Source organism: Hyposmocoma kahamanoa, unplaced genomic scaffold (assembly GCF_003589595.1).
Source record: "Hyposmocoma kahamanoa isolate Upper Pololo Valley unplaced genomic scaffold, ASM358959v1 99852, whole genome shotgun sequence".
In the NCBI taxonomy this organism is placed as follows: Eukaryota; Metazoa; Arthropoda; class Insecta; order Lepidoptera; family Cosmopterigidae; genus Hyposmocoma; species Hyposmocoma kahamanoa.
The window spans coordinates 1-54,260 of record NW_020656062.1 but is presented as its reverse complement, the minus strand read 5'-3'; the positions used below and the strand labels follow the sequence as shown (position 1 = coordinate 54,260).

Below are 54,260 nucleotides of genomic sequence, written 5' to 3'. Positions count from 1 at the left end.
CCGGCCGGATTCGAACAGACGTCTTCTAGCATACCGTGCCAGACGCTTTACCAACTAAGCCACGGAACGAACCAGCGAACCTTAAGAATTTTTCTATATGCTTGTTGTCGATCCATACACGATCGAACTTGTGATTTATACAGATTTACAACTTTTTTCAGGAGGAGTCTTCGTAACGCTTTTATGCGGGTTGGTGCTAGCCATTGTCGTGGCCATCTTGGAATTCTGTTGGAACACGAAGAAGAATGCTTCGCAAGGTCGACAGTCGCTTTGTAGTGAGATGGGAACTGTGAGTTATTGGTGGTAAACTACACATCTCTCCATAGCAGTTGCAGTGCATTGCAGCTTTAAATCGCAAAGATCTGTGGGGCACTGCCAGTGCACGCGTCACTCTGAGACATAAGTTGACAAGTCCCATGCGCCTGTAATTTCACCAGCACCCTTACCCTTCAATACCGGAACGCGGTAATGATCACATTACTGCTTGGCAGCAGAAATAAGTAAGGTGGCAGTTTTCCCCTGGACGAGCTCTTTCACAATGAGCTCTACCTCTTCTAAATGTTTACAATGTAGCAGCAACACCTCTCACTCGAAACCATAACTTTTGTAACCGTATCATAATCAATTTTACGTCAATTCGTACAAATTAGATACGAGCCAAATAATTTTAACTTAAAAAAAAAATTAATTAAATTTTTATTGAATTGATATTCAATTTTTTTTTGTGAAATTACTCCACTAGTTTGTTATAATTGTTAATACAAAGATCGAACTCTCAGAAAAAATTCCTTCGATCCGGGCGGATTCGAACCGACATCTTCTTGCATACCGTGCCAGACGCTATACCAACTAAGCCACGGAACGAACCAACGGAAAAAAGAGTGTTCGATCGTTTCTGAGCGTTCGATCTTTGTATTAATAATTATTTTAAAAAAAATGCCGACCTAAAAAGTTCATGGAGTTACATGTATTTGCCAAGTTTTATTGCAATCGGTTGCCGGAACGTGCACGAAACCGGATTAATCCACTAGTTTGCATTGCATCAAAATCGATTCAGAAAATGCGTAACATAAACAAAAAACTATATACAGTCGAATTGAGCACCTCCTCCTTTTTAGAAGTCGGTTAAAAACAAATCTCGCGTCTTCCGGAGAATCCTCGTTCTGTCTCGGGAATTCTCGAAGCTACCGGTCTCGTATCTAATTTGTACGTTACACCAATGATAAAATTAATTATGTTATGTATAATTTCGTTACAAGCATTCGCGTCCGTTCCGCGGTGATGTAAATTCAGCTTTAAAGGAGATCTGATGGGTTTATGATGATAATGCATTATCTCGCCAGGAGCTCCGCACCGCGATGCGTGGAGGCAGCGCAACCCGTACAGCGTTAAGAGGGGGATGCTCAAGGTGTTCGTCGCACACGCATGTGCCTACTGCAGTGCCTGCCAACTCCAGATTTGAGGTACTTGGAAATTACGATGGATCCAATGGTTACATGATCAAGTCCCAGTTCAACTGGTCACTTTGAAGGACTTTTGATCAATTAAGTTTCTTTAGTTTTCACGGTTAATTTTAACCTTGAATGACCTAAATTGTGCTTTTCGGGAAACACTGATGCCGTTGTGAGTTCCATTCGTTTGCCGTACACATTATGCTAGCTTACCGTGGCCTGTGATTTCAAAGGCCAAACCGTGCTGTGCCGATTTGTACGGGCGAATTCGCGCCACAGTCGAGTCCGAGGTGGCCTTGGACCGACACGCGTGGTTACGGTGGGAAATGAGAGGCTGGAGAGAGTCGATCAATACGTCTATCTCGGACATCCTTTGGCAAAGAGCATCAGCCTAAGGAGATCTCAAAAAGAATCCAGCTGGGATGGGCTGCGTTTAACAAGTTGGGTGACATCCTTAAATCAGATAATATTCCACAGTGTCTGAAGACCCGCTTGTTTAATCAGTGTGTTCTGCCCACCATGACGTATGGTGGCGCGACATGGACGCCCACGCAGGAGTCTGTATACCGGTTGAGAGTTGCACAGAGGGCTATGGAGCGCGTCATGGTTGGCATCAGCCTTGTAGACAGAGTTCCGAACGTTGAGATCCGACGATGGACGAAAGTCCAGGATGCTGGAACTCGAATCATGGAACTCAAATGGGGCTGGGCGGGACACCTAGGCAAGGTGATGACAGGTGGAGCAAGACATCGACTGGTGGTCAAGGATGGGCAAAAGAAGCGTCGGGCACCCTGTTGCATAGTACGCGTCGCGGGGCGTCAATGGATGCGGCTAGCACGGGACCGTGGTGGATGGCACAAACTTCGGGAGGCCTATACCCAAAAGTGGGTGCAATCAGGCTGTGGATGACGTAATACTCGACCAAATTAAAAAACAATGTCAAGTATGAAGCTTCATTCGCGTCATGCGTCTTTTAAATTGTTATTACTTATTTGACAGTAATTGTTTCAGTCGTATGTCCGACGGAGAACGCGAGTACAGGGCCTGATTTGATCTGTCATTCGAAAATGTCATTTGAAGAACGCATAACCAATTCTGCAGCCACTTTTGTAAGAACTACAACCTCAGTACAGAGTACCTACTAAAAAAACCGACCTCAAAAGTCCGTGAAATTACTCTATTTATTGTAATTATTAATACAAAGATCGAACACTTAGAAAAAAATCCGTCTATCCGGCCGGATTCGAACCGATGTCTTCTAGCATACCATGCCAGACGCTATATCAACTAAGCCGCGGAACGAACCAGCGGACCTCACGAATTTTTCTAAGTGCTTGCGTCGTATCTTTGTATTTGGTTTTTCAACGACTTTTTAGCCGTAGCGCCATCTCTGACAAATCTATGATATTTCGTCTCCCAGTTAGATACCTTTACAGCTACCAGCCCCGGCTAAAGATGTCGCTATTCATTGTATTTAAAATTGTATTGAATAGATATTCAATTATTTTTATGTGAAATTACTCCACTAGTTTGTTATCATTATTAATACACAAATCGAACACTCAGAAAAAATTCCTTCGATCCGGCCGGATTCGAACCGTTACATCTATTTAAAATAAGTTTTAAGTCGGTTAACAATTACTTATAACAAACTAGTGGAGTAATTTCACAAAAATAATTGAATATCATAACAGTAAAATGTGATATTCAATCAACTTAATATTACAATTTTGTATAATTCATTGCAGATCCAAGACGCCACAAACTCCGTGGAACTACGCGACCTTCGCTGGTCGTAGCCCGCGAGGCGGGGCCCGGCCTCCGCCCCAGGCTCGCCCCGCATTGCCACAGCACGACCTGTACACAGTTAGTATCTATTCATTCTTTTTATTATTATGCTAAGGGACGAACAAATCGTTCGCGTTATGGTAAGGGATACATCTATATAGATTTTAAGACTTTCGTGGTTATTCACTAAATGATTACCACTAATATCAGGTTTCTTACCACGGTATGACTTCCTTTTATTTTCCCGATATTTCGGAACCCCCTTAACCAAAATAGGAAAAATGTTACCTTCACCAAAAGACCACCTTCCTTTACAATCACAGGGTCTATAAAGTGAACTGCAGTTGTGGGAGCTCGTATATCGGTCAGACTAAACGAACAATTGTCTATCGTATGAAGGAACACATCCGAGCAGTAAAAAACAATGATGCACAGAAGTCGGCTATAGCACAACATCTCACACAGATTGACACTAACCACTGGATCGAGTTGCATAGCCCCCAGGTACTTTCCACACAACGTCACTACATACCACGGTTGGTACGAGAAGCCATCGAGATCACGAAGTAAAAAACATTTAACCGTGATGATGGTTTTAAACTGTCCAGTGCATGGAATCCGGTCCTTAGTGCGTGCAGTAATAAAAACAAAAACACCTCGAGTTCAGTTTCGCGTGTGGATACAGTGAGTGTGGTTTGTGTGAAAAAAGTGAGTGACAATGGTAACGCCACAACAAATCGCGATGAAAATAGTCGTCGACAGCGCAAGAGGGTAGACCGATATGTCTGCTCTTAAAGCTGTCATCTGTCGCCGTCCATTCAACCCGTGACCATGGAGCGTGCAACCGTTCCGAAATAACGGGAAAATAAAAAGAAGTCATACCGTGGTAAGAAACCTGATATTAGTGATAATCATTTAAGGGATTCATCTGTCCATCAGAGCTTTATATCACAAAGATCTGAGGGGCACTGCCACTGCGCCCGTTACCCTGAGACATGAGTCGACAAGTCCCATGTACATGTAATTTCACCAGCACCCTTACCCTTCGAAACCGGAACGCAGTAAAGCTCACATTACTGCCTGGCGGCAGAAATAGGTCAAGTGGCAGTACTTCTCTCCACGATCTCTTTGACAAGGAGCCAAATGAAATAACCGTTGTAAAAAGGTCTCCGAAGCTTAATTTTGCCTCGGATCTTTAAGTAACTTTTATATTGATGGACTTATTTTGGGACTCTTTAGTAGCAGTAGAGTGCCCTGTGAAAGAGTTCGTCTAGGGAAATACTGCCACCTATTTCTGCCGCCAAGCAGTAATATGAGCATTAAATTGTTCCGGTTTTGAAGGGGTTGGCGCAATTACAGGCACATGGGGTTTGTCAATTTATGTCTCAGGGTAATGGACGCAGTGGCAGTGCCCCAAGATCCTTGTGATTTAAAGCTGGCATTGCAACTGTTATGGACAGGCGTGTAGCCACCTTATAGAGGACGTGGGGGAATAGGAGCCTACTAAGGAAAATTGACAATAAAAGTCATAATTTGTGCAATTAAAATTTTTATTAGTTATGAACGTACGCTTCACAAATCTGATTACCTAGTAATCACAGAAAAAATATGAAAGTAAAAGAAAAGACTAAAACATGTCATGCGCTCTCATCCCGTATGTCAAATGGGAGCCATTATAAATAATCAGTCTGAAACATTGACTTACAATTATATGGACGTCGGGTCCGCGCTAAAATGTGTCTGAACTTATAAGGCGTTAAAATCGTATACAGAGCGTCATTCACGCTTTAGTCTTCGTTTGTTCGACTGACAGCGAAGCCAGCAAAATTAGACGGTACTGCGATGACATTACAATTTAAATTCAACGTTTTAGCTTTTTCATATTCCTTTACATGTCACTACGTTTAAATAGGTTGACTTGGGACATTTTTTCGTGGTTTCTGTATTAGACCCGTCGTCCATTTATGTGTAAGTCAATGGTCTGAAAAAAGAAATTAAAATAATAAAATATATAAGTTAAAAAGTAATGAAAATAAACAAGAAAGCGTTAAAGCAATATCCAGTGAATATTGCAATGGGATAAGGAGAGCCAAATAGCTCTCATTACCCGCGTAACATCGAATTGAAAAAGGAATAAAACAGTAAAAACATTTCTATTTTTATTATGATTTCAAGCATAACTTATAAAATTTGATAGATATGAAGACATAGCTAGTGTATTTATACTCCCGGACACATAATTCGAGCCACAATATCATAGTATCAACGAAGAAAAGGTTTCCCCCGGTTTTGAAAGTCGGAATTTTCTAAAAGGACTTATGGAAAAGACTTTTAATATTCTAGTTTCAAAATTGCGCAGGAACTATCCTACGCAATTTTGAAACTAGAATCTAAAGAACACTGATCGATTGATCAACTATCTTGATCAATCGAACAGTGTTTAAACTTAAGGCATTTAATACTGATGCGAGGTGGCTCGAATTATGAGTCCGGGAGTGTATATACAATGTCGTATCTATGCATTTGGATGCTTACCTGGGATGATGAAATTTAGCAAAGCTTATAAGCGCGGAGCGAAAAACACAACCATCTCATACGACTAAACGCGGGGTTCTACGGGGGCGCCCACGGGACTCGAACCTTGTCGAACGTTAACGGAGACATAGGAGTGCCGTTTGCACAAATACGAGCATTGGGAAAGTCTAGTTTAACACCGCTCTCATTACCCGCGGGCTCCTAATACCCCATGTTCCCTTTGTTCGTCCCGTCCCTTGATATTGTAAAAAATAACCTCTACCATGTGGGTGCCATTGGTCATTCACAGCCATTTTTGTTAATACGCCTATATATATATATTTCTTTCAGATTCTGTGGGCACTTTGAGAAGAACGACGTCGTACGTATTAAAAGAGCAAAGAGAACAACCTAAGAAGCACGTTCAGATTGTAGCTTGAAAATTCTCATTTAATCTAAAAATGACTATTTCAAATATGTTATTTTCTTTTTATATCATATTTGCTATTCAGAAATAATACATAAGAAAACGCCTAAAATTAATAAAAGTCTTTAAAAAGTCTTTATATCGTACGCTGAATTGAAGCCGGATTTATATAACGTGACGTGTTGTGATGCGTCAGAACGGTGTCGGTTTCATACACAGCAGAAGCGGTCACGTCGGATTGCGACACACTAATATAAATCTAACATTCTAAGTGAAACCGATGCCGTTCTGACGCATCACGACACGACACGTCAGACAAATGTAAACCCGGCTTAATAATGTCACTAATCAAAAAAAGTTAACTTTCGCAATGGTGTTTAAAGGGACTATTCTATAGGATTATATCCCGGAGAGGATTCATCCTTTCCACCATCGTAACTAAGGACTAGACGTAGTCTGGGGTTCCACCCCTGCGTTGTGGATATTCCAAGGAGTCGCACAAAGCGTTTCGCTTCCACATTTATCTCGCGGACGGCTATGGAGTGGAATTCCCCGCTTGCAGACTTGTACACTAACTTGAGATTTTTCAAGGCAAGAGTGGAAAGACATTGTTTAGGTGCGCATGCTCCATCGTCGACCTCATCGTCACTTTCCAGCAAGTGTAATAGAAGTCAAATGCTTAACTTTTCACAAGTCCAGATTACGATCACTACGTGGCGCCACTGTGCCGCAAGAAAGCTATAAGCTGCATAATCGTGCCAATCTTTAATGCCAAATGAAAAAAAATATATACAAATAAAACTGTGTTCTTATATAATGTAATGTATATAACATTATGTACTTTAGGTAATAAATAAGTGTGTTTGAAATTTTCTAAACAAATGTAGATTTAATTAAATAAATGTCTATTTAAAAATCCTTTTTAAAGTATGAATTAATGAGTGAAGCTGTACGTTACCAAGTCATGATTTGATTTATACGGTGCTCGCGTCGTCTGCGTAGAATATGTAACTTCGAGTAGCTTACTTACTTACTTGAGAAATTATTGGTTTTCTACACAAACTTTCATCCCCTATTTCATGGCCTTTAAGATATATTTTTGTGACAAACAGTAGCCTATGTCCTTCTTCTAGGTCTCATCTATCTTTATACCAAAATTCATGGAAATTGGTTCAGCGGTTTAGGTGTGAAAGCCAAGGTTGGCACAATTAAATAATTTTGATTTAAATCGTGATTTCTCAATAATACTCAGTGATTTAATCAAATGTATTTAATTTTATTTTCTTTCACAGAAATCAATATAAAATCAGACAATTATTATTTTAAACACTAGGGTATTCTACATCTGAGAAATCAATATCATTATTTTAATACTTAAACAAAACAACTAGCTTGCCGCGGTTAATTAACGTTTTACGCAAAAATATGTCAAGCTGTATGATAAAATTAAAAAAAAAAAATTAGGTGATTATTTTATTCGATTTTTTTTTAATAATCGTAATTTTTCCAACCCTGGTGAAAACATAAGAGACACAGCTACTTTTGTATTGATAATATGAGTTTGTATGATAGGCAAGTGTGACCTCTGTCGGAAGGAAGTAACCAGTAGTGATTCAAAGACAACAATGCAGTGGAAGTGCTTAGTAGACGTGACACGTATGCCAACGGCATGCGGAGTGTCGTATACTTGAGCCCAGTCCGCCATTTTTGTTTTATACGTTATGGTCGTGTCAATTATCTCGCGCTAAACCTCGATAAACATGGAACATGAGGAGACTCATTTTGCCTCATTTTGCTACTTTAGAGTGCAAAACTGATAGTCGCACCTTTAATAACAGGTAACCTATCACAAACTCGAATTTTTTTCCGAAATAACGCTTGTTGGAATTTTCATTAGACCGGAAAGCGAACTATAACGAAATCGTTGTTCTTTCAGCATTTGTTAGATGTTTATCGCAAAGACTTAGGGTCGTATTACAGAACTCAGGACTTGAGTATTGCAGTGAGCACTGAAAATCATACTCAAGTCCTTGCCATTGGGGTCGTGTTTCCAGTGCTTGAAATCATACTCAAGTCTGCTCAAATCCTGACTTGAGCATTGAGTAGTGTTCTGGAATACGACCCTTAGTTAGGTTAAGTTAGGTTTAAAAGAAGAATTTTCCTTTCAAAATTACTTTCAAGGTTATGAAAATTGGAGCAAATGTTACTTATTTCTGAAGAATGTCATTTCGGACTGCTGATTGTTAACCGTAATAATATACAGGGTATAAATTTGAGACGGGGCAGCAAGGCCAGCCACCTTAATCGTTTTAGTTACAGGAAAATGGTTCTAGAAGACTATCCATGCATTTGGAAGATATTTTGAGTGGAATTCAAGTCAACAAGATAAAAAGTAAAGTAAATAAAGCCAATTGTAACGTCTTTTAGAGATGAAACTGTTAAGTATGTCGTAGCATGTACAAAACAAACGATACTCGCGAAGGGTGCAATCAGGTTCATTTTATAAAACTTTTTTTTATGCCATTCGATTCGGTCTCTGTTAAGGGTCAATAGTCTCTATGGGACCTACTGAGGTAAGAGTACTCGAACTGTCAGAAATCGCAAAAAACTTTTTACCATACAACTTATAGGGATATATTTAGTAATCAGTTATTCTAGGTTAAGGAAACTAAAAAATTGACAACGTATTAGGTAGCTGGCCTTGCTGCCCCGTCTCAAATTTACACCCTGTATATGGTGGTGATATCATCGTTAAGTCTTTTTATTTAATTTTAATAAATTTTCTGTTCATCGTTACAGATTTTTTGTTATAAGAAACGAAAGTAAATATTATATGTCGCTGCAATATGGCCGACTTTTTTTGGAGGACGTTAATAGGTGTTAATCGTTCGTCGTCTTTTAGCTACTGCAGCTGGATTGCAGCACATTGACGGAAATTTCAATATAAAACTAAAACGCCGTAACTGGTAATAATAGGCATTGATAGTATTGAATTTTTAACGATATGCCAACAGGGTAAAGTTTAAATTACATTAACAATGTATAATTTGTTATTTCTTTTTAAATTTGAATCTACGACCAACCAATATCGAGATTTCGTAGTGTTTCAAGTTAAGAATGTGTGAGTTTTGGCGACATCAGTTCTGATAGTAATCGAGGCTTAAGGCACAGCCATTGTTTTTTTTCTTTCGTGGATTCATGTACTCATATAGTCTGTTCCATTTTAAATAAAAAGCAAACAAAATTGTTTTGTTAAAATTCTAAAGCAATCAATCAATCATCGGATAAGTAACACGAAGTTTTGATTTGAATAGCATCGTAAAATCGTATTTGGAAAAATGGTAGTCCAAAAGTGAGGTTATTTTTCAACTATACAACTTTGACTTGATGAAATAAACGTCGTAACTTGCAAAAATAGGTTGTACCGGAGTCGATTGGAAGTTCTGTGTTGAGATCAAAAAACGATTTTATTATATTCCCACGAATTAAATAAAAAACATAAATCCAATATGGTGATTTATAAAAAAAAAGATGTTAATACTTAATTTTACTACAGTTTAACACGCCAGAACACACCAGAACACCGCTCAGTAGATGCTTACCAGACCCGAGCTCGACTCGTTACGTAAAATAATGGACTCGAGCGTTCATGCCGAATTGGAGTCTATTCGGAAACTCGATAAGCTTGTACGACACCGAGCAGTGGAATCTCCGTCGTTATGAGTCAAGTCTTGTGAATTGAAGTCAAGCCTTAAAATATAGACTCTAGGACTCGAGTTTTATACAACACTAAATTTACGAACATATGTGTCGAGCAGCTATCTGTATTAGTAAAACCTGTCTGAGAAAAACCTTGTGCTATTTAAAAAACAATTAAACAAGTTGTTGACTAGGAAAGGAAACTATTTTTCCGGATTTAAATTGTGTATATTTGTTTTTTCAAACAAGCCGACGTTTCGGGTCCTGACGTTTGAGGGCGGTTTGCATCAATATTAGACATAACTGGTTGAAGACTGTACCACCTCAGTCAACCGTGACCTGTAAGGGGCCCGATTGTTGAGGTTGTTATTGACTAATAAAATGTACTATACAGTGTCCGAATTTTTAAATGATAAATACCTTAATTAATTGTCTAACTTTTGACTTTGGACGTTATTGACGTTATTTACATTACGATATTATTTCTACAGTCTAGTTTGCCAGATTTACTTTCGTCTGACGTGTCGTGTCGTGACACGTCAGAACGATGTCGGTTTAATAATATAAATATAAACTAATATACAACATATACTATACAACAATATAATAAACACTAATATAAATCTAACCATATTAAATGTATGAAACCCATACCGGTCTGACGAGTTACGACACGACACGTCAGAAAAATGTAAATACGGCTTTACCATTACAATTGACACATGTGACTATCATAGAGGTTAAATTCTGACCGACTTATTAAATCCACCGCATCCAGCCATTGCTGGCCACTTTGCTCGGGTCGTCCGTCTATCTTGCCGCAGAACGTTACATATACACTACGTTTTCCTTGACGTGGTCGCCATTCCAGAACAAGTCTGCTCCATCGGCGATTTACCCTCCTGCATACTGCCACTTAAGCTTATTGATTTTGCGAGCTGTGTCCGTCAGTTTAGTTCTCTGACGTATGAGCTCGTTAGGGATTCGGTCCATCAGAGAAACCCCAAGCATAGCTCGCTCCATCACACGTTGAGCGACCTTGAATTTGTAGACGAGGCCTGTTGTTAATGTCCACGTCCACGTTAGTTTTTAGACTTTGTCGGATTGACGACCTGAAGATGCGGCTTTTTTTGTATGTTACGCGATAACTCGGCATTTGTGAACCGATTTTGATGATTCTTTTTTTATTGCAAAGAGGATACCTAAGAAGTGTTCCCATTTAAATTTGAAGCATCGAGTATATAACCAGAAATAGAGGCGAAATGTCATTCAATTTGTTTGAAAACTATTCTGCCATATCATTACTGTGACAACTGCACTCCAATTGGCTAGCCCGAGTTCGAAACAATTGACGGGTGTCGTCAACTGTTTCACTTCAAATCGACCAGTTAACTAGAGCTTTGCTATAATGGACGAAAATGTGCAAAATTACATATTTAATATTTAATTACCGATGAAATTTGATTCCATTTGTTTTGTAATTAGATGTTTTGCTGTGTTTCCCACACCACCGAATAGAACAGCACGGCATTGTTAGAGATATTATCTTTATTACAATAAATACAGAATATTTTTTGGAATATATGGAGACGTACACACAGGTCAGTAGTTGGCCTGTCTACATTTCAGTGCAAACGAGAGTTGATATATAAGAGCTGTATCGCTAATGTGTTACCAGGAATATATGACCCTTATCTCGTCTCTATTTCTGGTTATATACTCGATGATTTGAAGAAAATATTCCACCTCTAAGGGTGGCAAACTAGGGGATGAAGCCGGTTTCGCGTACTTTCCGGTAACCGATTTTAATAAGACTTGGCAAATAGATGTAATTTGAATTTTGAGGTCGGTGTTTCTTCATGTATACATGTCAGCTTGCATATTATAACCTGTGTTTTCACAAATAAATGTGTAATTAGTGTTTAAAGTTACACGCAAACTACAAACGCCTCAAATTTCAATACACAATACTCAATATTTTATTGCAAAATCATAATGTATACAATGAGATTTTAATAACACAGAAAAGACCAACATTATGGACCCCGCGGACACGTAATACAAAGGAATGGAGGGAGGAGCAGATTAGCATAAAAAAAAATGTTTTTAACATAAAATTTAAACTTTATGCATATAACAATAAAATATAATATATATATGTATATGTAATTATAATTGTTAATAGTTTACTGTATATATACATATGAAATGACATTCATTTACAACAACATCAACTGTAAGGTCTCAAGTGTTGTTGTGTATAACACGGTTAATTCATACTTTAAGAAGCGCAAAAGTATTTTAAGCTAAACAAAGACTTTCAAGTGTTAAAAACGCTAGATGATCCAGTAGTTTTTTTGAGCATTTTATAAATATTCCAGTTAATACAAAATGTAATTCGCGCTTTTGGTATAATAAGGTCACACCTGCAAAATGGCAACTTTGCAGAGGTTTAAAGATTCTAACCACAGAACAATAAATACAGTAGAAGTGGTTAGTTAGCGTTTGACGCGTACCAACTATGGGTCTCGAAAGACCTATCTGAGCTCAGTACGCCATTTTCGCTTTGTGTGGTATGATTGTGTCCAGTGTTGGGCGGTAATCAATTAAATTTCAATCAGATTAAAAATCAATTCAATTGAAATCAATTGCAATTAAATCAGTTGCGACACGTTGCAATTGATTTAATTGCAATTGATTTTAATTGCAATTGATTTCAATTGAATTTATTTTAATTGCAATTAATTTTTTTAGTTGTTCTAAGAAACATTGAAACTAACAATTAAAACCGAAAGTACCGAATAAAAGTGTCATTACGAATATGGGTTAGGGGGTGGGTTAGGGGTGTGTTAATGGGTGGGTTAGGACCTCGGTTGGGGGTCGGTTGGGTGGTCGGTTGGGGGGCCGCTTTGGGGAGCCGGTTGGGGGCCGCTTGGGAGGCGGTCAGTTTTTCAACTATACAACTATGACTTGTCTAGGTTGCATCGTGCTGTACGATGAAAAAAACATTCAGTTCATCCAATTAAAGTTTTTGTAATCGATTAGAAAATCGAAAATTTCAATCGCAATCGAGCGAGTATCTAAGTGTAAAGATTTGAAGGAGGATTTAAAATTAATATTTCGGAAACTTTAAATGTGCTTTTATAGGTTATGTAAGGAAAACAGCTAGTCTGACTCAATTGAACAAATCAATTAATTAATCGATTTGTAGTTGGCATTACAATTGGTCATCACTAAACCGTCTGTGGTCGGGTCAGTGACTTGTTTGTTTATTTTTATGGCTATTTTGGCTTATAATCATATGTGGCGTTATTATATCAAGGGTAAATATGAATGATTATTAAGTAATATATCAACAAATATGTACTGTCAGCAAAATTGAAACCTTAACCGCTTTCAAAACAATTATAGAACCACAGCAATACCTGGAGTCTACCACAACCTCTTAAAATAATATTACTACAGCCTTCATTGACTTACAAATAAATGGACGACGGGTCTAATACAAAAACCACGAAAAAAATGTCCCAAGTCAATCTATTTAAACGTAGTGACATGTAAAGGAATATGAAAAAGCTAAAACGTTGAATTTAAATTGTAATGTCATCGCAGTACTGTCTAATTTTGCTTGCTTCGCTGTCAGTCGAACAAACGACGACTAGAGCGTGAATGACGCTCTGTATACGATTTTAACGCCCTATAAGTTCGGACACTTTTTAGCGCGAACCCGACGTCCATATAATTGTATGTCAATGACAGCCTTACATTGTTTTTTCGTACTATGCTTTGAGTTCAGTTCATTCATTTGGAAGCTACGATGCCACTAACAAAGCCTATGGTATTAGGATTTCAATTTTGCTGGTAGTACGTCACATTTCTGGGCACTTCGCAGCGTGGAAATGTTCACGATGTTTTCCTTGATTGTTTAACAATATAATTATTCTAATATTATGTTTCTTGAATATCACGACATTTTACTCCACTAGTTTCTTCTTAGTTTATGTGACTGTTACATAACGAGTGTGATGTTTTTATGTAGAGTTACGTACACTGCTTTATCTGTACACATATTATAAGCTCTCTATGATGTGTTCAGGAACCGTATGTTACGACGATAAAAACTTTTCTCACGCATGTCACGCGACCGTAGTTTTTTTAATTGATAGACTAACTAGAGTCACTCCAACTATCACATCGTTCGTTATCAATTAACGTGTGAAATTTGTCAAAATTGTTTGCTATTGGCATTTAATTTCGAATAAAACTTGATCTCGACTGATATTAGAATTGAAGTCGAATCAAATTGTTATGTGTATGCCATTGACTTACAAATAAATGGACGACGGGTCTAATACAAAAACCACGAAAAAAATGTCCCAAATCAACCTATTTAAACGTAGTGACATGTCAAGGAATATGAAAAAGCTAAAACGTTGAATTTCAATTGTAATATCGAGTTCTTAGGTTTTCGCGATTGTTACACATAGGAAAACGTCGGTTTGTTTGAAAAAACAAATATACGCGATTTAAATCCGGAAAAATAGTTTCATTTCCTATTTCAATTGTAATGTCATCGCAGTACTGTCTAATTTTGCTTGCTTCGCTGTCAGTCGAACAAACGAAGACTAAAGCGTGAATGACGCTCTGTATATGATTTTAACGCGCTATAAGTTCGGACACTTTTGAACGCGGACCCGACGTCCATATAATTGTAAGTCAATGGTGTATGCCTTTGCGCGTACAGTATCGCATAGGAACTAGCTGCTGCTCCGTGCCCTTACAATGCTCAACGAACTCTTGGCATCAGCACCGGAGTACGTTGTGAATGCTTGAGATTCTGTGAAATGATGGATGCTACGGAATCGAGTGTATAATTATAAGATATTTGTCATTTGTATGTTAATTTAATTTTATTTTATTTTTATTTTTATATTTATTATTATTGTTATTATATTTATAATTATTATAGTTTTCACCAGTAATATCGTGTAAATATATTTACGATAAATAAATAAATAAAATTAAATATTTTTTCAGAGGTGTTCGAAATTTGAATGTTATAATAAAATCGAATTTGATGTTATTATTATGAAATAATAACATTTTCACAGATAAGAAATTTGCTCTAACAAAACAGTTTATCTTTATGCTGGTCGTAATTAGCGGCTTTTGAACACACCATAGAGGGTTTATGATATGTATGTAGACAAAATTATCAATACAAAGATCGAACAGTAACAAAAAATTTTCATACATTTCTAACAGATGGCGCTAAGAATCTGCACCAACCACATAGAAAAAAGGTCGTAAAGGTTTTAGTGAAATTAAGGCACATGGACTTGTCAACTTGTCTCTGGATGACAGGCGTAGTGGCAGTGCCTCTCAGATCTTTGCGAAGCTCTGAGTGGCACTGTAACTGTTATGGACAGGCGTCCCGTCACATAAAAAAAGACTGCAGATTCGTTCCGTAGTTCATTTGGGAGAGCGTCAGACACGGTATGGAAAGGGCGCTGGCTTGAATCTAACCGGATCGATAGATTTTTTTGAGTGTTCAATTTTTGTATTAATAAAATTATATGAATAATAATTGTTAAACTGATTTGGTTTGTCTTGTGTGTAAAATGTCGTGGTTGTATGTTTAAATGAAGTTATTCACATTTAGTACAGGATCAAAAGCTCGTCAAGCTTGACACTTAAAATTTAAATCCACGGTTCGAAGTACAAAGTGTCAAGCTTGATATGCTCTTGGCTGTACAACAGGATTAACTGACGTTCACAACTTTTTTAACGTTACGACTGACAGATTATCGTGACAATGGTAAGAGCTATTACGATGGTCGTTCGACGTTAAATACGACGTCACGATATAAACGTGACGACAGATAATCGCCGCTTCAAACGATTCTGTCGTGCAAACGGCAAGGCGGCCACCGATTCGTGAACATATAAATTGTCGTGACCAGAAATAGAGACGAAATAAGGGCCATCCGTCCCTGGCAACTCATCAGACGAAAGGGCCTTATAGCCATTTTAAATATAAACTCTGCGCTGAAATCACAAATTAGAAAACTGAAATAATACAGCGCCAACAACTGACCTGTTGTCGTGTATCGTGTACATACTCAACATTTTCTCGTCTGCAACAGACACGACATGTTTTCGTGGCTAGATTCGACAAAGTTCTTGTCGTGTACAAGGCAATTCTCATGTTTTCTGTAGCAGACACGTCGAATTTCTTAGCGTGTACACGCGCTCCTAGGTACTCGCCGAATGTTGCCCGTGTACCAGATTTACAGGAAAGGAATGTATGTCGTAAAGTAAGTCTCCTTTCGTGCACCATCGTATTACGTGAGGTACAAATATAACTAGAGAATTCTCAAATCTCAAAATAGACAAATCTCTGAACTAGAGCATATAGCAACGATAGTAGCGTAAGTGTCAGGTCAATTTTTCTCTAATTTTGGTGGCAATTTTTATTGTTTATATGTTCTAGAATATAATAATAATAATAATAATAATAATATCTTTATTGCAAAACACACAATAAATAGGTACAGAGGTGTGCCTAGATCCCAAACTAGGATCCCCTGTACTATGGGGAGCAAGGTCTTACTTCCGTCAAGTGCGTTGCCTAAAAATAACAATAACTGAGTATATCACAATAACTATGTATAATAGTTCTAGTTTTTATAAACAACAAATACAGCCAACTTCAATACAACAAGTTATCGTGAAGTATTATTTAATATTCGAATATAGTATCCTGAAATATAATTCAATGTTTCACGATAATGTACTCGAAAAAAATGCCACCGAATTTAGGTTTAGATAACTAACCTGAAAATTACTTACCAACTACCTCGGAACACTCAAGCTGTAACCAATTTGGAAACATTTCTTCAAAATTGGTTGAACTGTGAATTTAAGTTGAAACCCGCTGTTTTGTCATGGTCCCATTATTTCGTCCCACTAGCAGAATCATGAGGGATAATTATTTTTCGTGGTCCCACTGCTCTCTCTCTCTCTCTATGCATTAAATAAAGTTAATCGAAACAAAGCGGTAGTATATGTATAACCTTAATAATATAACATATACATTACCTGTTATTGAAAGCAGTGGGACCACGAGAAACAAATCTATTATAGACATGATAAAATGGCGCTGACATCTTGTATAGTGCCCAGGTTGTGTTGAAAAAAAGGTGAATATAATATTTGTCGAACACAAAAATCGTTTGTTATAAAAATTGTCTAATAGAAAATACCTTAAATAAAAATTATGTGAGCAGATATTGGTGTCGGCGGAGTATATTTACAACTTCAAGTTTTATACATAGAGTGCACAATAATACCCGATTTAAAGGGTCGGAATTTTACCTACGCAAGTAAAGTTATAGCAAACAAGTAAAATAATAAAGAACAACCAAATATAATATTATAAATAACAAGACTAAAAATAAAAGACTAAATGTTCCGATCTTCTCAACAAAATAAATCTTGCTGTACCTGACAATTATCTCAGGCCAGGAATTTTTTCTATAAGTTTGTTCCATCTTTGTCTCAATAATAACACTATAGAGAAATTCCAGGATTACAGAGAAAGGTATTTGCCACTCTATATGTATCACTCCCTTTAAGTTTAGGCTAATATAATCTGCCTATTCCGATTAATGTATAGAAGTATGCCAGTATTAATAATGTATTTTGTATGGGAAAAAAAATGTATGATAAACAAAGTTGTATGGAATGAAATTGTAGGTAGGTGATTTTTAAAATTTGTTTCTATAACTTTTTGACCGTTATTGATATGTACTTAGGAGATGTCCCGAAATTGATATTTATATAGGGTGAGTATTTATGTATTTATAAAAAAGAGAGGGTTTCTCAGTCTGAATTTCAATCTTTTAAATATTTCAGAGGATCCCGTATAATGTGTGTGTATGTGTGTGTTTGACACGATAAATTTTTGCACCAACTGTATATTGTAGAATTTAGGTAAAAAATGATTTTCAATTAGTTATTTATAAATATGTGTTATTCGTCTATACTGATTTTAACGAGAATCGAACTTAGGTCTATGTGCTTACAAGGCATGTGTTGTTAGATGTATCTTTGGTATTTGTGTTTTTAATTTAATTTTAATAAAAACCAAGCTTACAACGAGAAAATGAACTAATTTGATTAAAAATGTGATAATTTTTAAAACTCTATGCGCACGCTTAATAACAAAATGACAAAGTTCAATAAAATATTTTTTCGAGCACCAGGCATATTGTAGTCTTAAAGTGTGATGTATGTGATTTATATGTAATTTTTGAGGATGAACACAAAAACTTGGTCTCAAAGGATAATTTTCACGGAGAAACCTTTCTCCACCAAATTTTGGTGGCAATTTTTATTACTAAAGTATTCGAGCGTATTGTCGTGATAAATATTACTTTAGACTACTTCACTCGAATATTAAGCAATATTTCATGATATTATTCTAGAATATTAGAATAATACAAATTGCCACCAAAATTAGGTAGAGTGGACTAACCCGAAGATACCCAAAATATAGTAAAAGCAATGTTTGTAGTTAGTATTTTAATTAGTTAAATTAAACTTCTTTCAGATGTTATTACTAATATCTAAGCAAGAGGTTTCTTGCTTCAACGAATTTCAGTAAAAAGAAACTACGTAAATTGGCTGAGGTTCACATTCTAAGGCGATGATATGTTATTTGACTAGTGCAATTAAGACAGAAGTGTATTTGGCATACATTTTTATTTATAAAAAATGTTTCTTTTGCGTTAAGTCACTTTATTATTCCGAGTGTGAAATGATTTAACGGTAGTTTGTTAAGGGTAACTTGTTGTTTATTGTTATCTCTGACAAATTACTTTTCAATTTGAACTGGTGGCTCTAATGTCGATGTTACAACTAGTCTTCAAGATGTGAGTAGAAGAGTTCCGAGAAATTCCGCAACATGGCGGCAGTCAGATGTGTTTTGTCGTATTTATGTAGAACAATAAAAAAAGAGGATAGTTGTGCCAGAGCCAGGTAAGTATTGCCACAGTTATTTCTGCCGCCAAATAGTAATGTAAGCATTTGCTGGTGAAATTACAGGCATAAGTAAGATTTAAAGCTCTGAGTGGCCTGTCCATAGCAGTTGTAATGACACTCAAAGTTTTAAATGGCAAAGATTTAAGTGGCACTGCCACTGCGCCTGATATAAGTTGAATATATATTGAATAAGTTGAGTTTTCTATTTTTATTCTAATTTTTACCACATTAACATACTCTTGTATAATTGTTATCAAGTTATGACGATCCTTGATGGAGAATGATATTTGATATATAATTTAATGACAACAATATTATTATTATTATTTTTTTTTTATTCGGTTCACAAAACTGGATATAACTCTTAAATCAAATACAACAGATTGGTTAACATTATAAGGCGAGAAGAGTGTGTCCTTCTAGACGTGAACACAGCGTTTCGTATTTAAAACATAAAGTGCTTAAACAAAATTATAGTAAATTAAGATTTACATATCTACTATTTATGAAATAGGAAACAGACAACTAAAATTCATCGCGCAGTCACTATATAATACATTTTCTTATTGAGTTTCTAGCTGAGACCACAGAACAAGAGAATATGTCAAAATCATATCTGATAGCATTATAATAAGAACACATGCGATACACTGGACTGTGTTGACTATATTATATAATGAATTGTTAATTTTCTAATTATTGTGTGCTTTTCTTATAATTTTCCTTTTTGTCTGACGATCTCAATATAATTTCTTATACTTTGACATGTAGTGCAATTTATACTGTAATGTTATATTTGAGAAATAAATGAATCTGAATCTGAATAGTCCCGTGTGCCTGTAATTTCACCAGCACCATTGCCCTTCAAAACCGGAACGCAGTAATGTTCACATTACTAAATAGGTAATGTGGCAGTACTTTCCTGGACAAACTCTTGCACATGGAGCTCTACTGATAATATCCAAAATGTAAGTAAACTTCGTTTACATAGAACGCACTCGCAGAACTATTCTCTTAATAAAAATACTTTATAGCTTGGATTTTGATACTGCCACTATATTTCATAAAAAAACATTATAGCGTGACCGTAATTGATAAGTTCGTCCCTTATTTTGCTCCAGGAAATCCTCATGGATTCCTCCCTCCTAAGGGACCGTGCTGACTATAACCTGACAGTGTCCCGACTCGTCGACAGTAGTTTGTCCCTAAGTTTACCTCAAAACAGATCTAAGCAGTTAAACTGAATAAAACTATACGTTCAAATTGTTTAAAACATCTGTATTTACTACTACTACCTGCCTCCGTGGCCGAACGGTTACCATACCGGACTGCCACGCAGAGGTCCCAGGTTCGATTCCCGGGCCGGGAGAAATATTTGTATGGCCTACAATTGTTTCTCTCGTGAGTTTGGGTGTAATTTGTGGTTGTCTAAGTGTGTGTCCATGGCACCCGCGACACAGGGTTTCCCTAGTGCGGGGCTATGTTGAGTGTGTGCGTTATGTTATTATTTGACAAAACTAAGCCTAATGTCAATAACTTTAAATTGCATGTATCAATTTGTTGTGGATGCCTTCCTGCCCCTCACCCCGCGGCCACTTAAGGCGCGAACAAGTTCAATCGGTCACGCAATAAATAATATTAGTTATTATTATAAAATAAGTTTGCAGTTGTTTGTTTTACTTAAATGTATCAAGAATTTATATAATAAAAATAATTATGTTTAATTTAGTATTGTTTATTTTGTTGCATACACCTTTAAAGAAATGAATAATGTATAAATAACGACATCTATGCATTGCTTCTTCGCAATGCATCTTTAATTTAGAACCAATAATAGCGAGTAGATGGCAGCATATGACAATACATTACCAATCCAATTACTTTTCTCTTAGATCCTTTAATCGCGAGTAGATGGCAGCACACGTCTACAGTTTCAATTTTAAGTTGGTTCTTTATATATATAAAATGATTCTAGATGACAATATTTTATCTCATTTTTACCTCTTTTGTACTGAGGAGTACCTAGTTTTTATGTAGTTTCTATTGGTACTAATTTAGTGTGTCCCCTTGTGCCCCGTTATCAACTTTTTTTTTCAATTTTATCAGGCAGGATACCCTAACCCGGAAGCTTTTATCATACATTGGGTTAAATGTACTTTCTTTATTGAGCTATCACTAATATTTAGATCCCGAAAACGCTGAACGATTCGTGAAGGCCAGGACTTGCAACGCTCATACAAAATGTCGAATCTATGTATACACTGAGATACGTCGGCCTAAAGAGGCAAGCCTTACCTGTGTATAGCCAGAGACACACTGGCCTAGGACAAAAACATTGGCTGATAAAATTAGTCAATACTAATACTAGATCTTAAGTTATTTTGTTTATAACACTATTAGGATTTTTATCTGAAATAAATATATTTGAATTAGACTTTGAAATAATGTGCCAGATAAAAACATCAAATGAATTGCCAGGTCTCAAACTAGGAAATTTCCGGGGGCCTGCTACAACCTCTTAAAACAATATTACTTTAACCTTACATGACTTTTCGTACAATAACGCGCTTAAAGTAAGCTTATTTTAATGTTAAAACTGTGATGTTTTATTGGCAGCTTTGTGACTATTCATTCACTCAGTTCGTACTCTGACGCGACTTTGACATTAAAGTAATATTGCTCTTATGTCAAGTTTAGCAATCTTAAAATAGTTACACGGACGCAATGGAAACAATATTATTTTCAGTTTTATTGTCTTAATATTGATTTGTAATAAGTTGAACTTGTTTATTTACATATATCTCTTCAATATTTTGTTTATTTTTTATTTATTAGCACATAGTAAACAATTTTTCATTAAATAAAAATACGCGATGTTTGTTTCGTAAAATTATAACAGCGCCATCTAAATGCTCCTTGGCGAAACTAACTCTAGACTATGGTTCCGAATTCACAACGTAACTATCAAGACTCAGCTTGTTTTATTTATTTTTCTTCATGAAAATGCGGAAAAATAATTGAAAACAACGTAATTTTAATAGATTTCATTATTACATACTTTTCTTTTTTTTGGCAGTGAAAATTCTCTGAATGTACATAATATTAAGCACTTTGACATTATACTATGAAAACACGATTCGGATCATCAAAAAAGAAAGAGATGGCATTATACAGTTCATAAAGCGTTATTTATTTCCTATTTTTAGTAAGGAATAGACAATATTGGGAAATCGTTCGTTCTTTCAATCCCTTTACAATACTTTGCTTGGTTGACAGGTTCGTCATGGTACGAGTAATATTATAACAAGCTTACTTTAAGCTTACATTGAAATAAGATTGTTTTTGGAAAGATTATGGTAGGCCCCGTGTAATATGAATACTAGAGCTACAGAATTCACTCTGGGGCACTTTCCAGAACACCCAGTTAAGCACCAATTTAAAAACGTTCATTTCCTAATTTGGTCTTACCTCCTCATACAGCGTCTACAGTATAAACAGTTGTGCCACCGACTAGGTCGTCGTCGTTTCTTTCTTGCATCTCTTTTTCCTGCGTGTGTACAGAGAGACTAATACACTAAAAAAGTCGATTAAGAACATTGACTTACAATTATATGGACGTCGGGCCCGCGCTAAAAAGTGTCCGAACTTATAGGGCGTTAAAATCGTATACAGAGCGTCATTCACGCTTTAGTCTTCGTTTGTTCGACTGACAGCGAAGCAAGCAAAATTAGACAGTACTGCGATGACATTACAATTTAAATTCAACGTTTTAGCTTTTTCATATTCCTTTACATGTCACTACGTTTAAATAGGTTGACTTGGGACATTTTTTTCGTGGTTTTTGTATTAGACCCGTCGTCCATTCATTTGTAAGTCAATGATAAACGGCTATAGAAATAACTTGCTTTACTTAGATTGATAATTGGTACGAATAGATTTCTAGGATTATAGTTTGCGGTCAAAATACTTTTGCAATTTTTAAACAGCTATTTTCATTAATCGACGTCAAAAAAAGGAGGTTCTCAATTCGACGGTTTTTTTGTATGTACGTTACGCGATGTTAATATGTGAACCGCATATGATGATTCTTTTTTGGTAAAAGTAGGGTACCTCGGTAAAATTTGAAGAAAATATTACACCTCTATTATATTCTGGTTGCGCGCAATTTCCGACTTCAATAAAACTTGGCAAATAGATATAATCCCACGAACTTATTACCATACATACCCAAACATACCCAAAATATTTAATAAAATTCCAGACGCAATAAAAAATCTTAGTGGAATGCAATTCAAGCATGTATTAAAACAATTATTCATTGACAAGTGTTACTATAGCATAGAAGAAAATTTTAATTACAGTTTCTTAGAATAGGTAAACGCTGACAGTTGGGTACCATTTACTTATTAATATTTTTAGACTTTTTAATTATTATTAGTTTTTTGACATTGTATCCATTTTTCTTTTATTTTTATTTTGACATTACATTTTTATTTAATTGACTTCGTATGCCACTTTGGCTTATTGCAGAGATTCCATAAAATTATTATTACCATCTATATCATGTACCTGTAATAACGAATGAATAAATGAATTGTATTGAATTGAATTGAAGTTTTGAGATCGATTTCTTTTTAATAAAAAAGTTATAATTTTTTATTTACTTCCTAAGACTTAGACACTAAATAATTTTTTCAACAATAAGAAATACAAATACCATCCAGTTCTGATATAAAAACACAATTCTTACTTCTATGTAACAAATATAATATAAATATAACCAAAAATATCGATCGATGTAAACTCATCGTGAATAATAACTAAGTAGAAGTCTGTAGGTACTTTATTTATATACCTTTATAGTTCACTATTATGAAACTCCCGCATATCATTATGTTGTTAGAAATATATGGGTACAATGTAAATAGATAGTTAAGTAAGTGCTATTTGATATTATATGCTGGTCAAATTACAGTTCTTCAGTAAGAAACCATGTTAGCTCTCAATCTGAAGCCATAGCTTTGAGATTTTTATAAAATCAAGTGACGGGATTAACAAATCGTGCACCTGGTGGTTAAACTATACGCCTGTCCATAACAGATACAGTGCGACTCAGAGCTTTGAATCGCAGAGATCTCATGGGCACTGCGCCCGTCACCTGAGAAGTAAGTTGACAAGTCTCATGTGCTTGTAATTCCACCAGCACCCTTAACCCTTCAAAACCGGAAGACAGTAATGCTGACTAACGTTAGTAACCTGCTTGGCGGCAGAAATAGATAATGTGGCAGTAATACCCAGGACGAACTCTTTCACAAGGAGCTCTAAAATTTTAGTAAACATTTATTAAAGTAACACAATAACTTTAACAACATTAATTGGAACAGTTCAAAAATTTACCGCTAGATGGCTTTGGCATAGAAAACACGATTTTTGAATCGCGGTGTTAAAATTTTCACCTGTCACCGTGACCGTCAGGATTGCTGGTCGCCTGTAGTGTCCGGCACTGACTGTATATTCAAGAATTGCCACCTTTTGGCTACCTTTTCTAAATAATTGCTACCTTTGATATATTCTGAGAAAATAAAAAAAAATATTTACCAGCCATTCTAATATTATCAGGATGGCTAGTCGCCACTTTGTTCGGCATGAAGGGAGCAGATCTTTCAGAAGTATGTATTACGAATAATTGCTACTGTCACGAATTACAGGTATACGCTTCCAATCTACATTAGTTAAAAAAATATAAACGATTGAAAATTTTACGAAGTGCCAACGCCTGCCCTTTATATTCTGGCAATAAAGCACTAAAAAGTTTTGCTTTTTTAATTTAATCAGGCACTTCTTCAAACTTTTTCAGCAAACGTCGTGTGTGTTCTGCATAAAAAGTCGTAGAATGTATTGTATTTTGTTCGTCGTCTTCAATATCTGTATATGTATCAGTCTTATTTTTAATGGACGCGGTTATCGCCGCAAGTAGAACCTTCGCTTTGTTAGCAAGTTTCCTTGTACGCAATTAGTGCTGAAACGGCTTCGCAAAGTGTTATTTAGCAGTTATTTAAAAAAGCTGTTGGTCGTATTCATTAAGATTATTCCGTCTTACTTATATTCTGTTTTTTTTTTTAAATTTGACTATATCGCTTTCTTTGGTCGTTATGAAAATATTTACAGGTGTCGTAAAGCGGTAATGGTACCTTAGATTTTTACTTTTTTATTTATATTCTTAAGTCTTTTTCTCGTCGATCTGTTCAAATTCAAATACGTTTCTTTCATATGTAAGAAAATTCCTGGCGCTAAATTCTGGTGCGGTAGAGGAGTCAGCAATAACTAAGAACAATGAGACACGTAAAAGTATAAAATGTGCACGGGCATGAAAGAAAAAATAACAATGATAATAAATACCGTAAAATTTCAATCGGTTATATTTTTTAAATTAATGTAGATAAGAAGCGTATACCTTTAATTCATGAAAGTAGCAAATAGGTAGCAGTTATTGGTAATACATACTTCTGGAAAATCTGCTCAATTATTTTTATTCTGGCTGGTCAATTATTTTTTAAATTTCTCAGAATATATCAAAGGTAGCAATTATTTAAAAAAGGTAGCAATTCTTGAATATACACTCAGTGCCAGATGCCACAGGCGATCAGATGGTCAACGTAACCAACATATTGTATGAAATTGACCTGATCTATTCTTCGACTTGGGATCCGGTTTGGATACGGTTATCCTCATTACTAAGGAAGCATCTCGAACTCGCGCGCATCTTTCGGGACAGATTACGAGAACATCTCTGAGTGCCTCTGAGTAACTGAATCCCTTTTATTGGATCATCGAGTATAGAAATAGAGGTGAAATGTCGTTTTATTTGTTTGAAAACTATTCTGCCCAATCATCACTGCGACAACCGTGCTCCTATTGGTTAACCTGATTTCGAAACAATTGACAGGTGTCGTCAATTGTTTCACTTCGATTTGACAAGTTTAAATTGAGCTTTGTTATAATGGACGAAAGTTACACATTTAATTACCGAAGAAATTTGATTCTGTTTGTTTTGTAATTAGATGTTTTGCTGTTTTTTCCACACCACCGAATGGAACAGCCCCCTATAGTTAGAGATATTATCTTTATTACAATAAATACAGAACATTTTTGGGATATACAGAGACGTACGTTGTTGGCGCTGTACTTTTCTAATTTGTGATTTCAGCGCAAACGAGAGTTGATATTTAAAAGTGATATAAGGCCCATTTACCTGATGAGTTACCAGAGATGGATGGCTCTTATTTCGTCTGTATTTCTGGTAATTCTGGTTATTGCAAATGTGTATTATAAGCCTATTACAAGCTTCTGTACAATAAGTCAAGTCTTCTTCACCAAATTTCGTCGTATGTTTTCTGGACATAGTAAGGGAGCACCAGCTAGCCGAGTAAACCTCTACCACCCTCTATAGCCCCTCCTCGTAATTATTTTCTTAATTACATTAGCTAAGATTCGATTATAGATTTATTCAAAAAACCGTCGCATCATATTATTAGACAGAGCGTTAAACAATGATTTGCCTGACAGGCCCGCCTCGCGGCGCTCGCGTTCTTCTTGAATCGAGCACCATTTTGTACACTAATATTATGGCGATAAGGTCGAATGATGCGATTTTTAATGATCGAGTGTGACGGGTAGTCGTTAGGAGTAAATTGAACGGGCAGAGGTCACAGTTATCGGACTGATAAACGCAGGAAGCACAGAGGAATAACACGGAATTTTATTAAAAGAATTTTGTTTAAAAACTTGTTGTCTGATAATACGTTACACTACAAGTTACTTCAGACGTACTAGAGCTCCGTTTGAAAGAGTACGTCCAGGAAAGTACTTCCTGTCATGAAACAACGCATTTGAAAGTTTCGAAATAATGACGCTAAAATTGAAAAATGTCAATTAATGTTGATTTTACTTAACAAAAAAACTGAAACTAAATAAGATATAAAAAAACCGTGAAATTACAGGCACATGGGACTTGTCAACTTATGTCTCAGAGTGACGGGCGGTGCCCCTCAGATAATGCGATTTAAAGCTCTGAGAGTCACTGCAACTGTTATGGACAGGCGTATAGCTTACCATCAGGTGCACGACTTGTTCGTCGCGTCACTTGATATTACTAAATAACAATCTCATTGAGCTGATTTTCCCGTTTAGTAATTTTCTTGGTATTGTAATACCAGTGAGACTCCACAGACGAACAGTCGTTCGCCTAGTGGTAATCGAGACGCATCGTTCACAAATTACACGTGCCAGAGAAGAACGAGCAAGAAACTCTAGGGATTGCTCTTCTCAAATAAACTTAAATGCTGTGGATAACGTCTTTCCATGCATCTTTATCTAGTAGTAGTCATCAATTTTGTAATGCGACTTTTCAATTAAAATATTTTTAATACAGGTTGCTGGCGCTTTACATAGTAAAGATCTGAGATGCACTGTGACCTCTGTTATCACCCTGACACATAAGTTGAGAAGTCTCATGTGACTGTAATTTCACCAGCACCCTTACCCTTCAAAACCGGAACGCAGTAATGCTCACATTACTGCTCGGCGACTTAAATAACTGAATCGACTTTTTTTAAATTTATATTTATTGCAGTCACAGTCATTTTCTATCTAAAGACTTTACATTAGAAAATGAGTTAAAGTTATATCTATGTTCATTTATTTCTTATATAATTATTTTGTTTTAATTAGAAAAATCAACGATGTTTTCACACGTGCCCTGATAATGGATATCCAGTACACGGTATGTATTTAGTTTTGGACATTCAGTATAGTGTACACGCTATTAACCAGGGCATGTATTTAAATGATCGTTTTAAACTTGCAAAAGCAGTAAGCAAAAAAATCTGAACGGTCATCTTTTTTAATGACCCCCATCTAAACAAATAATTAAACATTTGAATATGAAAGACACCTTAGAATAATAACGCATAGAATGAATGATAGTTTCATATCAAACGAACTGTCACAAGTGAGGCAAGAATCAAATTCATGTAGGCTAGTTTTAGTAGTAGGGTAATTTTCGGTTTTAGTGAATATTTATATAAAAGTGCAAGTTGAAACGTGTTACTTCCTTGTGGAATGTGATGTTAGTATCTATTTTATGTTTGTCTGGCGTATTTTTACACTCATTTACCGGACATTTCGTCATTTTTAGTTAAAATTCTTGAGCTGTTCGCGGTGCAAGTTGACCTTGAGCACTGACGACCCGCCCGCTCGTGTAGGCCCATTGGGAGCCCTTCAATTTGCCTCACTTAACGTGTGCGGATAGGTTTCTATGCGTTATTATTCTAAGAAAGACACTATATAACGAGTGATGTATGAAAAATATGAAAATATGAAAAATATGAAAAATATGAAATGCTTTTCATGTATGTACCCCAATATCGGATATCTAGTATTGTGGGTACCTAGGTATCCAATATTGAGGTAACCACCTAATTGTACAATAATCGGTGAGGAAAATTACACCCTGCGCAATTATCGCTAAAATATATATTCTAACTATGCGCCTAGCTACTATATAACACAATTATAGTACTTTAATCGCGTTTCTAAGTAAAGATCTGAAAGAATCGTCGAACGGAAAAATACACATTGAATGTTGACAGTGAACTGAAGGCAAAAATGGCGCGGACAACTAGTAAAATATTGGTAACTTACATTGACGAAGTAGTTCTAGTTTTAAATAAAGATGGTGTTGTTTAGTTTTCATTATAGCGGGGTATCCAGTATTGTGCACGTATTCAATATTTGGTACGTCAGTTCTGTGTACGTAGAGTGTCAATGGTATGATTTTGTACGTTTGGTATATTTGGTACGGTACATTTGCTTTTCAGTGGTGAGTCGATGGCATGTCTATGGTCTAGTCTATTAATATTATATATGTGATAAATGAAAGAGTCGAGTCTTGTGTATTGGAGTCTAGTCCTAAAAAGTCGACTCCCGGACTCGAGTTTTTTACACTAGCTCCATGCTGATCTGGACCCAAAAGAAAAACATACAAGGTATCAGGAGCTTATCATCCCACGCAAGTTGTAAAAGTCGACTAGTATGCGACAGGCTGGCAACCTGTCGCTATGGTGCACTAAGTTACACAAGATTGTATACAATCTTAGATTAAACATTTACTAAATGTGGCTTTAGCTGCACTGCGTTATTTAAAAGGTCTGTCTACCTCTATATGGGAACGCAAAAGCGTGAGTATATATATGTATGTAATTGGAATAATAATATAATCATTGTGGAGTCTCAAAGAAATTACAATGACTGGCGGTTTAAAAAAAAATCAGACTTGGGAACCTGATGGCGTACCGTGAGATGTGATAAGCTTGCATATGTATGCAGTGCGTGCGTAGTACACATACTACGCAAACTTCTTAAATAGCTTACTCCAGTAACGTCAACAGCAATTATAAACACTACACGTTCACAACCACACACAAACACATACACACACAACCACCCGTTACGGCACATTATTACACAGTTCCAAGTTTAGGTTATGGCATGAGACGACGGAGAACCATCACAACCTTATTAATATAAGTCTCGAACTTACAATAGGTTATGACGGTTTCAATCGAAATTCACGAATTGTATGTACAATCTCAATAATTGGCTTGTACATGTTAATTTCTTTTCTTAAATAAATTATTTTTATTATTATATCTGTTTTAGATTCTCGCCTCTCCCAAGGCCTGAAAGATAATAATAATTATTATTATATTTGCGGGTCATTCGCCAGATTTGTTCGTAAATTCGTTAAAAAAATATAAAATTCGTAAGTTACAAACGTCCATCATCAGGTTTAAAATAAGAATATCAATAATTCTGTGAATGTTTCTTTAGCAAAACAAATATACAACAGTTTTGTCTGTACGTCGTACACTAGTCGCGTTTACTGGCCTTGTTTGTTAATAAATAAATACTATAATCATTGGAGCGAGAATACGAGTGGCATCTGAAGGCAGGTCCGATGAGCTTGGAGATGACAAGTAAAGTGCGCTTGGTGGAAAGCGATACGCCTATCCACAACAGTTGCAATGCCTCTCAGAGCTTTAACTTGCAAAGATCTTAGGGACACTGCTCCTGCGCCCGTCTCCTTGGGACATAAGTTGACAAGTCCCATGTGCCTGTAATTTCACCAGCACCCTTGACCTTCCAAACCGGAATGCAGTAATGTTCACATTATTGTTTGGCGGCGGCAGTAACAGGTAAGGTGGCTGTATTTCCCTGGACGAATTCTTTTACAAGGAGTTCTACTGCTAGTAAAAGTGCTTCAAGTGGAGACGCAATTGTTGTGGGGCCGCGGGGAAGAGACGTGTCGGTGTGCTCGTCCTGTCCTCCGCGGACAAATTTGGGCGATTCGCCAGTTGGGTGGTCGCAGGGCCGAGGTATTGTTCTCTGGCCAAGGTATCTGTATTGGAACTTAAGCTTGTCAACATATGTCTCAGACTTTTAATGTCTGAGACATAATGACGCAATGCTATTTTAGGCCTACATTTGGTCTTTGACAGTATGTATACTGTTGGTAAATTACATGCGGGTGTATTGGGAGTATGTGTGAGAGAAGTGTACTAAGGGTCGTATTCTAGAACTCTACTCCATGCTCAAGTCAGGATTTGAGTATGGTTTAAAGCACTCGAAATCATACTCAAGTCCCTGCCATTAGGGTCGTATTTCCGGTGCTTGTGTTGCCAGTGCAATCCTGACTTGAGCATTGAGTATAGTTCTAGAATACGACCCTAAGAATAGTACAAAACTTAGTACTACTAAAAACTAAATATTGTTTATTTCTTCTTTTTTTCCCCTTCAATTTTCTTTTGTCTTCCTCTTTGGGAGTTTTTTGAGAGAGACCTATTTGTACTTTACTTAATACGTAATTTTTATTTACGTTATTTTAGATAACATTTTTTTTCACTTTTTCCCTTCCTTTTTCTTTTCTTTTTTATTTCATTTTTTCCATCCTTTTTTTTCTTTTTTCCCACTCTCATTTTCCTGTTCTTTATTCATTCTTCCCTATTCTACCCTTTCCCTATTCCTTTCTTACTCAGGATGACGGACGCAGTGGCTGTGCTCTACAGATCTTTGTGATTTAAAGCTCTGAGTGTCATGGTCAGGCCTGTTCGTCCTATCTCTTGGTATCAGAATACAACTAGCCGTACTCCATCGCGCACTAAATGGTTTGCTGGCACCTTCCTCTGTTGACAAATGGAACTCCCTTCCAGAGCTCGTATTCCCTCCGTCTTCCAATATGGGGTCCTTCCTAGGGCAATGATTGTATCAACACTGCACTAGGTTCCTTCATGTTTCTATTCCACTTTCCATTTTACATCAGGTGGAATGGAAAGAAAATAAAGTTGCCTGCTTATCGGTATTCTAAAGGATATATCACGGAGAGTGTACGATGGAATTGCACAATTTGATTCCGCCTTCCCCTTTCCATCATCGGGGGACTAGGCGTAAGCTGGGATTCCACCCATATTTTGCCGGTATTCCAAGGATTCATACGAAGCATTTCGCTTCCACATTTATATGGCGAACGGCTATGAAGTTGAATTCCCTGCCTGCAGACTTGTTCCCTGAACGTTATAACTTGGACCTTTTCAAGGTGTGAGTAAATAGTCATTGTTTAGGTGTGCATGCTACATCGTTGACCCCGAGACTACGTTCTAAATTTACAAACAAACACACAATCTATCTGTCTTGTTATAGGCATGATAGAGACTATCATTAATGGATTCATTTAGTTCCATAGACGCCGTCGTCGCGTTCATACATAAACCATTTCGATTGTTATTTATATCACTAACCGTTACATTATTGTGGTTAAATTTTGTAGTTATCGAGTTCTTAGGTTTTTGCGATTGTTACACATAGGAAATGAAACTATTTTTCCGGATTTAAATCGCGTATATTTGTTTTTTTCAAACAAACCGACGTTTCGGGCCCTTTACAGGTCCTATGGTCACGGTTGACTGAGGTGGTACAGTCTTCAACCAGTTATGTCTAATATTGATGCAAACCACCCTATTTTTTTCATTATAGTTACAATAGTTATTAATTAAATACCTAATTTTTAATTTTACAAAGAAAACGTTCCAATTTACGCTACACTTTTATATATTTATTTATATTTATATTTTTTTGAATGAATTTTTATTAAGTTTGAAAAACCAAATATACGCGATTTAAATCCGGAAAAATAGTTTTATTTCCTTTTGTAGTTAATGCTAAATAATAATCAATATATGAATTTTAATAGTTCAATGTGGTACTTCACGTTTATAAAAGTATTATACAATAATGTTTGTGTGATTTTGAAATTGGGTAATTTGAAAACCCTCATTCATTGAAATTAATTCCCTATATTCATTTCGTAGGGTGCAGTTTTGCGCTGATAGTGTTATTCACACAGGGCTTTAGTTACCTATTGTTTTGCACGACATATTTAATCTCAATTCTTACGTATTTGTAACTGTGATTTTTTTATATGTGAAGTATATTGTAGTGATAAAAGAATGCTTTTGAAAGCTTTCATATTTATTATTGGTAAGTATTTTTTATTTACAATCTTTATAAACATTTTTGGGTTTGGAAATTATGTAACAGTCCTACGCCTTGGATATTTCTGTCGCCAAGCACTAATGTGTACATTACTGCGTCCCGATTTTGAAGAGTAAGGACTCATTCAGAGTGCTAACGCGGGCGTAGCGGCGTATGCGGGCGCGCGGGTCTTGGCGTTTTCCCTTTCATAGTGCCGAAGCGGTTACGAGCGGGTAGATCATCGAGTATGTAACCAGAAATAGAGACGAAATAAAAACCATATATTCCTGGTAACTTATCAGTGTTACATCACTTATAAATATCAACCCTCGTTTGTACTGAAATTACAAAATAGAAAGCTTAAATAGTACAGCGCCAACAACTGACCTGTGTGTACGTCTCCGTATATTCCAAAAATATTCTGTGTTTGTTGTAATAAAGATAATATCTCTAATAATGACATGCTGTTCCGTTCGGTGGCGTGGGGAAAAACAGCAAAACATCTAATTACAAAACAAACGGAATCAAATTCCATCGGTAATTAAATACATAGGGAGCACTATAAGTTTCCGGAACTGGCCACTTACATAAACATTATTTAAAAAGTAATTAGAACATTTAAAAAGGGAACTTTTTGGCTATGGAATACAGTTTGTTTCATCTGACTGTCACTTGCTTTTACATTGTGGCGTCATTTTAGAAATTGGTTGTCTACATCACCATGGATTTAACTCGTGAAAATTTTCGTTTTTCTACGACTTTGAGTGTAATTTAAGAGCTCAGCGGGGCTTCGCTCGGCTTCAAACTGCTTTTGGCGATGAAGCACCATGCAAGAGACTATTTATAGCTGATTTACAGAATTCAAACGCGGTCGTGTGAATCTCAGTGACGAGTTTCGTTATGGTCGCCCGTCCACTGCCGTGAACAACAAACACATCGATGCTGTGCGCCGTATGATCAAAACAGACAGGCATGTGACATACCATGAGATTCGGGCATCTTTAGGCATAGGCATGAGTCAAATACAATCAATATTACACAAACATTTGGGTGCGAAACAGTTGTGCTCTCGGTGGATCCCACACAATTTGACTGAGGCTCAAAATACGGATTGCGTCATTTGGTGCAATGCCATGCTTACCAGATTCAACGAAGGGGCGTCAAATTTGGTGTGGGACATAGTAACAGATGGAGAAACGTGGATTTATAGATACGATCCCAAAACAAAGCAGCAATTGAGCTCATGGGTCTTTCGAGATGAGCCGAAATCAACCAAAGTGGCGCGCGTGAAAAGTGCCTCTAAGCGGATGATTGCATCTTTTTTTAATAAAACTGGACACGTGGCTGCCATGCCGTGGCACCATGAATAGCGATTGGTACACGACCATTTTTTTGCCGGCAGTTATTGACAAACTCCGTAAAAATAACCGCGAATGCTGTAACATCATGCACCACGGTAATGCCAGTTCTCCCACGACAGACGAATTTTCGAAGGTGAACAACGTTGACCTTATGAGCCATCCCGCGTGCGGTCTCGATCTGGCACCTTGTGACTTTTATTTATATCCAAAAATTAAGAACCAGTTACGCGGTCAACGATTTTCATCACCTGAAGAGGCTGTCGACGAGTATGAAAAATATGTTTCAGAGATTGTTACGGAGGAGTAGCAAAAATGTTTTCAAAATTGGTTCATTCGTATTTAAAAGTACGTTAACGCTAACGGAGAATAATTTGAGAAACAATGAATTTATTTCTGAGCTTTATTTTTTTCGTATTTATTCCGGAAACTTATAGCGCCCTATGTAAAAATGTCACTTAATTTGTTTGAAAACTGTTCTGCCATATCATTACAGTGACAACTGCGCGCTGATTGGCCCAGCTCGAGTTCGAAACAATTGACGGGTGTCGTTAATTGTTTCACTTCAAATCGATCGAAGTTAACTTGAGCCTTGCTATAATGGACGAAAATTACAATATTACATATTTAATTACCCATGAAATTTGATTCTGTAATTACACGTTTTGCTGTTTTTCCCCACACCACCGAATGGAACAGCACGCCATTGTTGGAGATATTATCTTTATTACAATAAATACAGAAGGTTTTTGGAATATACGGAGACTGTACACTCAGGTCAGTTGTTGGCGTATATATTTTAGTGCAAACGAGAGTTGATATTTATAAATGATGTATCACTGATGAGTTACCAGGATATGGTCCTTATTTCGTCTCTATTTCTGGTTATATACTCGATGACTGAAACTAACAAACAAAACTAAAATAGAGAAATAGTTTTATCTCTAATCTGCGGTATCGTATTGTGGCGGTGACGGCTGCGTGGAGGGATGAAGGGTAACAGTAAGTAAAATAAGTCGACGAAAATGTTCTGTGTTCGATCTTTCTATTCATAATCATAAGAAAAAATCTTCGAACGAACCTACGTCTCCTAGCAAACCGTGCCAGATGCTATGCCTACTAAGCTACGGAACGAATCAGCGAACCTCACGAATTTTTCTGTGTGCTTGTTGTTGAATCTTTGTATTTGGTTTTCAACGACTTTTTAGCCGTAGCGCCATCTATGAGAAATTTATGAAAGTATTTCGTCACCCAGTTAAATACCTTTACAGCTACTAGCCCTGGGCAGAGATGTTGCTATTAACTTTTTAATTAAACTTTTATTTAATTGATATTCAATTATTTTTTGTGAAACTACTCCACTAGTTTGTTATAATTATTCTATTATCTCTAATATATTATCTAATATATTTGATCGAAAGAAAAAAAATGAATATCAATTCAATAAAAATTTAATTAAAACTAGTGAAGTTATTTCATAAAATAAAGTAACGTAAAGGTATCGGATGCGGTGAGAAGGCTATTCAAAAATCTCTCACTAGATGTCACTAGCGGCGACGAATGCCGAAAGCCAGTACAAAGATCAATAACAAAAATATAGGAGAATTTCAACGCCTCGGTACTGAACCCGTAGCTCAATTGGTAAGAGCAATGCTACCGTGCAGCATGGACGTGAGTTCAAGTCCCACCGGGTGGTCGATATTTTTACTCATAATCATATCCAAACTAGTGGAGTTATTTTACTGAAAATCTCAATAAAAACAGTAAGCATACAATGATATTAAAAACCCATGGTGTATGGGCCGGGCACTGGTGTGCCATATGTGCCGCACACTTGCCCCATCCCATCTCCGGCATACCAGCAAGAGGGCTGGCTTTGCAGCTGACTTGGCGGAAAGAATAAAAAGTAATAAGTACCAGGATCTCGGCTCCGACTATCTATTTACTGCCTTTGGAGTCGAAACCCTTGGGGTCGAAGTGCCCTTTTAGGTGAAGGCCTACAAAATTTTATCTAAAAAATTAATAGACTGTCTGCCATACAAAGGGGAACGCTGCCAGCATCTTGGGCACCTTGTCGTGGGGACCCAATTTAATTAATATAATTTAAAAATCCTAGTTTTACTACCTAGTATTTAAGCTTTTATTGTACCCTACCTGTATATTATCACACTTCTTGCTTTTTTGTTAAGTTCGTCGTAATTATTATAAAACATTTCCCTGAAAAGTCAGTTCTACTGGAGAAAGGTGTACACAACACTTTTTATTTCTTTCGCGCCTTCGTATGTACTAACAGAGCCAAAAGTTGACGGAGATCGAAATATATTGTTTGTTTAAAGGTAAAACCACAGAAATGACATTTTCCACAAAAAGTCTTTAATTTATATAGCTATGGTAAGAAAATAATTATCTTTCTGCACGTGAAACTCAATAAACAAAAAAGCTATACACTTAATAAGAGTTTTATCTGCAGGTGAATTTCTTACCACCGGTTAGATATGAGCGCCAAGTCGGCGCGCCGCCGTCGTCGCGCCTCCCCCTGCGCCGCCGGCGCCGCCGCCGACAAGTGTAATTATTTATATGCATATAATTTTTCCTTTGAAAAAGTGTTTGTATAACGGTTTTGTAAAACCAAACATAGTTATACAAATTGGTTTCGTGTCAACACCTTTTCGTCGGCGCGCTGCCGCCGGCTGGTCTATTATCGGCGCTCACGTCTACAACTGGTACACAATTTGGATATTTTTGTGGAAAATGTCACTTATGTGGTTTTACCTTTATGCAGACGAAATAGTTGTAATCTCTGGGTGTACAAACGATATTCGTATTTTATATTCGGACTTAGTGCACAAGTGACATCTGAAGACGGTCCGAGTTATCTTCATCTGTTATTAGTTCCTTCTACCTTAATTGACTTAAATTACTAATTGTAGACTTTGCCCGTGGCCTAGACCTTTTTAATTAGCTTGTAAATAGATTGTGGACTTTAGTTTCTACGATATCAAGGAACGGGTCGAACATGTGCGCCTGGTGGTAAACGACACGCCTATCATGACAGTTGCATATGCACTCTGAACCTTAAATCGCGTAGATATGAGGGACTGTTACCCAGAGACATAAGTTGACAAGTCCCATGTGCCTGTAATTTCACCAGCACCCTTACCCTTCAAAACCGGAGCGCCGTATTGCTCACATTACTTCTTGCTGGCAGAAATGCTTCCCTGGACGAATTTTTTCACAATAATCTCAGTACAGAGTACTAAAAAAACCGACCTCAAAAGTACGTGGAATTACGTCTGTTTGCCAAGTTTTATTGAAATCGGTTACCGGAAAGTGCGCAAACCCGGATTCATCCCCTAGTTCGCCGCCATACGGGACTTGACACTGGAGATAATAAAAATTGGTTCTCACTACTCAAAGTATATTGAGAGAGAAAAACGCCTTGAATTAGAGAATACCAAAATCAACTATTAAAATAATAATTAATTGCCCCTTGTAATAAAATTTAGGCGCTATTCATAAAAATGAATCTTTCACGTGGACAGCCACTCTTAGAGGTGGATGATTTTCTTCAAAATTAAAGGGAACCACTATGGAGGTACCCTCTTTCAAAAATAAAAGAGAATCATGAAAATCGGTGCACAAATACCGGAGTTATCGTGTAACATACATACAAAAAAAAACATACAGTCGTATTGAGAACCTCCTCTTTTTTTCGTCGGTTACAAAGCGCTACAGCCACTGAGCTAAGTCTAGGATGAAATATTTGGCCATTAGAAAATATTCATTTTGTAATAATAATTGTACGTATTGATGTATAAAATCACTCTTACAAATATCGTAATTACACTCTGTATATTGATGATGATATTACGTTTTTCCAGGTACAACTACAATCACAGCAAGTACATTTCAAACTCTATTCCCAGAGCAAAATAGACTGTATTCCTATGCTTTTAAGACGAACGTTACCACTGGTACAGTGACACCAATAGAGGATGGTTCTTGGTGGTGTCTGGAAGGTTCATTGTTGGTACAAGTTTATGATGATTTTGGAAGAATTCGAGTGCAGATGGAAGGACCAAAGGTATGATGATAGTTATACATAACAAACAAGTCTACAAGGTGTAACAAAAAGATCTACAAGTTGTAACAAAAAGGTCTACAAGTTGTAACAAAAAGGTCTACAGATTGTAACAAGAAGTTCACGGATTGTAACAAAAAAGGTCTCACCATATTTTAGCTGGACTGTAGTGATGATAGCAATTTGTTTTTGCAAAAGTTGACAAGTTACATTTTTAACCGACTTTAAAAAAGGAGGAGGTTCTCAATTCGGCTGTTTCTTTCTTTGTGTATATGCTACGCAATTAATCCAACATTTGAGAACTGATTTTGATGATTCTTTTTTTATTGGAACGAACCAACGGGCCTCACGAATTTTTCTATGTGCTTGTTTATTGGAACTTGAACAGCGACATATCTAGCCAGGCCTGGTAGCTGTAAAGGTGCCTAACTGGGTGACGAAATACTTTCATAGATTTCTCATAGATGGCGCTACGGCTACAAAGTCGTTAAAAATCAGGTACAAATACCCGACAAACAATCACATAGAAAAATTCGTGAGGTCCGTTGGTTCCGTGACTTAGTTGGCATAACGTCTGACATGGTTTGCTAGAAGACGTCGATTAGAATCCGGCCGGATCGAAAGAATATTTTCAAAGTATTCGATCTTTGTATTAATAATTATAATAAATACTTTATTAGATCTGTATTTTGGTAGTAAGGTTCAAACGAGCAAACATCCTCCCCGACGAGCCCCACCCCTGCTCCTGCGTTTTGCATCGAACTACTATTACAAATATAATATATTTGTTTTTGTATGAAAGCAAAACCCGATGAATTATTAAAATTCATGGAACAAAACTTGTTGTTTCTGATGTTAGTAATATTGGAGTCTTGAGAGATTATTAATATTTCACAAACCACCCTGTGTATAAGCTTAGCAATAGATATCAACTGGAATATAATTTCGAAATTTACAGTCCACAACAAACAGCAAACACGGAGAATCCAACTTCCAATCGGACGAAGCAGTTCACTTCTTGACAACTCCATGGGAAATTGTAAGTGATTTATTTTTGGGATATCTACCCTTGGCATAACCACAATAACTCAAGAGGTTAATGGCTGTGGATATCAATTAATTCCTTTTTAATATGAAACACAAGTAGTCAGTTATTGTCTCCTTGTAATATTGTTCAAATATTGACCATGAGCCATCGAGTATATAACCAGAAATAGAGACGAAATGCCATTGACTTACAAATAAATGGACGACGGGTCTAATACAAAAACCACGAAAAAAATGTCCCAAGTCAACCTATTTAAACGTAGTTACATGTAAAGGAATATGAAAAAGCTTTTAAATTGTAATGTCATCGCAGTACTGTCTAATTTTGCTTGCTTCGCTGTCAGTCAAACAAACGAAGACTAAAGCGTGAATGACGCTCTGTATACGATTTTAACGCCCTATAAGTTCGGATACTTTTTAGCGCGGACCCGTCCATATAATTGTAAGTCAATGCGAAATGCCATTTAATATGTTTGAAAACTATTCTGCCGTATCATCACTGTGGCAACTGCGCTCTGATTGGCCAGTCTGAATTCGAAACAATTGACGGGTGTCGTCAATTATTTCACTTCAAAATGATCAGTAAACTTGAGCTTTGCTCTAGTAGACGACAAATTGTAAAATTACATATTTTATATTTAATGACCAATGAAATTTGATTCCGTTTGATTTTGTAATTAGATGTTTTGCTATTTTTCCCCACACTACCGAATGGAACAGCACGCCATTGTTAGAGATATTATCTTTATTACAATAAATACAGAATGTTTTTGGAATATACAGAGACTTACATACAGGTCAGTTGTTGGCATGTCTATATTTCAGTGCAACGAAAGTTGGTATTTATAAGTGATGTATCACTGATGAGTTACCAAGAGGCCCTCATTTCGTCTCCATTTCTGGTTATATAATCGATACCATGAGCTAAAATTATTTTCTAAACTTTGACAAATATGCGTCTTAATAGAAGGCATTGTGTGTCAAACTAATATATATAGATTGCGTTAATCCTAAACGAAATCAAAGAAGCGCCATATAGTTTATTTCTTTGTTATCACTAGAAATTGGAACAGTTTTGATTAATTGCGGGCACGGATTTATATACTTCGTAAACTGGATCGCGCACTTCGATATACCAATATTACACCTGGGTTATGTTGAGGTTTATTTTAAGTAAAAGTGAAAAACCGAGGCACGTGAGATAACTCGAAGTAGTGGTCTGTCCTTATTTAATACGTTGCCAACGCTAAATAAAATCTTCTTAGGTAGTGTCTAGTCTATTAACTTTTTAAATTTTGATTAAATATATTTGCTTAAAGGTAATATGCTGTTACTGTAATAATACATCAACAATGAAACCTTCTATTATGAAATAGCATATCAAGAAGTATACTAATTTGTATTATTAAATAATATTATTAGTTTTGGTCATCCATAAGCGACTACATTTTCTGTAAAAACTAAAAAGTTAAAAACAAGATGGCTGGCTTAAAAATGAATGAACACCCTATTAGAAAGAGACGCATTACTACTTGAAAGCCTCTCACTCTGCTCGTTTTTTTTATACAAGTCCGTGATTGCAGGTCGTCAATGTTAGATAATTTAGTTATAAAAATAGCTATTTGGTATTGCTCGCGACATCTGGTGTATCAATACGTACTAAATAAGCGTCTACGCTGTCTTGTACCGTGATTGGCAGTCTTCTTGAGTTATCGGTTCATGGTATAACAAAGTGACATATATGATCAGATATCTATAGTAAGTTTATCACATGAAAGTCTCGATAAAGTTTCTCAATAAAGTCACTAAATTTAAGTACTATAGCATGGGAAGTAGCTTGGGTAGCGTAGCGAGAGGTACTTTAAAAATATAAACGACGATTATATCATAATTATAACTTTAAACGTGTATTCGATTTCACAGCTTTGTCCAGAACTCCTAGATGTCTGTTCGACATCAACACTTTATAATTTTTACAATTCTAAATACAAAATCTAAGCTGCGTGTACTACAGTACCTTGGGCACTGGGTCACCGAGAAGATAATACTGATATTGAAAGAGAACGTAGGGCGCTGGCAGTGCTGGGCAACATGTTGGTCCGTAGGTTTGCTAGGTGTACTAGTAACGTTTAGGTATCGCTATTTAAAGCTCACTGTCAGACCTTTTACACCTGCAGCCTCCATAGACTGCAGGGAGCTCCCTACGAGTTGTTTATAATAATATATTCAGGATGTTGTAGCGGCTGCCCCGATTCTGCAGCGCCTCACATGCGTATGCACAAATAGATGGGTTCGCTGCCATCACACGCGAGAGACTCCTCTCTCTCGCGTGACTCGCCATACACTTGTCGAGTATTTTCACAAAAAATAAACCTTTTTTTTATTGATAGCAGGTCGAAAGATGAATATCATTGTAGTAAAAACTTCATGATATGCAATAAAAACAAAAATATTGCAATTAATATACAGCGACATCTGTGTTAATGTTACGGACGGCCGTACGCGCCTGGCCGGTCAGAGCTAGAGTTCAGAGGAGAACGAATAATTCAGGAGCTCTGATTGGCCGAGCGGCGTAGCGACCCATTGATAGGACCGGTGCGGTGTGGGAGACACCGTACCGGTATAAATATAAGCGATAATTGTCATTCGAATCAATCACTTTCACTTGTCACATTCAGTTTTCCTGGATTAGTTGTTTCTTGTATTTGTAAGTCAGATCGACATATATGAATATACAGTCCACTTCAGATTAAGGAAGTTTCATTTTACAATAAGGATATGGAAGGAAGAACAAAGAAGGGAAGTTCAAGTTTGCTAAATTTGTAACAGTTAGTTTTCGGGTAGCTGTAAGGGTACCTAACTGATTGAAGAAACTTCCATAACTTCTCACAGATGGAATACTAATCAAATTTCATTGTCCAGAACTCCTGCTTCACTTCAATTCATGTCCACGCGGAACCAGAATGGGTTACAAACATCAAACGAGCGCTGTCATTCAACTTCTTGCTGGCATCACCTGCTGACAGCAAGGACACTCATTATACTATTCAAGAGGTAAAATATACTACATTTATTACTTTTTCTTCTTATCACGTCGATACTTCTTTTATTTTAGAATTCTATTGACCCTGAATAGTACGTTGCTACCTCGACTGCGCTGTCCGTGGCCGCGTAGAGGATCTTCCCTCGTACAGTAAGTGCTGCATGGACTGTGTTGGCACATCCCTGATACCCGATTTATACTTCGTGTCTCTGCAGCGTCCTACCTGAGCGTGGAGTCGATTTAAGGACTTCCGCACGGGCCACCGCAGATCGCAACCTGGTGGTAGTTGCTCTTGAGATATGGTACCGAGTACGAAACAATCTTGAGGAAGTGCTACAGTACTCCAGTTCCCGCTAACCCGCGTAGCCGTGCTACCCAATCTTGACAGCTTATCGTCCAGTTTATGCGGGTGAACAAGATTCCGAATCAGGCGGTAAGACTCATCCTATAAATGAGTTAATAACACTGCACTTGCACTGTCGTCGTACTGTTTTATTTAATAAAGTGCTTTAATCGCCCATAGAAACCGTCCCATTCTTGCCCATTATGATCGAAAACTCCAATATTTCCAATAATTTTCTTCATCTTGGACACTACAAATAAATATGTGGGTAAGATCCCATGCTCGTCGCCAGATGGGGTGTCGATAGGTAGCGAATGAAACAGCCGCACTACTCTGTAGCTTGTTGATTACTGTTATATCCGCTCACGCGATGCGCTCCTCCTACCGCAAAATGGCGGTTATTTGGTTTCGCAAAATAGAAAAGGATTCAGTTTAAATACAAGTTTTTATAAATAAAAATTATTATTCTGCATTGCTAAATAAATACCCTCCGTACTACCAACAAAAACATTTCAAATAAAATGCAGTAATACACCGCCAATCCTGCACTTAAAAAGCACTAATGAAATTATTGGTGTACTGGGATAAATATGATAATATTCCGTTTGAGTGGTTCTAACGTTTACCATGAAATTACTCCTTAAAGTATAGTTTATAAACATTTATATTCAGGGTAAACTTAAAAAACGCTACTTACGGTATGTTTTCAATAAATAAACACCGAAATCACCAGCCCAAACAATAACACACACGTGTTACCCATGGCGTTACTACATGACGACGTTGCATACCAATAGTGATTGCGAAAGACAAATGAATCATTAGTTAAATTCCCAAAAGTGCAGTGTGGAAATCAAGATGTACGAATGTAAAATTTTAGAGTTCACTCTCGCTCAATCGCGGTAGCGAAGCAGTCATATCATAATTTATTTTAAGGCAAACCTATTGTAACGTTTTTGTTAATTAAATATCATAAAGGACAAAATTGCCTTTTTAAAAACCTCCTTCCGACGGCCAGTTCCGTAATTGGCGCAGTCGGTAGGATAGTCGCGAATCGGGCCGAGTTATCCAAAAATCGATCGCTCGCGTCTGATAGTCGTTTCGTCGACGGTCGACTATCGCTACGAATCCACGAGAAGTGCTGTTGGAGGAGCCCACAGTTTCCTGCGCTGAGGACCACTACATCAAAAATCGATGGGTGAAATTATGCAGCGACTACTAGAACTGATTCTCGTCATGACCCTGAGCCTGGACCCAGTACCAGCCGACCAACTGATGGGCAACATCATCCGACTTGATGACTTATCGAACGGACCTTTGTTACTACCCTTTAACCTAGGCAAAACTAAAATTATATCCCACGAGCATTCCTTCTTACAAGAAATACACATCAATAAAATCCAAGACCAAGTTAGCTCCCTTGAAATCCAGTTAACTGACTCTATCAACCACGTGTCTAGGAAAAACAATTTCATCTTCAAATTTCAGTTCATACACCTCTTGAGTAAATTAAACCGAATAAAATCACGCCTAGAATCATTTGAACCCAAAAGACTGAAACGTGGTCTAATCAATCCCTTGGGTACAGTCATTAAAAGTATAACAGGTAACCTTGATGAAAATGACGCTCTAAGATTCGAAAATGCTATCAAAATAATGCAAAAGAATGATCAAACACTGTCAGCGGCTTTAAACAAACACATCACTTTATTTCAAGATATGACTATTCAACATACTCAAACTCTGAATAATATAAGCCATAATCAACAAAAGCTTACGGAAGCTGTTTCTTATCTTATAAATTCCTCGAAGGAAGAGCATGTAATACAGTATATTAAGACAATGCAACTTTTTAACGCAATTTCTGAAAATATTCAGGAACTTTCTTTAGAAATAGATAGATTAGAAAATATTTTAGCATTTAGTCGTACTCAATCTATGCACCGTTCAATACTATCAATTAAGCAATTAAACGATATAGTAAGCAAATTGAGCACTTTATATAATTCGAATCAATTTCTTAACTTAGATACTAGATATTACTATGATATGATTAGCTTAGGTTCCTACTTCGTTGATAACAAAATAGTGATCGTCTTAAAATTCCCTATTTTATCTTCAACCTCTTATAACCTTTACCGACTTTGCCCGGTCCCTAATAAAAAATCCCATGTAATTCTGCCTCCATTCCCGTTCATAGCAACCAACTCCAAGGAATTCGTGTACATAGAGGCAGAATGCCCGAAGGTGGACACTTGGAACGTTTGCGAGCAAAAGATCACTCATCAGAAACGCACACATCGAGACTGCATCTATCACCTCATATATCAGCGCGAAACAGACAATCTATGCCACCCAACATTGGTAACTTTCTTCAAAGATGCATTACTGGAACTCGACAGTCAACATTACATCATATCATTTCCGGAAGCTACAAAAGTTCAGATGTTCTGCGAACATGAAGAATATCGCTCACTGAGCGGCAGCTATTTTGCAACGGTACCCAGAGATTGCAAAATTACAACAAAAGATTTCACAATCATTAACGCTGACGACAAAATTCGCGGTAACGCCGTCGAGCTGATGTCAATCCCAACAATCACACCACTTAACAAGAATTTGCCACACTTCAATTTCACAACAATCAATTTGGATAAATTACACAATATTCAACACCAAGTTCTCATGGAAACCCCTATAAAAATTGACAGCGTTCATCCTTCAAATATATATCATACAACAATACCGTTGTACTTCGCTCTATTAAGTGCAGCTGTACTTAGTATTTCATACATACTGCGACACCGCCGCCGCCGACAGCTACAAATCAAACAAACAACTCCTCAATCGTCGATGCCTCAAACCAATGTAAGGACTACGGAGGTCCCCACATCATTGGAAGCTGAAAGAACATCTATGCAAGATCGTCAAACCGCAATATTTGCTCTCAACCTTTGCAAATAGTTGCTTGTCTAGGAGGGGAGGTGTTACCCATGGCGTTACTTCATGACGACGTTGCATACCAATAGTGATTGCGAAAGACAAATGAATCATTAGTTAAATTCCCAAAAGTGCAGTGTGGAAATCAAGATGTACGAATGTAAAATTTTAGAGTTCACTCTCGCTCAATCGCGGTAGCGAAGCAGTCATATCATAATTTATTTTAAGGCAAACCTATTGTAACGTTTTTATTAATTAAATATCATAAAGGACAAAATTGCCTTTTTAAAAACCTCCTTCCGACGGCCAGTTCCGTAATTCACGATTGTTGTGACGTATTTTTGAAGTTGTTTATTTTTTTTAAAAGACAGACCCAGGCATTAAAAACTTTATGGTTTGCTAGAGTAGTTACCGAAATAGCAATTAATATTAGTTCTTTTGCCTGTTATAACTTCGATATCCGATAAATCGGTATAAAATCATCACCGGCACCTCTAGGTGTGGTATGCGTCTACGGCTGCATGTATCGCGTGAGCGGTTAGCCTCGGTAGTACAATTATATATATATCGTGAAACCAGGAGGTCGGAGGTTTTTCCGTTTACACAATGTACACCTAGTGACAGTTGGACGGTCACTCGTAGGCTTTGTGGTGCGCTAGAAGCTTTTATGACTTTTGAGGCGAAGGGTGTCGACTGTCACTCTCTTCTTTGTACTTCTCCGTAGAGCATGCTACATCTCGACACACGTATTGTGGTGCAATACCTGCTAGAGGATATACCACATTGTCGGGAGTTCGTTTGAGACAGCCGGTGATCAGGCGTACTGTTTCATTAAGTGCTCCGTCAACAAGTCCTGCATGTACAGACCTATGCCATACCGGACACTCGTAGTAGGACACCTAGCGCTGCTCTCCAATTGGTGGATGTTAGCGTTTACCCCCAGATATTTAAGAAAACATTCGTGTTGGATTATGGCGTTTGGATAGTTGCGCAGATGGAAAGCACACGTCTTTTTGGTCATTCCATACTGTCACCGTTAGTTTCCGATCCGCTCGGTTGGGCAGCTTTCGGGAAGCTCCGGGACGTCTTCTAGTCCGCAATGCCGCAGTCCTTGAATACAAAAGTCTTCGAGCAGTGAGTGTTGTTAGCGACGACCTCGGGCTCTGCGACGTGGTTATAACTTCGTAGTTTTGCTAGCTAAAATATCAATGACGCTAATCAAACGCTGTACTGCCTCCGGATTGGTTAAATTGGCCTAAAAGTTTTGCAATCGGGACATAAATCTTTATAAGAAAAAAAAATATTGGTTAAAATATATGTGCTACTTAGGCAGTTCTATTATATCTCTTTGTTTTTTGTTTTGTGGCATTTGTTTGGCTTTCGTCTAAATATATGAAGAGGCTGTGTGGTGGAACCTTTGCCCACCCTAATAAATAGGTTAAAATTTCTTTTTTTTTTTTTAATTGCTTTTGTTTTTAACAAATAGTAGTTAATGTGACTGTTACATAGTGAAAGGCATTAAAATACGAGTGTGGGTTTATGTAACGACCCGACGAGTTTTATAAAGACATCTCACGAGTGATTTAATGCCTAATTATGTGCAGTTACATACACTGCTTTATCTACACACATATTATAAGCTCTCTGTTATGTGTTCAGGAACCGCATGTTACGAATGACGAAATGGCGGCAAATAAAAACTTTTCATACGCATGTCACGCAACGTAGTTTTTATTTTTAATTCATAGACAAACTATAATCGAGCCCAACTATCATATCGTTCGATATCAAGTAACGTGTGAAATTTGTCAAAATTGTTTGCTATTGACATTTCATTTCGAATAAAATTTCATCTCGACTGATATTAGAATTGAGGTCCAATCAAATTGTTTTGTTTTTCAGAGATGTTCGAAATTTGAATGTAATAATACAATCGATTTTATTCATAACCAATAATAACATTTTCACAGATAAGAAATTTGTTCTAACAAAACCGTTTATCTTTATGCTTTGAGAATTCGCTCTGGACCTTTTGGAGGGAAAATTGTCGTTTTTATTTTGACTTTCAATTATTTTGTGAAATCTAGTTTAAAGTGGAATAGGATAGTGCTATTGTGCCTTAATCGAAGATTAAAACGCGAAATTATACGAATCTCGAAATAAAATACCCGTATCGGCCCGTTTTAAGGAATCCCGAGTCAATCCAAGCACGCCGCCTCAAATTGCCTATCCTCTTTGTGGCAGCCATATTTACAGAAACATATTTAAACTTCATGTTTAGGCTGATGGCTTTGCCAAAGCCTTAATAAATTAAAAAAAAATATGCTTTGAACACATAATAGAGGGTATATGATATGTGTGTAGATAAATATATATTATATATAGGTTGTGTTTTATTTTTTTATTTACTTGTAGAAAAAGTATTGTAGGCAATAATTACATAATTAGGTCTTAAAATCTCGACTTTAAGAGCCCTGATTAGGCAACGATTGCAAACAATACTTTTTCTACGACTAAATAAAATAACGAAGCAGAACCTATATGTAATGAGTATATAATCAGAAGTAGAGACGAAGTGTCATTTAATTTGTTTGAAAACTATTCTACCAAATTATTACTGTGACAATTGACGGGTCGTCAATTGTTTCACTTCAAATCGACCAGTTTAACTTGAGCTTTGCTATAATGCACGGAATTTGAAAAATAACATATTTTATATTTAATTACCGATGAAATGTGATCCCGTTTGTTTTATAATTAGGTGTTTTGCTGTTTTTCCCACACACCACAGAATGAAACAGCCCGCATTGTTAGAGATATTATCTTTATTACAATAAATATAGAATATGTTTGGAATATAACGTAGGTACACTGCTCAGTTGTTGGTAAGTACTATTTCAGATTTCTAATTTGTGTTTTCAGTGCAAACGAGAGTTGATATAAGGCCCATTTACCTGATGGGTAGATGGATGGCCCTTGTTTCGTCTCTATTTCTAGTTATATACTAAATGCTGACAATAAACGCATTTTTTTTGTAAATTTTTATTTATTATTTAGGGTAGGCAAAGGTTCCGCCATACATCCTCTTCATATATTTAGACGATCGATGTATTATTCATACAAAGATCGACGACAATTTATATAGTTTACATGTAACAAAATAATGCTTCTTTCACAGCCATGTCTCCAAGGCATCTGCTTAGCAGTGTACTTCAGGTCAGACTCCAAACTTCGCAAGTACTACAGCACTATACAGAGCGGTGTAATATCGTCTCATGCACTCCATTGCCAGTCACATGCTACTTCTAGTGCTTGGTATACTACGCCGTATCATCCTCATCACGTAAGTAGCATTAGAGCTTCCTTTAGTAGCAGTAGAGTTAATCGCATTCAGGGTGCTGATGGGGCTTCCGTGGAGGTGTAGTGCATCGGGGATGTTTGCCGAGGCTCAGATGGACGGTTTCATGGCCATCATGAGGAAAAGGTGAGCATCTGCGCTAAGGCGCCTCCGTGATAGCTCCAACGGCGTCCTGTGTGTGTTTAAAGATCGGTGGGACTCGCCGCTCCTGCGTAGGTGGATAGAGCTCCACACTATCTTAAATGTATAAGTAGTCTTTCAAATTATAATAATATTAATACTAACACTAGTTCTTAAGTTGTTTGGTTTACTAACTCTATATGGATTTTATCTGAAATAAATATTTGAATTTGAAAATTTGAATTTGAAATTGTGAAAAAGTCTCAGGGTAACAGGCGCAATGGCAGTGTCCTTCAGATCTTTGCGATGTAAATGGACTGGCGTGTCGCTTTCCACCAGGCGCACGACTTGTTCGTCCCGTCATTTGTTATCTTAAAAAAAAGTCTATATGTTATTTATATAAAGTTGTTGAAACTTTATAATTAATAAGTTCATGAACCGAATTCGTTTCCGTTTCCGAACATGTATTAAGTAAAATTTATTTCGGTCCGCGCTAAAAAGTGTCCGAACTTATAGGGCGTTAAAATCGTATACAGAGCGTCATTCACGCTTTAGTCTTCGTTTGTTCGACTGACAGCGAAGCAAGCAAAATTAGACAGTACTGCGATGACATTACAATTTAAATTGAACGTTTTAGCTTTTTCATATTCCTTTACATGTCACTACGTTTAAATAGGTTGACTTGGGACATTTTTGTCGTGGTTTTTGTATTAGACCCGTCGTCCATTTATTTGTAAGTCAATGGGTTTAATAATCTATTTAGTTATGTGAGGTGTATAACATATAATTTTTAATTAATTATAGAATGTAATTTCGAGTATTAAACGGTCGCTACATTAAAGTCCAATAATCTTTATGCCATAGGTAAGCGAATTACTCTTGAAATCAGACAGTTTCCCCCGAGAACAATGAGCAAGAAACTCTAAGGGTTGGTCTTTATAAATATACATTTCAACACATTTATCATTACAATATTTCATTTATACATCTTAGATCGAAACTACCTGCAAAACCTAAATTACCACGGATTTTTGTCATCCAAATAAGCAGAAGCTGTACAATAACCTTTATTATAAAGTTTTTGTTTCACTATAGTTTTAAACCTCGTATATGGTACATTTATCTTATTTATCTTATGAGAAGACGGAAGAACTCCTGGTTATATTATCCTAAATAGACTTCCATACTTAAATTTTATTTATCTATTTATTTTATTTATTTATCTATATAAATGCTATTAAGCGCACTCTACTCCATTTCATTTCACACACACACTCAAACACACTCACCCACACACATAAACACACACACTTTCACACACACACACACACGCACATTCACACACACACACACACACTTACACATACTTTCTACTTACTTTTTATTACTGCTATTGCTACTCTACACTAGATTCACGGCACTGCACTACACTATTTCAGTTTTAGCCGCAGTTTTCTTTTCTGATTTTGCCAAAACGGAGAATCTTCGTAACACTATTAACACAGGTTTTGTACCTAGAATAGGTTATGATGGTTCAACTTTTGTCTGCCCATACAATTAAGTGTTGTATGTTTAAATTGAATAAATTTATTATTATTATTATTATTTTGATTGTCAATCGGAATCTTCTTATAGAAGCTAATACTTTGGTCGTTAAATGAATTTGAGTCTTTGAAGTGTAGTATAGTTTGAGTTGTATCAAAAACAGTTAGCATGTACTGCGATGTACTGTGACGTTAGAGTAAGAATGTTAATCTCTATAAACTTATCTGTCAAAGACACTCCGGGGCCCATATTATAAATTGTCCTAACCGCGCAATTATGTGATTTTTTTTTATTATACCAAGTGTCGGGTTCGAACAAGTCGTGAGCTGGTAATCGATACGCCTGTTCATAACAGGCCTGTTATATGAATTGGAATGGAATTGTTGTATAAAAAAAGTTTATATTAAATGAGCGTTAACGGAGTATTGCTTATACTTTTACCAATCATAATAGTAATATTTAACAAGAATAAATTGTATTTATTTCCTTGCAAATGTGATGAAAAACATTGTATGTATCACGGACGGTAAAAAATACTAAATTCGAGTTGTTAAAGAATCTAATTTACCGTCTTAGAGACGCAGTGTCATTTAATTTGTTTGAAAACTATTATGCCATATCATTACTGTGACAACTGCGCTCCGATTGGCCAGCCCGGATTCGAAACAATTGACGGGTGTCGTCAATTGTTTCACTTCAATTCGACCAGTTAACTTGAGCTTTGCTATAATGGACGAAAATTGCAAAATTACATATTTAATATCTAATTACCGATGAAATTTGATTCCGTTTGTTTTGTAATTAGATGTTTTGCTGTTTTTCCATACACCATCTAATGGAACAGCAAGCCATTGTTAGAGTGATTATCTTTATTGCAATAAATACAGAATATTCTTGGATCGCATATTCTAAGGATATTTTTATAGATTATTTTATAGTCTATAATCTATTAAGAATAGATTATAGACGTACACACAGGTCAGTTGTTGGCGCATACGACGAGACGAGAGGAGAGTTTATATATATATATTTTTTTCACTCAACATAGCCCCGCACTAGGGAAACCCTGTGTCGCGGGTGCCATGGACATACACATAGACAACCACAAATTACACCCAAACTCACGAGAGAAATAGTAGGCCATACAATTTCTCCCGGCCCGGGAATCGAATCAGGGACCTCTGCGTGGCAGCCCGGCATGGTAACCGTTTGGCCACGGAGGCAGTTTATAAGTGAAGTACCACTGATGAGTTACCAAAAATTTATGGCCCTTATTTCGTCTCTATTTCTGGTTATATACTCGACGTTAATACACAATATAATATTTCAGTCAGTAGCTTGTACTATAGACAATAGAATTTTGGTTCAGAACCAAAAAGAAGCCCGTGATGGTATGCTTTATGAAAATATATTTTTTTATGTATTTATTTATATATATTACAAATACAATTACGTGTACATCAAATAGTACTCTATAAACTTTAAAATAAGTTTTTCCAAATACCGCTAATTCATCGCGCTGTGAACAAGTTATTAAAATAAAGAAAAATTTGTGTTGTGTGAGTGTGAATGGTGAGATTTTGCATCATGAGTTCTCTGACAGGTAAAATCGAAGGAGGAAGCGGTTGTGTATATACAGCGGGTTTATTTAGTACGAAGTCAGTGACAGACATTAATTAGTAAAGATAATAATAATAAACTTAGAATAATAACGCATAGAAACCTAGTCCGCACACGCTAAGTGAGGCCAATTGAAGCGCGCCAAAAGGGCCTACACGAGCGGGCGGGCCTACAGTGCTCAAGGTCAACTTGCACCGCGAACTGCTCAAGAATTTTAGCTAAAAATGACGAAATGTGTGGTAAATGAGTGTAAAAATACGTCAGACAAACATAAAATAGATACTAACATCACATTCCACAAGGAAGTAACGCGTTTCAACTTGTATTTTTATATAAATATTCACTAAAACCGAAAATTCATCTACTACTAAAACTAGCATACATGAATTTGATTTTTGCCTCACTTGTGACAGTTTGTTTGATATGAAACAATCATTCTATGCGTTATTATTCTAAGATAATAAACATATAAATAAAGTACAGATGAATACGAAAACACGTATACATACATAAATGCATACATACGTAGACGGTGTGTATATATTACGTAAGTTTAAATATATACACATTAAATTTTAAGCATTTAAAGTTTTCAGAAAATGTTCTTTTAATTTGCACTTTATGTTCTTAACATTAATTTCACGTTTAAGTTGTTTAGGCAAATTATTAATCAGTGACGGTACTTTGACATTTAATTTAATTTTACCCTAGACCTTGGTGTATGGCGATGTTATTAATCTACCCTCGTGCTGTCGGCCAGTTCTTAATTCTCCGCTAAAAATCACTTGTTGGTCCTTATTATTGTACTGTTCTGTAAGCAAACAATACTCAACCGTTTCATGAACAGGTAACACTGCGAAAAAAAAATAAACCGTAGTTGTTACTTACAAACTGGTGCTTAACTTTGGTTGGAACAATAGTTTTTAATAGGCGTAATTGAAGCTCGCATATTCTATCCAGATGCGTTTTTGATGTAAAGCCGTAACTGCTCAGGCCGTAATAAAAAGATAAAAACACGGCAGTAGAAAAAAAATACTTATCTACACACATACCATAAACTCTCTATAATGTGTTCAAAAACCGCAAACTACGACCAGCATAAAGGTAAACTGTTTTGTTAGAACAATATTTTATCTGTGAAAATGTTATCATTGCTTAATAATAACATCGAATTCGATTTTATTATTACATTCAAGTTTCGAACATCTCTGAAAAACAAAACAATTTCATTCGACCTCAATTCTAATAACAGTCGAGATGAAGTTTTATTCGTAATGAAATGTCAATAGCAAACAATATTGACAAATTTCACACGTTACTTGATATCGAACGATATGATAGTTGGGGCCGACTCTAGTTCGTCTATGCATTAAATAAAAACTACAGTTGTGTAACATGCGTGAGAAAAGTTTTTATTTGCCGCCATTTCGCCATTCGTAACATGCGGTTCCTGAACACATCACAGAGAGCTTATAATATGTGTATAGATAAAGCAGTGTATATAACTGTACATAATTAGGCATTAAACACTCGTGTGGTGTTCTTATGATACGAGCCGACTAAATTACACCTCCCTTTAATACACAATTTTTTTATTCTATATTTGATTTCAGCCTAACTACGTGACGTCGTCGGAGCGGGAATATGAGTTAGATCAGAAAACCGGTCTGGTTAGCTTGGAAATGAGGAGCAGCGTTCAATATAGAACTGAAAACAATTTACTGGCTGTTAAAACTGAGTAAGTTTTTGTTTACTTTGTAGATAAGCAAATTACACCGAAGGGCCAGCGCAAACTGGCGGACGGGAAGGTAGAGGACGTTAAATTTATGTATATTTTGTGCTATTCCCATTGACTTACAAATAAATGGACGACGGGTCTAATACAATACCACGAAAAAAATGTCCCAAGTCAACCTATTTAAACGTAGTGACATGTAAAGGAATATGAAAAAGCTTAAACGTTGAATTTAAATTGTAATGTCATCGCAGTACTGTCTAATTTTGCTTGCTTCGCTGTCAGTCGAACAAACGAAGACTAAAGCGTGAATGACGCTCTGTATACGATTTTAACGCCCTATAAATTCGGACACTTTTTAGCGCGGACCCGACGTCCATATAATTGTAAGTCAATGGCTATTCCTATATTTTTTACTTTATTTACGCACATTACAATAATTTATTATCTAGATACTTGGCACTCTTAATTATAACAAGGTTTGTTTGAGTGTGTAAGAGGGCTGCTGGTGCTGGTGGCGTTATGTCCTGTTGAATGGAATGTAGTAGTAGCCTACGCA

General features: G+C 36.6%; 2 protein-coding genes across 2 annotated transcripts in view; both read left to right on the top strand.

Moving 5' to 3' along the window:
- Nucleotides 1–3,250, top strand: part of LOC113239306 (glutamate receptor ionotropic, kainate 2-like) — a 19,850-nt gene extending 16,600 nt beyond the window's left edge. Inside the window, exons 8-10 of the mRNA XM_026476226.1 lie at nt 162–289; nt 1,344–1,463; nt 3,200–3,250. Coding sequence (XP_026332011.1) covers nt 162–289; nt 1,344–1,463; nt 3,200–3,250 — 299 coding nt within the window. The remainder of the gene's footprint in view (nt 1–161; nt 290–1,343; nt 1,464–3,199) is intronic.
- A 28,663-nt stretch (nt 3,251–31,913) lies between these two features.
- LOC113239305 lies at nt 31,914–53,704 on the top strand (the record flags this gene model as incomplete). The annotated part of the gene is made up of 7 exons (XM_026476223.1): nt 31,914–31,948; nt 32,349–32,517; nt 37,751–37,953; nt 38,909–38,989; nt 41,920–42,051; nt 48,502–48,666; nt 53,580–53,704. Coding segments are annotated over exons 2-7 (737 nt in total), but the record flags the coding sequence as incomplete, so codon positions are not given.
- Nucleotides 53,705–54,260: the final 556 nt, after the last annotated feature.